The 72,089-nt window shown below is 40.4% G+C and overlaps 1 protein-coding gene across 1 annotated transcript; it reads left to right on the top strand.

Annotated features, from left to right (window-relative positions):
• Nucleotides 1-39,656: 39,656 nt before the first annotated feature.
• Nucleotides 39,657-42,100, top strand: LOC145161576 (receptor-like serine/threonine-protein kinase At4g25390). Its single transcript, XM_079081124.1, has one exon. It carries the CDS (start codon nt 39,778-39,780, stop codon nt 41,767-41,769), a length of 1,992 nt encoding a protein of 663 aa, XP_078937250.1. The 5' UTR covers nt 39,657-39,777; the 3' UTR covers nt 41,770-42,100.
• Nucleotides 42,101-72,089: the final 29,989 nt, after the last annotated feature.

Raw genomic sequence — 72,089 nt, forward strand, 5'->3', positions numbered from 1 at the left:
TGCTCCTGGAATGAGATTCGAGTATTGGATTAAACCCACGCTCATTTGACTCACTTCATAGATTTTATCATGAGTGATCATGAGACGATAATATCTTATATTCTTTAAACGGAGATGTGTGAGTTGTAGTTGCGCGTCGGTTGCACATTGACATATGTAAACACAACCAGTAACTTGGTTGTTATAAAACATATCGTTGTGTGTAATTTGATGAGTAAGTACAAGCGGACATTTGGGTCGAAGTTTATCCATTCCTTTTACCCTTGGAGGGATAAAAGCGATATTTGTGGGCCCCTCGGTGATTTAGTGATGACAAACGTAAGTGCTCGGTCGGGCCTGGACTGGTTTGAATTTGTTCAATTAGTCGGTCATCATAAATCGGAAATCGGGAAACAACAAATGGACAGAGAGAATGATTATAATCCATGTCTCAGTCCATATGATATCTAGAATGGAGGAATATATGGTCCCTTATCTAATGGACGCGCCATTGACTAGGTCAGAGTTCGACAACGGCTTTTAAGAGCTACGATTGCTAGTCGGGTTTTGGAGTCTTACTTGCAATAATAGTTTTAGACTTATCCAAGTGGGAAACTGTTGGATTAGATGTCTAAGCCCATAACTATTATTGGTATGTACTTGACCCGAGAGTAGCATGGTCCATTTGGGTTGCATATCATCAGGACAATTTGTTAGGATAGACTCCTGAGAGAAGGTTATGTATGATTTATTAATATATTATAAGTTCTAATATATTAATATGAAATCATATTTTTTAATTAGTATTAATCAAGAATTAATTTGAAATTAATTTTGTGATCAAAAGAGACTAATTAAATCTATGGGGAATAATTATGGTAATTAGTTATATTTATATGTATTTGGCTTATGATCCATGTTGGACCAAATTTATGTATGGATACATAAAGAGTTGGACCACATGCACCATGGATCATAAACCCATGGGTATGGGTTTGGGTTAACCCATGACCTTTGGAATTCCACATATAAATATGTTACTACATATCCAAAATCACCAACTAATGTATTCTTGGAGGATATGGACGCTTTTGGTGTGTGTGAATTTTCTCTCAAGTTTCATCCTTTGTCCATGATGTGTTGTGACTTCATTTGAGGCTTCCACACTATTGGGGCTAAGCTCTTAAGGCCAAATACATCAAGACTTCAAGCTACATAAAAGGTATGTTACCCTAACTAGTATCTTATATGGTTTATGTCAAATGCATGATAGTGATAGGTTTATTGCCTTGGAAACCATTTGCATGTATAATTAGTGAAAACATAGATCCAAGGTAATTAGGGTTGTATGTGCACCAAAGGATGTTGTAGTATACTAAAACTGTAACAACCCAAAAATCAAGGGTAAAAATTTCATTTTTAATATAGTCATAATATAGATATCATTTATTCCAAACATCTAAAACATCGTTAATTAAAAACATTTATCAGAGTTCATCCCAAAATTATTCAACGCGGAAAACATAGTTGTGTGCACTGTGATCAATCCGAACTCTTCTTTTCCAAACGATGATACCTGAAACCAATAAACAAAACTGTAAGCACGAAGCTTAGTGAGTCCCTAGAGCATAGCCCACATAATCCACATAATCACATAATCCATATCAGTTGTAACAGCTACATCAACCATATCAATCACACAAGGCATGCATACAAACAAATAAGGATGCCCTGGAAACCCTCCAGGGTCTTACTCCGGGTGCCATGGGAACCCCCACATGGTCTTAGCCCATTATCACACCAACCATACATATAAGGATGCCCTGGAAACCCTCCGGGGTCTTATTCCGGGTGCCATGGGAACCCCCACATGGTCTTAGCCCAATGTCATGGAAACCCTCACATGGTCTTGACTAAGGATGCCATGGAAACCCTCCAAGGTCTTACACCCTAGTGCCTCGGAAACCCCCCCCCCCCCCCCCGAGGTCTTCCCTGCAAGCATCACAAGACAACTAGCATATCACATACCACATAATGCATAATGAGCCGGCCTTGGTGCCTTAGACCCATTGGTATGGTGACGAGACTCACCTCGAATGCAGAAGCTTCCCGAAAGAAATCCTTAGCTGTTACCCTGTCCACTTCCCGAGCTATCAATACCAATCAATATACCCAATTAGCAATTGGGTCCCATACCATAATCCATAATCCATGCATGGGGTAAAATTACCATTCTACCCATGGCTCAGTATGATCTAAAACTAAGGACCAAACCAAAACAAAAGCCCAACACAATAATGTCCATAAAACCATCAATGGCCCAATTTTCCAAATTGGGCCCGAACCTTTCTAATGGACCTTATTCTAAAGTCCAATATTCTCCTTAGTTAATAATCCTGACCCCAATTGGCCCACAACAAACTAATCCACGAATTGACCCAAACCGAGGCCCACAATGTGAACTCCATTTCTATATTGGTCCATAAGGCCCAATATGCCCAACCATTCCAATATTGGCCCAAGATACATTCAGGCCCAACAAACAGCAAGTCCAGGCCCAAATCCATTAGGGCCCAAAGGTTCGAAGTCCACTAAGGCCCAAGTCCTCCTGAAAGCGTACGCCCATCGTACCTCTTCTGTACGCTTAGCGTACTGGGCAAAAGGGTTGTACGCGCAGCGTACAACATTGTACGCCCATCGTACAAACGGCTGATGCATAAAATCCATGAAGTGCTTGATGCTTCAAACCAAGGGACCAAATTACAGATCTGAGCTCTACCTAACGTCTTAATCCATAAAGTTACTGACATGGTGACTTATATGACCCACATGAACACAAAATCAAAGTATAACAATCTACTTCCATGAAAATGACCATAACTCTTGCATGAATCCATTAAGACCTCCAAGATGGCAACTTTCTGTCTTAGGGACTCAAATAGCATCAAGGGTGGCAACCCCAAGTCTAAGAATCGAATTTGAACCATAAAGCTTCATCCTTGGGACCAAAACCATAACCAAAAACCACTAGCTAGATCTACTGGAGTACGCCCAACGTACATATGGTACGCCCAACGTACTCCTGGGAACCTTCGCGACCATCCTGGTCAGTACGCCCAGCGTACTACAAGGTACACCCAACGTACTGCCTTCTTCACTAGTACGCCCCGCGTATGCTTTGTGTACCCCTCGTGTACTCGGCTAAGCCTGAAAACCACGAAACTTCCGAAGGCCATAACTTCTTCGTTATAAGCCCGATTCCGGCGATCCTTATATCCACGGAAAGGTGACGAGAAGCCCTACAATTCTAAAAACTTAAACTTTTCTTAAGACCTTCCGAAAAAAAATCCATTTTTATACAAAATCCTGACTGCCACTTTACCGAAATACCCCTAGGCTTCCAGAACACGAACCGAACACCCGAATCACTTCTAATACATCACCCGCACCTAAATGGGTCTAGATCTTACCTTACTACAAGCCATAATCCTTACAATGACCGACCTTCGAGCCACAACCTCAGTCTAGGAGTCAATTCGGAACAGAGCATTACAACTCTCCCCCACTTAAATTAAATTTCGTCCTCGAAATCATGCATCACCTTCCCCGACATACCAGACAACCTGAGCAACACCGCCACAAACTCGTGAATACCGCAGCCTACCCAAGGCAACTGAAATCAATCCTCATAGGGTTCTAGAACACGGAGATGAACGGATTCCTTGCAACCTGATCACATCTGCTCCATCTGAAATCTTAAGTCTCGAGATGGTCTGTCTCCCTGACAGACTGCCCACATCGAATCATCATCGAACTGATTCCACAAGAAACCAGTCTAGATAGAATACTTCCCACTCGAAATACCTTGAGGCTTCCAAAAGGACAAAATCACTGGTCAACTGTGACTACCGAATAACAAGCAATTCCACGCACGGACCCCCAAATCACTGAAGTCGTTCCTACTCCCCTTGCTGCCACATGGCTGCTTTCCTGAAGGACAACCGGGGACCTCCATGGTCCCAACCTGTCTGCCAACTGTCCGGAACACCGGACACCTACCCGACTGCTGAGCCAAAAACACACGTGGCAGTCCCCTGCGACCTCCAAATGATACCTCGTCTAGCCATAACTGCCTTATCTCATTCAATCCGTTTGATCCATCCGATCGTGATAGGTTGACAACCTGTCACCACTGAATCTGACGCAAAAAGGTGAATACCACCAGAATAACTATAGTCTCACATCATGTCCGGTCTCCTTCGACCTACCGTTTCCTGATCCCGACATGTCGTGGCTCCATTACGGATAGAGCCACCCGAGACACATCACAATGGCTTGAACTACCATCAAACCAACCCGTTCATCACCCTAAAATTCTTCCGTCGATGCCCTTAGCATATAGATACCCCACAACCCATCTCATTGAAACAAAATCCTGTACGAATTCCGGTTCGGGTCCCTATCCAAATCCGAATTATTGCTCTGCTTCTATCCAGAGATCCTCGAATCGGCATTTTCACAATGTACCACGACTTCCCGTCATCGTTTACTCGACCGATTAATAAATACCCTATACGATTCCCTGAGACTACCAGTCTCGCACTCGGTCCAACCACCATGTTCTTATGAGATCCAAAATCAGGGCTACCCAGTCGTAGCCCTACTGAGACATGCACTAATCATCCACATGATCCTGTATCTCAAGATCCAACCCTTGGCTCAGCAGTCTCTACCGGTTCCATCATGAATTCCCATAACCATCCGGGCTCGCCCCCCGGATAACTGGTCGGTCAATCACCCCTGGTCCTGATGTTGACTAAGTTGTGGCTCCCCCACAACCTTGCGAACTAGCCTACCCTAGTACGTATCATCTGAAAGAATCTGTGAACGCTACGGCACCCTCGCAGTCTTACAACACTCTTTACTGCTAGTGAATGCTACGGCTCCCCCGCAGTCTTACAACACTATACCCTAACTGACCATTAGTGAATGCTACGGCTCCCCCATAGTCTTACATCACTTTCACCCTTGCTTCTGACCTGGATACTTGGACGGTTCTCCCCCACTTAGATTCAACTAAGTCCGCTCGGCACACGAAAATTGAAGGATTCCTAATCCTCATTAAGTTCCAATGTTCCCCTTGCTGACGGCCGGTGCTTACCAAAGCTAGCACGCCAAAAATATCCCTGTCCAAACAGCACACTTCCTGAAATTCAGCTAAAACTTCTTGTATCCCAACAACATCAATGACTTCAAACGCTTAAAGGCGATATCACGCTCAGACCTCGGAGTCCAACGAACGGATAGTCCAACTAAATCCTCAGCGACAACTCTCTATTCCCTCGGCAATCCTGATGGCTCTTCCAAACATAAATACTAAGGCTACTGAAAACTGGTCATAACTCCCTCGCTCAAGCCCTTGAACCAATTCCGAAATTAACTGGAGCAGGTGCGCTCACCGCTCCTCCCTAATCGTCAGACAGTCGACCTCCTTATCGTCCACCTAAACACAACATATAACGACTTGATCCCTAAGGGAAATCCCTGAAACGTGACCAAACCTATTATACCCGTAGCAACCCAAATCACTGAACAGATTCCGACGACGACTCGGAGCAATCACGGTGCACGCGGAATCCACTCCGTGAGATACATCCGTCTGAAGATCTCTCAAAGATTCCTCGATGTGCTAAATGGCATTTGAAAACCCTTGCTAACCCAGACAATAGCAGAAAACCGACCCGAGATCCAACTTATCACAATTCCCAAGCGATACAAATACCCGATATCCACCGGAAATGGTCGAAGATAGAATATCCACAAACATCTGGATGGATCCTGACCACCTCCTCCTAGGTCACCTCGACCACCCTGAGAACATGATGAAACACTTCATTCCGATTCCAATGACAATCCAAACCTTAGAACGAAACTCCGCCATGCATTTTCTGGAAGTGTTGCACTGGATCCGATCCTGCTGGCCTCTCAAAGGCTGGTCCAACCTCTTGGGTCTCCGCCCAAGACCCTCCAATAAATTCACCTGACCTGAATCTCTCTCCTTAAGGTACTCCTAATCAATCTTCCATCCTCGGCTCTGAGATCCATATCATTCAGGGTCTCGCACCCTGACACACTCGCCAGCTCAAATGCCAACGGCTGAACTACAGAAGCTGGAGCAACCTCTGCTCTAAATCGGCTATAAACTATTCCCATACATAGTTTCAAATCCCAAAGCGCAATAAGTCGCACAATCAACCCTTGCCGCCTGATACAAGAGATCCAAGGCGAACTCGAAATCTCGGTAATCATTCCGCTAACTGGCTCACCACCGGAGCCGGGACCAAACCCTGGTCCTTCCCCTTGCGTACTCATCCGCATTCTGCATAGCAGCTATCCCCACAGTCCAATCATAACCAAGAATTCTCCTTCCCATGCTTCTTAGATTCTCCAAGACTTTTCCCGATTCGAGTATGGATCCTCTGCTTTCAGTAGTACGGGCCTAATACTACCTTCCACACCTATCCATACTTTCCTCCGGATTCATCCCGAATCCTCTAAGTCACCTACTCCCATGATGTACCAAATGTCTGCTAAACAACGACACAATATCCACCGAAGCACCTTCTAGGCTCCCCCTAGGTTCCCAACCTACCCAGTCCTCAACTTCTGAAAGATTCCCAGTAATGTCAACTAGCTACCTTATGAATATAGCCACATGTAGCAGAGATCAGATAATCCTTCAAGTAAAATACTCAATCCTAGAACGGTTAGACTCAAACAAGAGCTGCGCAATAGGGACAAATCCATCACTCTGAGATTATCCAACCTATGCCACATGTGACCTAGCATATTCACTTAGTAGCTAGCTCGCATTGCTAGAAGTCCCACAAAGCACAAAGCAAGCAGCATTCGGACAACGGAAAACTAACCACATACTCCAAACAAACAATTCTACCTATACATACAATTCGCAAACAGGTAACTCATGTCACTAATCTCATCCTGGGCTTACCCTAGGGTAATCCCCGACCCACGAACTTGATGGGTTTTGAGCATTCTAACACTTCCTAAGTGTACATGCAACCCTAATAACCTTGGATCTATGTTTGTCTAATAATCATGCAAAGTTGAATTCCAAGGTTATATTCCTATCTAGCATACATGGGGAACATTTTTAACTTGAATGAAAGATAGAATAACTTGCCTTGTTGTTGATTATGATCCTTGAAACCTTGTGAGCCTAGCACCCCAGGTGTGATGCCTCAAATGCTTCATACAACACCAAATGCAAAGGAGTAAACTTTGAGAGAATCTTACACTTGCAAAATCAGCTCTAGCCCTCTTGTTTCTTAGTGTCGCCGATTTTGGTGGAGAACATGTTGCTTATATAGTGTGTCACATCTAGGGTTACACCATGTAAACCCTAATGTGGCATGACTCTTCATTTCCATGACCCATGGGTTTGTAACTCCCATGGAGCCTCCATGGAGCATTCAATGGGTTTAACCCAACTTGATTATCCATGGAGCCTTTTAGCTCACTATACAAGTTATGGATGATTTACATGATCAACCCATATATTTAATTAGTCATCTTTTGATCAATTAATTAATCCTAGATTAATTCTTGATCAATACTAATTAAATAATACTATTAATATATTAGAACTTATAATATATTAATAAACCACAAGTGTTATTTCTCTCATTTAGTCTATCCAATGCATGATGCCATGCAACCCAAATGGACCATGCCGGGTCGGGTCAAGTACATACCAAAAATAGTTATGGACTTAGACACCTTATCCAACAGTCTCCCACTTGGATAAGTCTAATAACTATAACTGCAAGTATGACTTCAGGAACCGATCAGCAATCGTAGCTCTTTTCAAGATTTCTCGGAACTGAGATGATGATGATACGCCATTTCAGATAAGTGATCATATAATCCTCTGTTCTAGATATCAGCCGGACAAATACATGGAACAGTGTCTTACTTTGTGTCCAGCAGTTTGTTTCCCGATTTCCGATTTGTTTGACATAGAACTCAATTGAACACATCAACTTAGTTCTGACCGGGCCCGGTACATAGGTCAAAACAAAATCATCGAGGGGCCCAGATATCAGCTTCTAATCCAAGAAGGAACAGATAAACTTCGACTCATATGTTTGTTCTACTACTCATTGAATTATACACAAGAGCACGTTTTATAACATCGAGTTACCAATGCGTTTTCGTACAATCAATGCATAACCAACTCATAAGTAACAAATCATATATCTAGGTTTGAAGACTTATATGATATTACCGTCTCACGATCACTCGAGATAAATTCCATGAAGTGATTCCAGTGAGCGTGGGTTGAGTCCAATGCTCAGAACTTATGAGCACTCATGAGTGTTGTAGCCATGTCCAACAACTTAGACCTATGCAACCAATCATGACAGTCTTGATTCATACCTACTTCCGACATATGACCGACTGTGGAGGTTCAAATAATATGATATACCAAACATAATTATTCTGGAAGTCAAAACATGCAAAAGAAATATAGTAAATGATCGACAAGAGATAGCAACACTTTACTCATAAATAAAACACCTTTTATTCATCATCTAATGTCAATTACACTTTACAAATTTCAAGGTTATCTAACTACTAAATCTAATATCATCCTTCAGCCCTATGCTCCGAGCATGCTGGAGATGCTTAACCCGAGTCAGTCCCTTCGTGAGGGGATCTGCTGGATTCTCATCCGATGATACCCTCTTTGCCACGAGGAGTCCTTCTTCTATTCGATGTCTGATGAAATGGTATTTTCTGTCGATGTGTCTGGATCTCCCGTGATCCCTTGGTTCCTTGGCTAAGGCAACTGCACTTTCACTATCACAGAAAATTTCCATTGGCTCTTTAATAGCTGGTACAACTCCAAGGTCTCCAATGAAGTTCTTCAGCCATATCGCCTCCTTTGCTGCCTCGCTAGCTGCTATATACTCTGATTCGCAAGTTGAATCAGCCACTGTCTCTTGCTTGGAACTCTTCCAAGAAATTGCTCCTCCATTTAAGGTAAAGACCCAGCCTGACTGAGAGCGGAAATTATCCCTATCAGTCTGAAAACTAGCATCACTATACCCTACAATTCTCAAGTCTTCACTCCCACCGAGGGTAAGGACCCAGTCCTTAGTCCTCCGTAGGTACTTGAGGATATTCTTTACTGCAGTCCAGTGTGCCTTGCCAGGGTTCCCCTGATACCTGCTAACCATGCTCAAAGAAAAGGCTACATCAGGTCGAGTACACGTCATAGCATACATGATCGATCCTACAGCCGAAGCATAAGGTATTCGACTCATTTCTTCTATCTCAGCCTCAGTACTAGGGCTTTGTGCCTTACTCAATCTGGCGTTACTCTGGATGGGTAACTCTCCTTTCTTGGAGTCCTGCATGCCGAATCTCTTCAGCACCTTATCCAAGTAGGTACTCTGACTAAGTCCAATTAGTCTTTTACTCCGGTCTCTCAAGATCCTTATCCCTAGAATATAGGCAGCTTCTCCTAGGTCCTTCAAAGAGAAACACTTCCCAAGCCAGGACTTAACTTCCTGCAGAGTTGGGATGTCATTTCCTATGAGTAGTATGTCATCCACATACAATACCAAAAAGCTAACTATACTCCCACTAGCCTTGACATATACACAAGATTCATGTTCACTCCTAGAAAAGCCAAATTCTTTGACTTTCTCATCAAAGCAAAGATTCCATCTGCGAGGTGCTTGCTTTAACCCATAAATGGATTTCTCAAGCTTACACACTTTATTAGGGTACTCTGTATTGACAAAACCCTCTGGCTAACTCATGTAAACATCCTCAGCCAACTTTCCATTAAGGAAAGCGGTTTTGACATCCATTTGCCATATTTCATAGTCATGAAATGCAGCTATGGCTAACAGAACCCTAATAGACTTAATCTTGGCCACTAGAGAAAAGGTCTCATCATAATCAAGTCCCGGAGTTTGTGAGAAACCCTTTGCAACCAGTCGTGCCTTATAAGTGTGTACATTACCATCCATGTCGGTCTTCTTCTTGAAGATCCATTTGCACCCTATAGTCTTACGACCTGGTACATTCTCAACCAAGTTCCAAACTTGATTGTCATACATGGACTGTATCTCACTGTCCATTGCCTCTTTCCACTTGGCTGACTCAGGGCCTGCCATGGCTTCCGCGTAACTGTTAGGTTCATCCAGACCTATCAGTGTCTCATCACTGATAAGTGTATCACCTTCCGCAGTAATATGGAATCCATAGTAATGCTCAGGTGCATTCCTAACCCTTGTGGAACGCCTCAGAGGTACAGACTTGTCAATTGGCTCAACAGGAGTTTCCTCCTCAAGTTGAGTGCTAGGGTTTGAAGTTCCTTCACCACTTGACTCTTGAATTTCTTCAAGGTCAACTTGCCTCCCACTGTCTCCTTGGCTTATGAACTCTCTCTCTCGAAAGAAAGCCCTCCTAGCTACAAAGACCACATTCTCACTAGGTCTATAGAAGAGGTAACCAAAGGATTTATGTGGGTAGCCGATCAAAATACACCTCTCACTTCGAGGTTCGAGCTTATCATGAGTCTCGCGTCTCACGAAAGCCTCGCAACCCCAAATCTTAATGTGGTCTAGTTTGGGTATTTTACCAGTCCACATCTCATGAGGAGTTTTGGCAACTTTCTTTGTGGGAACTAGATTAAGGATATGGGCGGCAGTCTTGTAACATCCGGATTCCCAGGTATATTATTTTATTATTTTATTTTGGAATTTGTTGAGGGACTCGGCGAGTTGGTGCTTAGACTCGCCGAGTAGGGTCGCGATTTCTCATCCGGATTAATGACCGGACTCGGCGAGTCCATGAGTGGACTCGGCGAGTCCACACTGTTTAATGAAACCCTAATTTTTCCGGGTTTGGGACCTATTTAAAGGCCCTTATGGCCGTCATTTGCGGCCATCAACCCCCAGAGAGAAACCCTAAGTGATCTAGAGTGCTTGTGAGGAAGGAGAGGCCAATCTTGAGCTTTTGTGGGTATTTTTACAAGAAGGAAGTGTTCAAGGCAAGAGGAAGCTGAAGGAGGTGCGGTTTTGGTGGTTTTTGAGCTCATAGAGATTGTATTGAGGTATTATTCTTGGACCTTCTTCAGTTTTGGTGTTGATTCTTAGTGTTAGGGTTTTCTAACCCTTTTAGAGGATGATTAAGTGGAGTGTTTGGCCCTTCTCGAGTTTGTGTTCTGGATCTGGACCCAAAGGGGGTCCAGAGACCTTAACCCTTGGAGCTTTATGAGTCATTGTGGGAGTCATGAGCTTAGAATGTCATTTTTGGGGCTAAATCATCATTTTGGACCATTTAGATGTTATATGTGTGTCAAGGTCCGAACTTTACGTGATTATCATGCTGGGGGAGGCCAGATCTATGATTGTATGGAACAGATCTGACCTCAGAAGTTGTTTTGAGTTATGCATGGCATGAACTCGCCGAGTGCAAAGAATAGACTCGGCGAGTAGTATGAAGGTTGCCCGTTAATCACTCAGTGAGTGGACTTGTCGAGTTGGGAGAATGACTCGATGAGTCAGGGAGGGTCAGGAGTCCGAGTTCAAGTTGGAACTCGCCGAGTTGTTCTTGAGACTCGGCGAGTTGAGTCGGGGTGGCCCCGCGATTCATGCCAGGTGGAACTCGTCGAGTCAAGGGAAGTACTCGACGTGCCAAGAGAGGATCTAAGAGAGTCAGTGGACACGTGTAGACTCGCCGAGTCGCCCAAGTGCACTCGGCGAGTCGGGTCAAAGTTTGACCATTGACTTTTATTGACTTTTAGGGTTTGGTCAACTTTAGGGTCTTTGAGCCATAAGAGGGGTAAAATGGTCTTTTACCTTCTGAGAGTACTAAGAGGAGGAATAGTCTAGCCTTGAGAAATGTATTGATTCAGAGTGTTTATTTCGTATGATTAGGCGGAGGCTAGACCCGACTTTACAGAGTTCGAGCTTTACCGAGTTAACCGAGGTGAGTCTTCTCACTATACTTTACCTAGAGTGGTAATTAGAGCTATGAGACAGAGTATTGTGTATGCTTTTGCATGATGTGATTTCCATGTGTTATATGCTATGTATGTTACAGAGTTTTCAGAGTTAGGACCGGAAGGTCCACAGAGTTAGGGTCAGAGGACCCATAGAGTTAGGGCCAGAGGGCCCACAGAGTTATGGGACTGGGGGGGTCCCACATAGATACTTTGACCAGAGTGCCAAACAGAGTTATAGCCTCGAGTGGCTAATATGTGTTATGTGTGGTATTTTGGGGAACTCACTAAGCATTTATGCTTACGGTGTTGTGTTATGTGTCTCAGGTACCAGCGAGGATCGCGGGAAGGCGTCGGCTTGATCAGTACACACGCGGGGAGATTTTATTATGATCTTGGGATATGATGTTATGTGATACAATGGTGTTTTTATAACGATTATGAATGAAAACGTGTTTATTAAAATGTGAAAAAATTGTTTTGAAAATATGGGTGTTACAAGTTGGTATCAGAGCCTTGGTTTGAGGGATTCGGATTCATCTTCGGGCGTATCTGAACTCAAACTGAGGATTTCAGAGAAATTTTGATGACTAAAAACTTTTTAAAAGAGTAAAAAGAGTTTTGAGACAAACAGAGCAGAGCCGTGTGTACGATCAGCCAGCGCCCGAACGGTGATTTCCCAAAATACCCTTGTAATTAGTGTTATGAGATATATTATGTTATGATATATGATGAGTTATGCTATGCATGCTAGAGTAGACTAGGTATTCTTATTAGGACTAGAGTGGCCTGATATGTGATGCCTTAGTCTAGGAGTTTTGCTGCTAGGGTTACTTGAGAGTGTTTAGATAGCAGCGAGGAGTTTATGAGAGAGCTGCTAGTGAGTAGCATATGGTTAAAGAGAGTAGAGTACTTGGGACTTGGGATCCAAGGAGGAGGACTTAGAGTGGATGTTGATGCGGTGTGGACGGTAGTATAGGGCCCGTACTACTGAAGACACCGGAGCAGTGCGCACCCTAAGTAAGAATCCATTGGGTACTAAGGAGCAAGTAGGGTGGAGTTATCGAGTGCGAGTATACTCGAGCGAGTCCCTGATATTTATTATGTTGTATTTCAGAGACATCATGGTTGGAACACGCCACACACCAGAGAGCAGCGGTACTAGTGATGAGGAGATCCGTAGGATCATTCATGAGGAGGCGGCTGCGGCCATCAGGGCAGAGATACCAAAGATGTTCAGGTCTATCAAGACCACACTGATAGAGACATTTGACGAGAGATACGCTGCTCTTTCTAAGGCTGCGGTTACTGCGGCCACTGCAGCTATAGCTGCGACTAGGCCGCAGGGTGGTGATGCGTTGATGTTTCGTGAGTTCAGCAACACAAAACCACCGGAGTTTGATGGGACCCAGGACCCGATTGCAGCGATGAGGTGGATATCAGACATTGAGGGGTGTTTCTTTACTTGCTCATCTCCAGAGCATTTGAGAGTCCGGTTCGCGTTGAACCAGCTTCGCTTGGGAGCGAAGGACTGGTGGAAGTTTGTGACAGCGCACTATTCGCCTACTGAGCTTGCTGCAGTGACCTGGGAGAGGTTCACTGCTATGTTCCGAGAAGAGTATGTTCCCCAGGTGGAGAGGGAGCGTTTGGCCCAGGAGTTTTTGACCCTCAAGCAGGGTACAGAGTCTGTTACAGTGATCACCAGGATGTTCCATGAGCGGGCGATGTTCTGCCCGGAGCACGTGTCCTCCGAGCAGGCACGTATGAGCCGATATCTGAGCATTTTGAGGAGGGATATACGAGAGTTCGTGGCGAACTCGACGTACCAGACATTTGCCGAGCTTCAGGCAAATTCCCGGAAGAGGGAGATAAAGTTGGAGACTCAGGCTAGGGAGAAGGCGGAGTCTCAGGGTAGGGATCGGCGACCGACACAGTCTCAGCCGGCAGCCAAGCGGGCCAAGCCTGCCGATTCGAGATCAGGGAGCCAGAGGGGCCGCACTTGTGGCAAGTGCGGCAAGAGTCATGATGGAGTGTGCAGAGCAGGGTCTTGCTACAAATGTGGCAAGGAGGGGCATCTGGCCAAGGATTGCCCCAAGGGGTTTGCAGTCTGTTTTCACTGCAACCAGACCGGACACCGGAAGGCCGAGTGTCCGCAGTTACGAGGGTCAGCTCAGGGAGCTTCTCAGGGATCTGCCCCTGCTGCTGTTCGAGCTACAGAGAGTCGGCCGGCGAAGGCCAAGGCGCCGAAGGCTCGCGGGAGAGCCTTCCAGTTGACAACGGAGGAGGTCCGCGCAGCACCCGATGTGGTAGCTGGTACATTTCTTGTGTGTTCTGTACCTGCCTTGGTGTTATTTGACTCGGGTGCGAGTCGGTCTTTTGTGTCACTAGCGTTTAGTCAGCACATCAGTACCCAGCGTGAGGCGTTGAGTCGACCTCTACGAGTTTCCATAGCTGACGAGCGAGCGGTGTATGCTACTGATGTGATTCGAGGATGTGTACTCAAGATCTTCGGTGTCGAGTTTCCGATAGATCTGGTCCCGATTGCTATGGGGGACGTATGTGTCATAGTGGGCATGGATTGGTTGAGCCGTTTCGGAGCTGTGATTGACTGTGAGTGACAGTTGATGACGATACGAGACCCCAGTGGGGGAGTACTTACGGTGTACGGCGAGGGTTCCCGTTCTGGGTCAGCATTTTGTTCGGCCGCTAGAGCGAGTCAGAGTTTTCAGCAGGGCTGTAGTGGGTTTGTGGCTTATGTGGTGGATACGAGAGTAGATGCAGAGAGACCGAGGTCGATCGGTGAGGTCCCAATAGTGCGCGAGTTCCCGGATGTTTTCCCTGAGGAGTTGCCGGGTGTGCCTCCCGAGAGGCAGGTAGAGTTCTGTATTGATTTGGTTCCGGGGGCAGCGCCTATCGCCTTGCGCCACCAGAGATGCAGGAGTTATCCTCGCAGCTTCAGGAGCTGCTGGGGAAGGGGTTTATACGGCCGAGTAGCTCGCCATGGGGAGCGCCGATCCTTTTTGTCAAGAAAAAGGATGGTTCAGACCGGATGTGCATTGATTACCGGGAGCTGAACAAACTGACGGTCAAGAACCGTTACCCCTTACCGAGGATCGACGACTTATTCGATCAGTTGCATGGAGCGTCTTGGTTTTCCAAGATCGACTTGAGGTCTGGATATCATCAGATGAGAGTACGAGATGAGGATATCCAGAAGACAGCGTTCAGGACTCGTTACGGGCATTACGAGTTCGTGGTGATGCCTTTCGGGCTCACCAATGCACCGGCGGCGTTCATGGATCTCATGAACAGAGTATACAGACCGATGTTGGACCGTTCGGTGATCGTGTTCATCGATGATATACTGGTGTATTCGAGATCCAGAGAGCAGCATGAGGAGCATTTGAGAGAGTTACTTGGAGTTTTGAGATCGGAGAGGCTTTATGCCAAATTCTCCAAGTGTGATTTCTGGTTATGAGAGGTCCAGTTCCTAGGGCACCTCGTTAACCAGAATGGGATATTGGTCGATCCGGCCAAGATTGAGGCAGTTATGAGTTGGGAGGTGCCGAGATCCCCCACCGAGATCAGGAGTTTCTTAGGGTTGGCTGGCTATTATCGGAGATATATCAAGGATTTCTCCAAGATCGCCGTGCCACTCACCAGGTTGACCCGGAAGGGTGTTGCTTTTTCATGGGGACCAGAGCAGCAGGCCTCCTTCGAGACACTTCGCCAGAGACTATGCGAAGCCCCAGTGTTAGCCCTTCCGGAGGGGATGGAGGACTTTGTGGTGTATTGTGACGCATCGATATCGGGGCTGGGAGCGGTGCTGATGCAGAGAGGGCATGTGATAGCATACGCATCGAGGCAGCTGAAGCCTCACGAGACGAGGTATCCCACCCACGATCTGGAGTTGGGGGCTGTAGTGTTCGCCCTCAAGATCTGGCGTCACTATCTGTATGGGGTTCGGTGTACCATATACACGGACCACAAGAGCTTGAAGTACTTGATGGATCAACCCAACCTGAATATGCGCCAGAGGAGATGGTTGGACGTGGTAAAGGATTACGATTGTGAGATCCTGTACCACCCGGGCAAGGCTAACGTTGTAGCCGATGCCCTGAGTCGTAGGGCGGAGGGCGCCCCGATACGGGACGTTTGTATGAGATTGACAGTGATGACTCCGGTGTTGGACACCATCCGAGGGGCCCAGGCTGAGGCCGTGAGACCGGAGAACCGCAAGAGAGAGCGGGTTATCGGATATGTATCGGAGTTTGTTACCGATAGCAGAGGGCTTATGACCTTCCAGGGTCGGATCTGGGTGCCATTTGTGGGCGGGGCACGTACCATATTGATGGAGGAGGCACACCGATCTAGGTTTTCGATCCATCCCGGGGCCACTAAGATGTATTTGGACCTGAGAAGAGATTATTGGTGGCCCTGTATGAAGAGGGATGTAGCATGGGTTGTTGAGAGGTGCTTGACATGTCGCAGGGTTAAGGCCGAGCACCAGAGGCCGCATGGTAAGTTGCAGCCATTGGAGGTTCCCGAGTGGAAGTGGGAACAGATTACCATGGATTTTATCACCAAATTGCCAAGGACTGCGAGGGGCGTCGATGCAATTTGGGTGATTGTGGACAGGTTGACGAAGAGCGCTCACTTCCTTGCTATCAGTGAGAGCTCCTCCACGGAGAGGTTGGCAGAGTTGTACGTGAGGGAGGTGGTATCACGGCATGGAGTGCTGATCTCGATCGTCTCAGATCGAGATGTGCGTTTCACTTCCAGATTCTGGAAGAAGTTTCATGAGGAGTTGGGTATGAGGCTACATTTTAGTACCGCATACCACCCCCAGACCGATGGGCAGAGTGAGCGGACGATTCAGATGCTCGAGGACATGCTTCGGGCATGTGTGTTGGATTTCGGAGGGAGTTGGGACACATACTTGCCCTTGGCGGAGTTTTCCTATAACAACAACCATCATTCGAGCATCGGTATGCCACCCTTTGAGCTGTTGTATGGGAGGAAGTGTCGGACTCCCATTTACGGGGGCGAGGTCGGGCAACGTGTGATGGGTAGTACGGAGATTGTGCTTCAGATGACCGAGCAGATTCAGCAGGTCAGGCAGAGGTTACTGACAGCTCAGAGCCGTCAGAAGAGTTATGCGGATAGACGTCGGCCAGAGCTCGAGTTCCAGGTCGGCGATTTCGTACTCCTGGAGGTATCTCCCTGGAAGGGAGCGATCCGATTCAAGAAGAGGGGTAAGTTGGGACCTCGGTATATTGGTCCTTTCAGGGTGACTGCCAGGGTGGGCAGGGTAGCGTATCGTTTGGAGCTACCTACGGAGCTGAGCCAAATTCATGACACTTTTCACGTGTCTCAGTTGAGGAAGTGTATCGCTGATGAGTCAGCAGTGGTGCCCTTAGAGGATATTCAGGTGGATGCGAGCCTGAATTATGTGGAGAGACCAGTTGCGGTTGTGGATCGAAAGATCAAGGTTCTGAGGAACAAGGAAGTGCCCCTGGTGCAGGTCCGGTGGCAACACCGGAGAGGGTCAGAGTTGACCAGGGAGCCAGAGTGAGAGATGCGTGAGTAGCATCCAGAGTTGTTTGTAGAGTGAGACTTCGAGAGCGAAGTCTGATTTTAGTGGGGGAGAGTTGTAACATCCGGATTCCCAGGTATATTATTTTATTATTTTATTTTGGAATTTGTTGAGGGGCTCGGCGAGTTGGTGCTTAGACTCGCCGAGTAGGGTCGCGATTTCTCATCCGGATTAATGACCGGACTCGGCGAGTCCATGAGTGGACTCGGCGAGTCCACACTGTTTAATGAAACCCTAATTTTTCCGGGTTTGGGACCTATTTAAAGGCCCTTATGGCCGTCATTTGCGGCCATCAACCCCCAGAGAGAAACCCTAAGTGATCTAGAGTGCTTGTGAGGAAGGAGAGGCCAATCTTGAGCTTTTGTGGGTATTTTTACAAGAAGGAAGTGTTCAAGGCAAGAGGAAGCTGAAGGAGGTGCGGTTTTGGTGGTTTTTGAGCTCATAGAGATTGTATTGAGGTATTATTCTCGGACCTTCTTCAGTTTTGGTGTTGATTCCTAGTGTTAGGGTTTTCTAACCCTTTTAGAGGATGATTAAGTGGAGTGTTTGGCCCTTCTCGAGTTTGTGTTCTGGATCTGGACCCAAAGGGGGTCCAGAGACCTTAACCCTTGGAGCTTTATGAGTCATTGTGGGAGTCATGAGCTTAGAATGTCATTTTTGGGGCTAAATCATCATTTTGGACCATTTAGAAGTTATATGTGTGTCAAGGTCCGAACTTTACGTGATTATCATGCTGGGGGAGGCCAGATCTATGATTGTATGGAACAGACAGAAGTTGTTTTGAGTTATGCATGGCATGAACTCGCCGAGTGCAAAGAACAGACTCGACGAGTAGTATGAAGGTTGCCCATTAATCACTCAGTGAGTGGACTTGTCGAGTTGGGAGAATGACTCGGTGAGTCAGGGAGGGTCAGGAGTCCGAGTTCAAGTTGGAACTCACCGAGTTGTTCTTGAGACTCGGCGAGTTGAGTCGGGGTGGCCCCGCGATTCATGCCAGGTGGAACTCGTCGAGTCAAGGGAAGTACTCGACGTGCCAAGAGAGGATCTAAGAGAGTCAGTGGACACGTGTAGACTCGCCGAGTCGCCCAAGTGCACTCGACGAGTCGGGTCAAAGTTTGACCGTTGACTTTTATTGACTTTTAGGGTTTGGTCAACTTTAGGGTCTTTGAGCCATGAGAGGGGTAAAATGGTCTTTTACCCTTCTGAGAGTACTAAGAGGAGGAATAGTCTAGCCTTGAGAAATGTATTGATTCAGAGTGTTTATTTCGTATGATTAGGCGGAGGCTAGACCCGACTTTACAGAGTTCGAGCTTTACCGAGTTAACCGAGGTGAGTCTTCTCACTATACTTTACCTAGAGTGGTAATTAGAGCTATGAGACAGAGTATTGTGTATGCTTTTGCATGATGTGATTTCCATGTGTTATATGCTATGTATGTTACAGAGTTTTCAGAGTTAGTACCGGAAGGTCCACAGAGTTAGGGTCAGAGGACCCATAGAGTTAGGGCCAGAGGGCCCACAGAGTTATGGGACTGGGGGGGGGTCCCACATAGATACTTTGACCAGAGTGCCAAACAGAGTTATAGCCTCGAGTGGCTAATATGTGTTATGTGTGGTATTTTGGGGAACTCACTAAGCATTTATGCTTACGGTGTTGTGTTATGTGTCTCAGGTACCAGCGAGGATCGCGGGAAGGCGCCGGCTTGATCAGTACACACGCGGGGAGATTTTATTATGATCTTGGGATATGATGTTATGTGATACAATGGTGTTTTTATAACGATTATGAATGAAAACGTGTTTATTAAAATGTGAAAAAAATTGTTTTGAAAATATGGGTGTTACAAGTCTCTAAGGCATACCCCCAAAATGAGATTGGTAGCGAAGCTCGACTCATCATGGAACGAACCATATCCAACAAGGTTCGACTACGCCTCTCAGCTACACCATTCAACTGCGGTGTCCTGGGAGGTGTCAATTGTGAGACAATCCCACATTCCCTAAGATAGTCGAGGAACTCTGAACTAAGATACTCACCGCCTCGATCGGATCGAAGCATCTTAATGTTCCTGCCTAATTGATTCTCGACTTCCTGTTTAAACTCTTTAAACCTCTCAAAAGTCTCTGACTTATGCTTGATTAAGTAGACATATCCATATCTACTGTAATCATCAGTAAAAGTCAAATAATAACGATTAGCATCCCTTGTGGCATGTTTGAAGGGCCCACACACATCCGTGTGTATAAGATCCAACAAACCTTCACCCCTCTCACAAGAACCTGTGAAGGGTGACTTTGTCATTTTTCCAAGTAAGCATGATTCGCAACTATCATCTGACTTTAGGTCAAATGACTCCAATACTCCATCCTTTTGGAGTTGGCCTATGCGTTTCTTGCTTATATGTCCAAGACGACAATGCCATAATGATGCTTTATCCAAGTTATTATCATTAACATAATCAATACACAATACATTATTTCCTAAGTTATCAACCACAGATACAGTTTCATACACACCATCACAAGGTAATGCTTTAAAATAAAGAACATTATTAAAGAAAGCATTAATCGAACCAACTTCATTATCAAATGAAAAGGTGAAACCTTGTTTATACAATGCATGAAAGGAAATAATATTTCTTGCCATTTCTGGCGAATAACAACATTTATTCAAATCTAAACTAAACCCACTACTTAGCGATAAAGTATAAACTCCAATCTTGGTGACAGGTAAAGCTTTCCTATTCCCCATGATTAAGTTTATTCTTCCATGCTCCACATTCTCACTTCTTCTTAGTCCATGCAAATCAGCACAGATATGAATACCACAACCGGTATCAAGGACCCAAGAGTTAGAATGGGGTGAGTTATTATATAAGATAGTGTAAATACTTGCATGGTTGGGTTTAACTTTCCCATCCTTCACATCTTGCTGGTACTTTGGGCAGTTCCGCTTCCAATGTGACTTTTCATGGCAATAGAAGCATTCAGCCTCTTTAGGGTCAGAAGAAGGAGTGACAAAACCTTTATTGGTTCCACTTGAAGAAGAGCCATCAAGGGTCCTAGCCTTGGTACCCTTCAAAGAGCTCTTCCTCTTCTTCCCTCGACCTTTCCCGATTGCCAAAACCGGGGCGGAGTTTGGAGTAGGAGTGTTAACAACCGACTTACCCTTAAGACATGTTTCTGCGGTCTTGAGGAGTCCCTGAAGTTTGTTGAGTGTGACCTCTTCCTTATTCATGTGATATGTCATGCGGAATTGATCATAGCACGATGGTAAGGAGTGCAAAATGATATCTATTGCAAGCTCCTCAGGCAAGTTCACATTAAGCTTCAGCAACCGATCCACATACCTTTGCATTTTCTGCATGTGGCTCGTGACGGATTCCCCGTCCTTCATCATGGTTGTTATGATAGAGCATATGATTTCATACCTCTCTTGTCGTGCACTTTGATGGTATCTTTCCATCAGATCTTGGTGCATTTCAAAAGGGTAGAAGTCCTCATAGGACTTTTGGAGTTCCGCTGTCATGGTGGCCAACATGATGCATGCCACTTTTGTAGCATCCCTTTCATGTGCCCGGAAGTTAGCGATCTCCTGGGGAGTTGCAGTGGTCTCATCAATCTCCTTAAGCTCCTTGTCAAGGACATATTCTTTGTCCTCGTAGCGGGTAATCATCCTGATGTTTCTGATCCATTCATTGAAGTTGGATCCATCAAAAGTGACTTTCCCACACAAGTTCATAAGGGTAAAGGAGCCATTAGGATTAGAGCCAGAAGCAGCATTGTTTGAAGACATCTGAAAGAAGAGGACAAGATTAGTTTAGATATTAAGAGAGTCCTTAATAAAACACCCAAATGTAATATTAAGGCTAGGATCCAATCACAATATATTATAACTTAGAAGAGGTATGCCGTAATCCAAGCTATAACATATTTGAAAGGTAGGTGAATGACGATTCACCAATTTCCACCATGAAAAACGAAATATAAATATTAGGTGTTTAATTGGTTCTTAGAAATTCCTAGATTCTTTTGAGATTCAATGAACTTTTCAAAGGCATGTTTCAATCTCGAGTGTGCCCTCCAAGTTTCGTGACTGGGATACCGAGGATCACAAAACGAGGTGTGAAGTAACCATGCAAATCACTTGGTACCCTCAAGGTTTATCACTCAATCGATGTGCCGGTAAACCACACACGCTCCACCGATGCTATGGTAAACCTTAAGTCACCATTTACCTACCTTGTTAAGTCCAAGTTAGTGTGCCGGTTAACCACACACGCTCCACCAACGACTTAAACAAAGTGTAAAGTCTAATTTCATGGATTAGCACCTTATTCACATTTTCCTAAAGTAACTAAGATTGGGAATTTAATAAAAGCATTTAGTTACTTTATAATATTCATCATACTTTTAATGAGAATTTATAAGTCCTTGTCTTACCCGTTCGGCTAACGACCCTCCACCGATCAAGGAAGCGGTGGGTGAGAGTGGACACCCATTAAGTTGCCATTTTATAGGCAACAACCTTATACCCCCCTTATAGACCGGCTTCGTGAATGAGGCGTACTAGCGGTAAGACGACTTGACGTTATACATATATATATTAGTAACTTATAATATTATAAAGTATAAGGGTTGAATTTTAACTTTTAAAATTCTAAGGGTTGGAACTAAAGTTTTAATCAAGACTTTACATGTTCCAAAACTTGAGGGCAAGTTTTGTAAACTTCCAAAACTTTTCATTTCTTATAACTTATGAATTAATTGAGTAATAAAAATGAAGACTCTTCATTTTTATAACTCTTGTGTTCTTTTAATGGCTTTAATAAAAGTGAGACTTTTGGTTTTCCATAACTTGAGGACAAGTTATGGACTCCATTAAAACACATTATGATCATGAATTAAACTACCATGAAGGTTACAAACAATTCCTATGATCATCTAATCTTCATAAGTTCAAGAACATGAATATGAACACTTTCAAGAATCAAAAATTACACTTAAAAAAAAACTTGTAATTTTAATAATTGCCATTGTAAATGGATTAGCATAAACATTACACCATCTAAAACAAGCTTTAAAACATCAAAAAAGTTTAGGGTAATGTTTCTAGTCCATTTCCAGCAACAAATGTGCAAACTTTCATACGAGCAGAAAACAGAAAAACGATTTTTTTTCAAGCTGTTTGCACAAAAAAAAACAACAAACAAACCTAGGCTCTGATACCACTGATGGGTTTTGAGCATTCTAACACTTCCTAAGTGTACATGCAACCCTAATAACCTTGGATCTATGTTTGTCTAATAATCATGTAAAGTTGAATTCCAAGGTTATATTCCTATCTAGCATACATGGGGAACATTTTTAACTTGAATGAAAGATAGAATAACTTACGTTGTTGTTGATTATGATCCTTGAAACCTTGTGAGCCTAGCACCCCAAGTGTGATGCCTCAAATGCTTCACACAACACCAAATGCAAAGGAGTAAACTTTGAGAGAATCTTACACTTGCAAAATCGGCTCTAGCCCTCTTGTTTCTTAGTGTCGCAGATTTTGGTGGAGAACATGTTGCTTATATAGTGTGTCACATCTAGGGTTACACCATGTAAACCCTAATGTGGCATGACTCTTCATTTCCATGACCCATGGGTTTGTAACTCCCATGGAGCCTCCATGGAGCATTCAATGGGTTTAACCCAACTTGATTATCCATGGAGCCTTTTAGCCCACTATACAAGTTATGGATGATATACATGATCAACCCATATATTTAATTAGTCATCTTTTGATCACTTAATTAATCCTAGATTAATTCTTGATCAATACTAATTAAATAATACTATTAATATATTAGAACTTATAATATATTAATAAACCACAAGTGTTATTTCTCTCATTTAGTCTATCCAAATGCATGATGCCATGCAACCCAAATGGACCATGCCGGGTCGGTTCAAGTACATACCAGAAATAGTTATGGACTTAGACACCTTATCCAACAGAACTATCATAGAACATTCGACCCATAAACCACGATCCATGCTTTCCACCTCCACCCTCGCTGCCGGCTGCCTTATGCAGGCAAATTATACACAGAACAGGATCCAATAGACTGTCGAATAATAGACTCTACCCTAAGACCACAGGAAATAAGGTCAAATCAGCTATTCTAAGGCTATAAGATCCTAACCGTATATAATTTTCAAAACATTCACATTGCAGTTACAAATACCAATTATCATTCTCATTCTAGCATGACATCCAATTACCTCATGGCTACAAGCACCACATATCAGGCCAACCTATTGCTGACTACTCAGCTCTAGCATGCAAGTCTACCAACTCATACAACATATACATGCATCTCCCCTAGCCCTAACTAGCATGCGATTCACCGATTCATAATCAAATCATAACAGATAACAAATGTGGGTATTCTGGGGAAACTTACTCGAGCTCGACTGATTGCATGCACCACACCCTTTCTTGTCTTAGAAATTCTTTACTTAAAACATTTTTTTCTTTTGAAAGCTTTACAGATCCTCAGTCTGAGTTCAGACACACCCGAAAGTAGGTCCGAATCCCTCAAACCAAGGCTCTAATACCAACTTGTAACGACCCAAAAATTAAGGGTAAAAATTCCATTTTTAATATAGTCAAAATATAGATATCATTTATTCCAAACATCTAAAACATCGTTAATTAAAACCATTTATCAGAGTTCATCCCAAAATCATTCAACGCGGAAAACATAGGTGCGTGCACTGCGATCAATCCGAACTCTTATTTTCCAAACGATGATACCTGAAACCAATAAACAAAACTATAAGCACGAAGCTTAGTGAGTTCCCCAGAGCATACCCCACATAATCCACATAATTACATAATCCATATCAGCTGTAACAGCTACATCAACCATATCAATAACACAAGCTATGCATACAAACAAATAAGGATGCCCTGGAAACCCTCCAGGGTCTTACTCCGGGTGCCATAGGAACCCCCACATGGTCTTAGCCCACTGTCACACCAACCATACATATAAGGATGCCCTGGAAACCCTCCGGGGTCTTACTCCGGGTGCCATGGGAAACCCCACATGGTCTTAGCCCAATGCCATAGAAACCCTCACATGGTCTTGACTAAGGATGCCATGGAAACCCTCCAAGGTCTTACACCCTAGTGGCTCGGGAACCCCCCCCCCCCCCGAGGTCTTCCTTGCAAGCATCACAAGACAACTAGCATATCACATACCACATAATCAACTAGCATACCACATAACACGGAATCAACTAGCATATCACATAATGCATAATGGGCCGGCCTTGGTGCCTTAGACCCATTGGTATGGTGAGGAGACTCACCTCGAATGCAGAAGCTTCCCGAAAGAAATCCTTAGCTGCTAGCCTATCCACTTCCCGAGCTATCAATACCAATCAATATACCCAATTAACAATTGGGTCTCATACCATAATCCTTAATCCATGCATGGGGTAAAATTACCATTCTACCTATGGCCCAGTATGATCCAAAACTAAGGCCCAAACCAAAACAAAAGCCCAACACAATAATGTACATAAAACCATCAATGGCCCAATTTTCCAAATTGGGCCCAAACCTTTCTAATGGACCTTATTCTAAAGTCAAATATTCTCCTTAGTTAATAATCCTGACCCCAATTGGCCCATGAAGGCCCACAACAACCTAATCCAAGAATTGGCCCAAACTGAGGCCCACAATGTGAAGTCCATTTCTATATTGGGCCATCAGGCCCAATAGGCCCAACCATTCCAATATTGGCCCAAGATACATTCAGGCCCAACAAACAGCAAGTCCAGGCCCAAAACCATTAGGGCCCAAAGGTCTGAAGTCCACTAAGGCCTAAGTCCTCCTGAAAGCGTACGCCCAGCGTACCTCTTCTGTACGCTTAGCGTACTGGGCAAAAGGGTTGTACGCGCAGCGTACAACATTGTACGCCCAGCGTACAAACGGCTGATGCACAAAATCCATGAAGTGCTTGATGCTTCAAACCAAGGGACCAAATTACAGATCTGAGCTCTACCTAACGTCTTAATCCATAAAGTCACTGACTTGGTGACTTATATGACCCACATGAACCCAAAATCAAAGTATAACAATCTACTTCCATGAAAATGACCATAACTCTTGCATGAATCCATTAAGACCTCCAAGATGGCAACTTTCTATCTTAGGGACTTAAATAGCATCAAGGGTGGCAACCCCAAGTCTAAGAATCGAATTTAAACCATAAAGCTTCATCCTTGGGACCAAAACCATAACCAAAAACCACTAGCTAGATCTACATGAAAGATTGTCAAGGTTGAGACTTTATACCTCCAAAAGCTTGCAAAGTTGATGAAGGTTCTGGATCTAGAAGCTTGACTCCAACCATAGCTTGATCACCAAGTTCCTTCTTCTTTAAGGTCCAAACATAACAAGTCATAACCCAACTAGATCCACATGAGAAAGCCACCAAGATCCAAACTTTATACTTTCTGGAGTTAGATCAATATGATTAGGGCTTGGATCCACAAGCTTCAAGCCAAGCAATGCTTCCTCAAGGAACTCCTTCTTCCACAATAAGCACCCAAAAACCCACTAAATCACCAAAAAGCTCAAGAATCACTCAAATGGAGGCTAAGGGTCGATTTCTAGGGTTTAGAGGGATGGAGGCTGAAGATGTTAGGGTTAGGTTATGAGATAAGGGGCTTAAATAGGGTCCAAGACCCTAAAATAGGGTTCTGATCTGACTGGAGTACGCCCAGCGTACTCATGGGAACCTTCGCGACCATCCTAGTCAGTACGCCCAGCGTACTACAAGGTACGCCCAACGTACTCCAAGGTACGCCCAGCGTACTGCCTTCTTCACTAGTACACCCCGCGTACGCTTTGTGTACGCCCCGTGTACTCGGCTAAGCCTGAAAACCACGAAACTTCCGAAGGCCATAACTTCTTCGTTATAAGCCCGATTCTGGCGATCCTTATATCCACAGAAAGGTGACGAGAAGACCTACACTTCTAACTACTCAAACGTTTCTTAAGAACTTCCGAACAAAAATCCATTTTACACAAAAGCCCGACTACCACTTTACCGAAATACCCCTAGGCTTCCAGAACACGAACTGAACACCCGGATCACTTCTAATACATCACCCGCACCCAAATGGGTCTAGATCTTACCTTCCCACGAGCCATAATCCCTACAATGACCGACCTTCGAGCCACAACCTCATTCTAGGAGTCAATTCAGAACAGAGCGTTACAAAAACTCATCATAAAGTTGGAAACTTTATCCATCTAAACATCATATTGATTTAGATTTGAAGTTTGGAGACTTGGACTTAATGGATTAAGTTAAGATAAATGCATTTTTGATCCCTTTGAGACTTAAATACTAGATCTTATTTGTTTGGACCATCCAAATGGATAAAAAGTTTATCCATTATGAAGCTATTAGGAACCAGATCTGATGTTATAAGTTTTGGTCTTAATGGATTAAGCTCTTAAAGAAGAGAAAAGCTTTTCTGACCGACAGCCACAACGTGGCCAAGGAGGCCGAAAAGTGGTGGCGAGATTTATCGCGTCTATTTTGTTTGGACGTGACCATGACATGGCAAAGGAATTGTTACGTCGTGGGGGTAATCTGAGTTCACTCGACCATTGAATTTTTGACCAGTTTGACTTTTTTTCAAACTTGGGTAGAATTAATTATTTGACTAAGGGTTGGTTTCGATTTGGCTTTGGGGTAGGCGTCGTGATGCATTGTTGGTATGTTGATGGTATTGCTTTCATGTCATGGATCCAGGGTCTACCTAGTATAACGTTATAGGAATACAAAGCATTATTAACACAAAAGCATTGCATAGAGTTTACCCCTTCGATGTAGATAGACAATTTAATCTCTCCAACCATATGCTTCGTTTCACCGTTGAATCCTATCAACACTGGGTATTTTGTGATTGTCTCGGATTCTGGGATGTTCATCCTGGTCATAGCATCTAAGAGTATGATCTTCATCGAGGATCCTCCATATACCAGGATGTTGGATTCGGTGTCTAATCCCATAAATATAATTGGCATAAACTTGAATTGGTAGTAACACGTTCCTTTTGGGTTGCCCTCAGACCTAGCAATTGAATAGGATAGCTTTTAGAGAGAGAGAGAGAGAGAGAATGATTTATTAATTTATTATATGGTTAATAAATTAATTAGAAATCAAAATAAATAATTTGTTAATATATTATGAAAGTAATATATTAACTGGAAATAGTATTATTTAATCAGTAATTAATCAAAAATTAATTGGATTAGTTGGATTAATTAAATGTAGGAGGACTAAAAGTGACAATGTTCAATAGTTGAGCATTGAGGAATTCTAGAACCTCCCATAAAGAGGGGGAACGGAATCTAGAATGTTTCTAGGGTTTCCTTGGGCTCTAAGGGTGCCTTGGATGCCTTAGGGAGGAAGTTAAGGGATTAGTGTTATCTTGGAGATACCTGCCTTATTTAATACCTTCCTAACACCTACATAAACCCCTTTATGGGTTTAATTTCGTCCATGCCTTATTCCATAAAGTAAATTCCAATTTTTTCTTCTATTCTCCTCTATCTCTTCAAGTCCCTTGGTTGCTAGGGTTTGGGTGTGAACCACTAGAGGTGCGACAGTTGTGGTGCTTGCTACCAAAGGTTTGGGAGAAGAAATCAAGATTGTTGTAACATCCCAAAAATTCAACAAATTTAAAACTTTTTAAAATAACCCTTTTTCTAATAGAAGTGTTGCAAAGCCATTGTTTTCAATTCATTATTTAAAATCAGAGTCTTCCAAGATCAAGTCAGCTGAAAACCGAGGATGTGTACGGTCACGCCTTCGCCTTGCCACAGTCCACTGAAGTACCTGAAACCATAAACCAAAACTGTAAGCACAAAGCTTAGTGAGTTCCCCCAAAGTACCACCACACAAGTAGATAACATATACCAACAAACAACATGCATACAAAGCCTTCAGTCTGACTGGAGCGCCTCACCGGCCTACAGACTATCTGGAGTGCTCACGGAACCTTTAGCATGACTGGACCACCTCACCGAGCCTTCAACCTATCTGGACTGTTCTCCACGCCTTCGTCCTGACTGGTCCGCCTCACGGGCCTTCAGTCTATCCGGGCCGCCCTGGGTCTCTTGGCCTTCATCACAGAGCAGGACCGCCTCAACCTAACCACACATAAACCATGTCGGCATCTACATAAAAGATAAGCATACATATAACATATTGATATCAACTTTACCGGGTTTGTTGACTGGCCGCACAAAGCAGTACAATCTCAACCTAACCACGCTACACAGCTAACAAGTAACCAGTCAACATACAATCATTCAGATCTTACAGATCACTAAGCATAACATCATCCTATATACCAGGATACCGATCTAACAGATCACTACAGTACTCAATCATACGATAAACCAGGATAACAATCCGAAGGACCGACATTGGTGCCTTCGACCCGAAAGTACAGTGAGGACAACTCACATCGCAACCTGAACAAAACTGATGAGGCCCGACTCCGAATCTCAGCTCTCTACACAATACCTACATCCACCAAGTGACCAATTCCATCAAGATTCCAAAATACCCAAAATACCCTCAAAGTCCAACATGGTCAAAGTCAACGGTCAAGGTCAACAGTCCATGTTGGCCCACACGTGGTGTTCCCTTTGACCACGTCGTGTTCCGCGAGCATACGAACAGACGGGAAAACTTTAGCCAACACGTCGTGTCAACTTGAAAACACACCGTGTTTGCCAGAGTTCCCACAGCTTAATACATTCAGTTGCCTTTTCGACCCCAGGAGCTCCAAAGCTCAGATCTAGACCAAAATATGACTTAGAAGGGTAAAGTTTCCATCTTTACCCATAGGGATTACCAAAAAGGGTCCAAACCCAACCAAAAAGGCTTGATAGTGCAAGGGCTAAACCAATAAGCACGTAATCCTTGAAGACATAGCCCCAAAACATAGATCTGACTTCCTTGAGCTGGAAATCACGTAAAGTTGCCAACTTTACGTTCATGCATGTCTAAATGAAGCTCTTAAGCTTAAAAAGTGACTTAATAATTGACTTAATGCATGCATGACACCAAAGATCTCATAAATCTTGCACCTTTATGCTCAAAGGGACCAAAACAAACTCAGATCTGGAATAATAAGCCCTTAAAACGACTTCAATCTCTCATCAACCCAAAAAGTGACCAAAAACCATAACAAAGCACAATATGAAGAGATCTAAACATGTATAAGACAAGATGAAAACTTGATACCTCAGAAAGCTTTCCCACAAGATGATGATTCTGGATCCACAGTCTTCTCACCAAGCAATGCAACTTCAAGATCTCCTCTTCCTTCACAAGGACCAAAAATGAGAACCAAGAACCTCTTACTATCTCAAGAACACCATCAACAGACTTAAAGATCAATTTTAGGATTTTAATGGCAATGGAGGCTGGTAAGGAGGCCAACCATGAGGACTTAAGGCCTTTATATAGGTTGCAACACCCTAAAAATTAGGGTTTTCTCCACCAGCCACCAACACGCCGTGTTAAGACACAAGCACGCCGTTTTGGCCTTAATGAAAGTCGCAATTCTTCAAATCTAGACATGCCGTGTTGGTTCCTCCAAGACGCCGTGTCCAACCCAAAAACAAGATTTATTCCCAACAACTGCTCCTCAAGATTCCGGGTGTTACAATTGTTTACAACAACAATCTTCAAGGTTAGTATTTCGTGTTCTTATGAGTTAGTTAGTTCATAGGAAAACTTTTGTAGCCTAGGGTTCATAGTATGTTGCTTACTTAAAAGACATAGATCAAACTAGGTTGCATGTGCCCTAATTAATTGAAATTGTTTTTGATTATTTTCCTCTTATGACATTGAAATTGTAACCTCCATAGCCCATCAGTGGTATCAGAGCCTAGGGTTGTTTTTCAATTATTTTCACATTGGTGAATCAGAAAATAAACCAGTTTAGGTTTAATCGCAGCTCACGACGTGAGCTCGGCCAGATCTGAAAATCTGGACCAAATCTGCCTTAACAGCTTTTATGTAATAAATCCTTGCCATATTTTATCCAAAATCCGATTTTGGTTATCTAGCATGATAACTTAAAAGCCTATAATTAAGGAGATTAGTATTTGACTTGATTAATTGTTTTGTGATTAATATGATTGTTTTGTAAATGTTTAAACAATAAATCTAGATATTAATTGAACTTAATAATTAATGTCAAATAATATTTGGTATTTTGAAATGTTTAAAATACATCCTTATGGATGTTATTAATAATTTAATTAAATTATTAATTAAAGGATAATTAATAAATTCATAAAAGGTTTAAATTTAATTAAATTAAAAGTTTAATTTATTAAAAGATTAAACCCTTGGAATTTTAAAATGTTTTAAAATACACCTTATACTATGTATATATAATTAAAAAGTTTAACATATATTATATGTATAAGATAAGTCATTCAAACCGCTAGTACGTCTCATTCACGAAGCCATACTATAAGGGGGTTTAAGGAAACGGCCTATAAAATAACCGCCATTGGGTATCTGTTCTTACCCACCACTCTCTTATATGGTGGAGGGTCGTTAGCCGAACGAGTTTGATAGGACATAAACTCATTACAAGTATAATGATAAAAAACTAACCAAACTATTTTCTAAATCCTACTCTTAGTTACTTTAGGAAAACGAGATGATAAATGACATTAAGAGTACAAAACTAATTTGAATGATTATTCACATCTCGTTTGTGATCATCGGCATCCCAGTCACAAAACCGAGAGCATAATCGAGATTAAACATGCCATTGATTAAATTCAATGAATCTCAAAAGATCTAGGAGTTTCATAAGATTGAAACTTGTAAAAGCTTTACCTACCTAAAATAGATTCGAATTTGATTACGACATCCATCTTCAAAGATCGAATCGAAAATATAGATCCTAGCCTTAATTTAAAATTTATGGGTTAATAATTAAGGATTAAAAATTAACTAACTTGAATTCTCTTTTCTCCTATTATAGATGTCAAGTCAAGACAACAATGGTCAACCTGATTCTTTTGGAAATGGGTTTCATCTTCCTTCTGAAGATGATCTTCCACTTTCAGATCAAGGTGAAATTGTTTTCTCTTTTTGAGCAATGGTGGAAATGGACATCATGCTTCTCCAAATCTTCCTCCTCCTCATCCCGTAAAGACGGGGAATGAAATCTAGAATGTTTCTAAGGTTTCCTTGAGCTCTAAGGGTGCTTTGGATGCCTTAGGGAGGAAGTTAAGGGATTAGGGTTATCTTGGAGATACCTGCCTTATCCAATACCTTCCTAACACCTATATAAACCCATCTTTGGGTTTAATTTCCTCCATGCCTTATTCCTTAAAGGAAATTCCGATTTTTGCTTATATTCTCCTCTCTTTCTTCAAGTCCCTTGGTTGCTAGGGTTTGAGTGTGAACCATTAGAGGCGCGACACTTGTGGCGTTTGCTACCAAAGGTTTGGAAGAAGAAATCAAGATTGTTTACAACAACAATCTTCAAGGTTAGTATTTCTTGTTCTTATGAGTTAGTTAGATCATAGGAAAATTTTTGTAGCCTAGGGTTCATAGTATGTTGATTTACTTAAAAGACATAGATCAAACTAGGTTGCATGTGCCCTAATTAATTGAAATTGTTTTTGATTATTTTCCGCTTATGGCATTGAACTTGTAACCTCCATAACCCATCACATGATCCTTCTGACAAAGTGATTGACGATGTAGAGAGTTATTTCCGATCCATCATGGTGAGGATCTTGAATGTTCTCTCTATCCTGTTCATCGAAGGTGACTTCTTTCTTGCTTGTAATCGATGTGTTCTTTTAGGGACTTTCTTCTTTCTTCTCCTAGGATATCTTAGCGTGTTTTTGCTACAGAGTAAGAAGTTCCACAAATTATAGAACCCCCAGAGATAACATTGATTACCTTAGCGTCATGAGGAGGGGATCCTAGTTTTTCCAGGATCTTGGCAGGATCCTGCTCCTTCTCCTTCGATCTTTCTTTTCGTCTTCCTAGGATTTATTTGAGATGTCCTTTGCTCAGGAGATAGCTAATCTCCTTTCTGAGGGCTATGAAAAACTTAGTGATGTAGCCGATACCTTTATGGTATGCACACAATTTAGATTTGTCTTTCGAGCCACTCGATTTCTCTCATTTCCTTGGCCACCTTGCTTTCTTGCCAAGAACTTGCATGACAAATATTAGACCTGAAATATCCTGAGAGAAACAATATTCAGTGATTATGGGGAATTCATCTTCTTCCCCATCATCTTCTAGGGTATTAACCCTACGATGATCATGTTTGAAGTACGATTTTGATTTGTAGGATATTTGGGCCGAGGACTCGGACTTCCTATTAAGATTGTAATATGAATTTGGGGTGCTAGTCTTTTTCTGAATTTCTTTTTCTTCTTCTAGTCTGATGAATCTCAACACTCTAATTCTGACTTCATCCATTCTCTTGCACGATGTCATCACATGATCCTCATAGAATGGATAATCCTTCTTTAGGCTCATTTTAAAAGCTTCCACGACAGTGGCCATGTCAATATGGGGAATGTTCAACACTTCCCTACCAAACCTGTTTACAAAATCCCTAAGGGATTCCTTAGGATCCTGGACTACTCGATATGGATCACTAGTGATCCCTTCGAATGTCCTGCTACAAGAGAACTGATTATTAAAAAGGTTAACTAAATGATCAAAACAAGTAACGAAATAAGGATGAACATTAAGAAGCCATTACAAGGCTGATCTTGTGAGGGTTGAACCAAAACCCTTGCATAAACAAGCTTATTTTAAGTGTAATAAGATGAGAATGTTTTCCATTCTTTCCATGTATTGTGCTACGTGTTCCTCAGGATCCATAGTTCTGTCGTAAGGCTTCATGCTGGGAGTCTAGAAGTGTTTTAGAACTTCAGTACCAGCTATTGCGGAAGCAAATCTCGAGATCCTGTGGCTTGTGGGGGATGCTTATGGTATATGTTGGACTATTCCTGGTACACTTCGAGATCATCCGTCTTAGTTTTTGAAGTTCCCTAGCCATGATAGGACTTATACCCACATCAAGATCCTCAAAGTTAGTATTAAATGCATTATTATTTAGTAAGTTATCAGTGTCTTGGTTTTTAAGGGTAGTGAAGTTTTTGTTAGGATCCTGCATCACTGGGGCTTGATTATTTGGGATTGCTCCCCAAGTCGAAGCAACAACAGGTTCCGAGGTTGTAGTATATTGACGATTCCCTAAGGATCCCGCGCTGTCGAAATTGAGGATCTTGGGTTGCAAAATCGAAGGTGTTGTTTCATGCGGTTTGTGGATGTCTGCTCTTCTTCTTTCCATTTCTTTGAGCAATGTTTTGTTGTCCTAGTGTTGTTGATTCAGTTTTTGCGTTACCATCTTCACCATGGAGAAAAGTTCGTTGTTAAAGATCAGAACAGGAGGATCCTGGAGTCCCAGGGATCCTAGATTCCCATGGCTGATGGAGAGGTGTTCTTTTTCGAGATATCCAGATTTTTCCTCTGATCGGGAAGTCCACTTGGATATGGTGGGAGATTTTTAGAAGAAATAGGAAAAATAGAGGAAGAAGATAAGGTTGATTGCGTGGACATGATTTTTCGAGAATTATGAACACCACGGCTCCACGGTGGGCGCCAAATTGTTTTGGTCAAAAATCGATCAAATGTATATCAACCAAATTGCATGAGAGGCTGTGGTGTTATAGTTGAAGTGATTAACGAAATTAGAACATAATTGCACAAGTGGTTTACAAGGAAAGCCCTTGATCCTTGATATGATCTTCGACATAAAACTTTGGGAGGTGATAATGATCACCTGCCTTGTTTGATCTTATTGATTTGAATGTAAATTACATAGATGATGATGAAAATACGAGTACAAGTGTTTTCCTAGCTCTAGGTCTGTAAGGTGTCAAAGAATTGTGTCCGTTGTGTGTGTTTTACAGGTGTATATATAGTCTAGGTTAAGTAACTAAAAGTCCGATATTTTCGGGATCCAACTGAACTGGTATTTACGTGCTTTGACTTGGTATTCCCGGGTTTTAAGCCTGGTTGAAGTGATTCTTCGTTGTGAATGAGTCTTATGTTGGCCATTTCTATACATGTGAGGAATAAACAAGAAATATAGCCGGTTGAAGTGATTCTTTGTTGTGAATGAGTCTTTGACTTGGTATTCCCGGGTTTTGAGCCTGGTTGAAGTGATTCTTTGTTGTAAGTGAGTCTTATGACCATTTCTGCACATGTGAGAAATAAACAAGAAATATAGCCGTTAAACTTGTTAGGAAATAATAATGACAATGTTCAGGATCCCGATGTATGTTCGGGATCGTGAGACTCCTTTAAGATCTGGAATCCTGTATACGTTTAAGGATCCTTAGATATATTTGAGATCCGAGATCCTGGATAGGATTGAGGATCGTGACCCTAACACCCATGAATACTTTTAATCACGTTGGTCCAAATCATATTTTCCTTATTAAAGAATCTCCATTTCCATTTTCAATAAAAAAGCTTGATTAAAAACAATCAAGCTTCCTATCACAAGCCACCTTTGATACAAGAGCTTAACATCATGTCTTGTCTCAACCCCCTCTCGATTGAAACTCAAAAATGGAGTCTTTTGTTTCAACCTCCTCTTGATTTGAAACTTAAAAGTCAAGTTTTCATTGACCAAGACTGAGCCCATCATCGAATTTAAAAACCCTCTCAATCATATTCGTCATTTATGAAGGAAACTCATACACGTCTTCAAAGTAGGGATGAGCTTTAGAACCGAACCGGTTCGGAACCGGAACCGGTTCGGAACCGGAACCAGTTTTCCTATATTATAAGAACCGGGAACCGGACCGCCGGTTCTAGCACCGATTCCGGTCCCGGTTTTTCGGTTATTTTTTAAACTAGAACCGGTTGAAATATTATAGATGATATGTTATCTTCTGGAGCTTGTAAGTGATTCAATACTTAACCAAATTATGACTTTTTACATTCTAAATTGAAGTACAAACACTAAATTACATGATGAAAAAAGAATCACGTAATTCCGACTTCATATGGGTGAGTTATTCGCTTTAGAACCGAACCGGTTCGGAACCGGAACCGGTTTTCCTATATTATAAGAACCGGGAACCGGACCGCCGGTTCTAGCACCGATTCCGGTCCCGGTTTTTCGGTTATTTTTTAAACTAGAACCGGTTGAAATATTATAGATGATATGTTATCTTCTGGAGCTTGTAAGTGATTCAATACTTAACCAAATTATGACTTTTTACATTCTAAATTGAAGTACAAACACTAAATTACATGATGAAAAAAGAATCACGTAATTCCGACTTCATATGGGTGAGTTATTCGCATTTTAAAAGCGGGACAAATAAAAAAAATGTTAAAACAGAAAATACGTAGCATTGATATGTTGTCTTCTGATGTCTATAACTGATTCATTATCTAACAAAAATATGTGTTTTTATAGTCTAAAATGAAGTACAAACACCAAATTACATGTTTGAAAAAAAATTTAAGTAATTCCGACGTCATATTAATAAGTTATGCACGTTTAAAAAAATGGGACAGATTCAAAAAAACAAAAAAACATGCTGAAATAGAAAAAACGCAGCATCGATATTCTTTCTTTTGGGACATGTGATTGATTCAATATCTAACTAAAACATATGTTTGTACAGTAAAAAATGAATTCCAAACTCCAAATTACATGTTGGAAAAAAATCAAATAATTCCGACTTCATATGAGTGAGTTATGCACATTTTAAAAAACGGAAAAATTATTAAACCGGTTCCGGTTTTCTTAAAAATGAAGAACCGGTAACCGGACCTTGTTAACAATTCCGGTTCCGGTTCCAGTTCGGTTCCGGTTCCGATTCTGGCGGTCCTAATGCTCATCCCTACTTCAAAGTAATTCCAATTAAGAAAGTCGTTCGTCTTCTCAAAGTCCATTTAAAAAACCATTATTTATTTATTTATTTGTTTTTACCAATGTATTACGGTGTTACCCCATTTGCCATCAATGGTCATCCATAATTTGACGACCTTAAAAAGAGGTCGATTACTCAAAGCTAACCGGTAACCACTTATCCAATCACTTGCGCCTTCTATCTTATGCCTTAAAAACGACCATTCTCCTTAAATATGAAGATTTAGATAACCACTTAACCAGTGATAAATGCAATTACTTAATTTTGTGTATACATCACCATTTAAAAATACTTTATGGATATTTTGGTAGATACAAAATTTATATTGATTGTTTATATTATAAAAGACAGCGAAAAGACCTTAGGACGTGGAGTTGCATTCGGAGGGTAGGTCCATTTAATATACAACCGTCGTATCACATAAGTTATACACATAATACAAAGTCATTAGTTTCCACATGGTCTCACACATGCACTCTTTTGAATATTCACTTTCCATCGTTATTCAATAAGCTTATCACATAAGTGAAAATATTATCACACATATACAAAAAAGAGACAAATACATACACAGTTAATTATTTGATTATAAGTTACTTAGGGATAATATTCAAAAATAAGACGCAACAAATTATGCATATCAGTCAACTTCAGTTAATATTAATTATTCCAAATTCTATGTAACACAATTATTATATCTTTTTTATATTTTAAAGACTAAAATTTTCAATTAAAATCAGTACAAATTTCATTGGCCTTTTTGGTAAATTTTAGAAAACTTAACTAAAACTAATTTTGAATTCAAAATTAGAAGACATGCAACAGAGTTTTGTATTACACATCGCATAAAACGTGGTTTATGTGAGAAAATCAATGACTTAGAATGTGATTCGTTTGAGGAAGAGTTTGATTGTGACAAGTCGGAGCAAGAAATCATCCAAGTTCAAAATTTGGCCCAACTTTTTACCCATTAAAGTTGATTGGGGCATCATTGTTACTTTTTTTTTTATTGTTAAATCATCTGCAGGAATATTGCCCCCTTTGTTTTTGATCCTCAAAAGGCTGTGTGATAAAAAAGATCAAAAGGCTTAATTATCTAAGTTTCTAGAACTTAAAGTTAAAGCATCATATTCTCTTCTATCCACTTTTTTTTTTCTTTTTTTCTTCTTTTCTAGCTAGAAAAAAAATTTAATTAAATGTTATTATATGTGAAATTTGAGATCATATTTCTCAAAATGCCTTGTTATATGTCTAAAAACACATCTTTTAAAACACACGCTTATGTTTTAATTTCTTTTAAAAAGACCTTCCTTTTGTTTGCTTTCTCACATATTTTGATTCTAACAATCTTTCTCTCATTTTCCGTCCATCCCTTTCTCTTTTTATGGCCCTCTCGAAAATAAATCACATTTTAACAGAGTAATTATTATTTTTCCTAATTACACGCAGTTAAACAAAAAAAATTAAATATACTACTTTATGAAATACGTGTCCCAAAATAAATGAATAGCCCATGAATTGAATTTAGGTAATTAGATTCGGTGAAGAAAGTTAATATAAGAAAGTGGATGTTTCACACCTCACCAACTGCCCGTTGTAAAATTAATCACATTTATTTCCAATTTAAAATGAATAATAAATAATAATAAAAGGACGTAGTCGGTGTGGAATTGTTTAGAATTATTATAAGTTGCCCCAAAGGCCAAACTTAACTACAGCCACGCTATTATATCATTCTAACTTATAGGTTACGTCATATTATGAGTAATTAACCAAATATTAATAAGAACATTATAATAATCTAAATACGTAATTTCTGATTTAAATAAAATATGAAAACCAATTAGAATATGTATAACACTTTAAGTCTAAAGTATCTTTTGTTACACAAAATATAACATGATAATTTTATTTTGAAATGACATAAATTGATAATATTATGGCAATAATATAAAAATCATATTTTATAGCAAAAGGTAAGAGACGATGGGCTTGAGATTCACTCAATATGCAAAACAAAATTTTGCCTTTCTGTTTCATTATTCGTATTATTAGTTTTTTTTGGAACCGAAAAAAAAAAACCGACATGCCAATTAGTTAGGTATTCATTTACTGTTCCATCTCGTATAACAAATGCAATAAAAAACGACATGCCAGCCTAGTAACCTTAGATTAAATATAATATCGCTGTCATAGTTATGAAGAACATACAAATCAAAAAAATTTAAATAGGTCTGTTGTAATAATATGTATCTTTTGTTAATATAATGTTGTATATTGTAATAATTTCAGTTTTAAAAGTCAAATAAAAATTTGTCAAAAATAAAAATAATTAGATTTAGGAAGAGTATTGAGTATGCTATTCAGGTCAATAGCAGGCACTATCATTGACCATGTCAAAATGTTAAATTAATCCCAAATACATATATTATTAATAAACGAAGAACGCAAAGCCCTTGATTGCTTCCTAATAGTAATATAATCGGTCCTTCTAACCATTTATGTTAATGTTTTTATTGTGAGTTTCACTCGTTGTTTATTTTGTATTAATATTCATATTTTGAGTAATATAATTTGGTCTATAAAGTAATTATCTTCACTGGAAAGTATATCAAAAACAAAGATAGTAGCTTTATAAAAAAAGGAAGTATCTTATATGAAGTTATGTAAAAAAAAGCCTCAACCAAATTATACCAATTTTATTCTAATTAATTATAAAAATTTGAATAAGGCAATAAGCAAATACATTCCATATTTCTCAAAGTAATTTTTTTTCTTCCAGATTTAATTGTATATTAATAATTTTCAATATTGATAACTGAATTGAAATTTAAAAGAAAAAAATATAGTTCTTATATATATTCTAAATAAACAATTATTATTCTTTGGATTACATTTTTAAGATTAATAAAAAAGACAACACAAATAGGAATTGCGTTTTATAAATATATTTATTGAAGGGTTTTTGGCATTTGGTATTGGGAAGAAGAGAAAAGGGAAGTCAAAAACACACAGATCCTGCTCTGATCCGATCTTTAGATAGTCGTATAGCTGTCCATGTAATTACTCTCTCTCTCTCTCTCTCTCTCTCTCTCTCTCTCTCATCATGCCATCTCGACTACCTCCGCCTCCGTCTCCATCTCCACAGCCACCGCCACCTGACCAGCACCAAATCCGCCTTGCTCCTCCGCTAGCGGTTGCTTTCTCTTTCCTCATAGCCCTAACCCTCTGCTTCCGCAAGTTTACAACACGAAAACGCACCGCCCCTTCCGACTCTAAACCTCCACACAAGTTTTCCTATACGGCGCTCAGCCGCGCTACCTCTTCCTTCTCCCCCTCAAACCGCCTCGGTCAAGGCGGTTTCGGTTCCGTTTACCGTGGAACCCTAATTAATAACCAGGTCCAGGATGTTGCCGTTAAGGTCATGGACGCCGGTTCTCTCCAAGGCGAGCGCGAATTTCAGAACGAACTCTTCTTTGCCGGAAAAATCGATTCTGATCGTATCCTCTCCGTTGTTGGTTTTTCTTCCGATAGGAGACGACGGCGAATGGTGCTTGTTTACGAGCTCATGACTAACGGAAGCTTACAAGATTGCTTATTTCATCGCAAGTCTCCGGAGCTAAAGGAGTGGAAAAAGCGGCTGTCGGTTGCAATTGATATCGCTAAAGGTATCGAGTATCTTCATCATTATTGTGATCCACCGATTATTCATGGTGATATAAAGCCTAGTAATATACTCTTAGATCATAATTTCAATGCGAAGATTGGGGATTTTGGTTTAGCTAGGTTAAAACCAGAAGACGAATATCGAATTGACTTGAATAGTAAGATCGAGGAAGGGAAAAAGGTAGGTAATTCAATAATGGAGGATAACGGATCAGTCTTCGAGGAGACTGAAAGTCTGGCAACCACCACAGTCTGTGAAGAGTTTAGTATAGTTCCGGATCAATCACCGGAAAGTTTTGTTACAGCTCCGATTGCTGAGACATCACCAGAGACGTTCATCCAATCGCCAAAAACAGGTCCAGTAGGTGATGTGAGTGTCTCAGAGGGAAATCTGGATGCCATAAGCCTGGAGAGCGGTGGTGCGACTTTGAAGAAAAGCAGGACCAGAAAGAAGAGTTTGTCAGGGAAGGATTGGTGGTGGAAACAAGACAACAGCATGTCTGAATCAGGACGTGTAAAGGATTACGTGATGGAATGGATTGGGAGTGAAATCAAAAAAGAGCGACCAAAAACCGAATGGATCACAGCCGGAGCTTCATCCAGTGCAACTCAAACAGGAAAATCAGAGAAGAAGAAGCCAAAGAAGAACAAAAAGCGACTGGATTGGTGGATGTCATTGGATGAAGACAAGAACGTGAAGAAACAGAAAAGACGACCAGCCAGGGAATGGTGGAAGGAGGAATACAGTGAAGAACTCGCAAAAAAGAAAAAGAAGAACAAGAAGAAACAGAGAAAGGAATCCATCAATATTGATAGCTTTTCAAAAGATGATGAAATGTACATGGACAGAAAGAAGAGAAGCAGAAGCAGAAGCAGAGGTAGCAGAGGCAGCATGGATTGGTGGTTGGATGGATTCAGCGGTGAACTATGGCGGCAACGCCACACCAGTCATGACTCAGTAAGCGGTGAGATACCCAAAAGTGGCGGCATCAGCAGTACACCAAGCATGAGGGGAACTGTATGTTATGTTGCCCCTGAGTATTCATGTGGTGGTGATTTATCAGAAAAATGTGATGTTTATAGCTTTGGGGTTCTACTGTTAGTTGTGATTGCTGGAAGGAGGCCATTACAAGTAACTGGATCCCCAATGTCGGAATTTCAACGGGCAAATCTTTTATCATGGGCACGTCATCTTGCACGTGCAGGGAAGCTTCTTGATCTTGTGGATCAATCTGTTCATAGTTTAGATAAGGATGAAGCTTTAGTTTGTATTAAAGTTGCACTTCTTTGCCTACAAAAGTCCCCTGCATTTCGGCCTTCTATGAAAGAAGTAGTGGCTATGCTCTCTGGGGATCTAGAACCACCACCTTTACCTGTGGAATATTCCCCCTCACCCCCTTCTCGTTTCAAGTCCCATAGGAAACTACGCTGACTTTCCAAATCAAATTTTCATCAACAGACACTAATGGATATGGTGTGGTATGCTTGAAACAAAGTTTTAATTTCAATATGGATTCGGCTCTTGTATTGTATCTGATAACTAGCAGACCACTGTGTACATGATTTACTTACTGAGATGCTTGTGGGGCAGGGTTGTTGTGGGTGTGGTACAGGGTAGGTGAAGAATAACCGTTTTACAGAAATTTTTCATGAACAGTTTTATACAGATGTAAGTAAACATAAAGTTTGACCAGATTTGTTGATGTTTAATTTAATTTAAGCAATGGGATTTAATGTTTGACCATGTTGAGTTTTTTGGGGTATACACACTGCTATTCTTCTTATGTTTCCAATAATATTAAAATTCAATTAAACACATCTAATTAGTTCTAGTCATGTCTGCAAACATTAAATGTGAAAATGACATTAGCCAAAGTAGTTAAAAATTAATAGTCGATCATAAATGTATGCTTAATGTTTTATTTTTAAACGGCAAAGTAGATGTGTCGTTTGTCCGGTATTTAACAGGTTTACTTCTTAATGCCAACCGCCCAAAAGCAATATACTTCTCAGCATTAACAAGATTTAACAACCAACTTATGGGTATTGGAGTCACTCGTGTGGTATCGTGATATTGTTTTCATTTTCTATGTTACAGCGAATGTTGCAATATTTCATATTTATAATGATGCAGCATTTCACTAATATATATATATATATATATATATATATATATATATATATATATATATATATATATAATGTTTCTAAATGAATTAATGATCCGGACTGAGATTTTGAGAAAAATACTAACATGTTTCATAGAATAGTAGGTGAGAAAATTCCACACATTAATTCAGCGATATACATAATCGGATTCTATGCTGCTTAGAAAATGTAAAGTATGTGTAGTTCAATTGAGAGAGGCTCATGGACCCCATCCCCGTGAAATAGACTAGACCAATGTCAAAATGTTTTTAATCAAACAGAATGTTATGGAATATGGAGAAGAAATTCATAGTATCTTCTACTTTAACCCAAAACAAAGCTTGGGCCAAAACGAAATTAGCCCAAACTATAAAGCAGACTAAAACAAAGCTTTAAGCATTAAACCTTGAAGTCTAAACCTATTATAGGCCTAGGACAGATACAAGAAGGGCATTAAACATTTAAAATTGTCACCTCACCATCTTAATCATATACCGTGTTATAATACCGAATGTGGAAATGGGCAATCAAATAACATGTTAGAACACCTTCTAACTTCCATGTCATCCTTTTTATTTTCTTTTTTTCGTTTGTTAAATAATTATAAAAAACAAATATATCACCGTCTAAAATATGTAGGAAGATAGTACACACAAAAACTAGGAAAATATTTAATTTCTCATTAATAAAACACACTATAATAATAATAATAATAATAATGTAGATTATAAAAGTCCAAGGTCCCATTGGTATTTTTTTGGAAATCAGATTTGTAAGACAAATTTGGATAGGGGTTAACTCACAAGAATGTAGAACTTGAGGGGCCAAAACTGCCCAAACCGAAAAATTATTGTCTTCTTCGTTGGTAAACTAGCACGCACAAAGAGGGTCGTAAGAAGCCAACATTAAAAAAGACATCATTTCCTTTCGTTACCACAACAATCCCTGCTAACATAATGTGCATAAACGCAGATCGGGGATGGTGTTCTAGGCTTGCAACAACGTTTTTTGGTATGCCACATCATCAGAATAACACCGGTGAGAGTTGCCCATACAAACCGTAAAAAAAACTAATGTTGACCCAAAACCATCGGAACCATTTTACAAAACTAATTGTTATTGGTGTTTTAAGAAGACCGGCTTTTCAGGTTCGATTTAGACTTATATATATATATATATATATATATATATATATATATATATATATATATATATATATTATATATATATATATAGAGAGAGAGAGAGAGAGAGGTTCCGTTGAGATTAAAAATAAAATAGAGATCTTGAGATTCAACCTCGGCCATGTATTTCACATCTGCCGCTCTAACTCTCTGGCGTACTGACACGGTGGGCCTGGTATAATCATAAATGATTATACAGTGTCGCCCGTTTCTTTCTCCTCCGCCACCATTCCCACCACCATAACTGCCACCGCCACCACCACTAGCACCACCTCTGACACCAGTCGACCCCACCACAGTCACCTCCGTTACTTATACCACCGCCATCTCTGTCACCACCACCTCTTCTGCCACCAACTGTCATAATCATTTATGATTACTCAATCTATGAACAAACCTATATGTATAATCATTTATGATTAGGCACATACGTACAAATATGTATAATCCTATATGATTATACCTCTGTGCCATATAATCATTTATGATTAGGCATACACTGTTACTGCCGGTACGCTGGAGCATTAGAGCGGCAAATGAGAAATACGTGGCTGAGGTTGAATCTTAAGATCTCTATTTTTTTTAATCTCAAGTGAACCCTCCCATATATATATATATATATATATATATATATATATATATATATATATAGAGAGAGAGAGAGAGAGAGATAGAGAAAGAGAGAGAGAGAGAGAGAACTATTATTAATCAAGGAACTAATCTAAAACGTCGAAATTTAAAGCGATCAACGGCAAAATGAAGGGTTGTAGACTTTTACAATGGACGCACATGCACCAGATTATAACAAAACTCACTTCTTTTTTTTAGTTTAATTTTTTTTAGGCCATGTTTTTTATCAAAAAAAAACCCAATATACCATTGTTCGTGATTTTACGTGCCTTTCCATAAAGATTCATATTGATATATAAAAAATGATTTTTTTTTCAAAAAACTCACTTCATTTTCTTTGTTTGTTGAAAAGTTAAGGTCCATTTTTTATAGAAAAAAATTAATAAATATATCAAAATTCATACTTTTTGGTACTATTTAAACATAGATTCATATTGATGTTAAAAAAAATTATATTTCAATGCAGATTCACATTGTGAACCTGTTCAGATTCACATTGTGAACTTTCTCGGATTCACAGTGTGAATAAATAGTAAGTCGGATTCACAATGTAAATCTGAACTGATCGAGATTTTTCACATTGTGAATGTTAAAAATTAAAATATTTACAGTTTAGATTCACAGTGTCAATCTACACTGATCGAGTTTTTTTTTTTAATCGTTGTTGATGTTTATTAATAGAGTATAAAAATTAATATTTTTGGTATAATTAGTTTTTTTTGATAAAATTAAACTTAAATATTGAAAAAAATAACAAAATGAAGTGGTTTTTTTCGAAAAAAAAATCATTTTTTATATATCAACATGGATCTCTATGGAAAGAGGACGAAAAATCGTGAACAACGGTATATTCGAGTTTTTTTTGATAAAAAATGTGGCCTAAAAAAATTTTAAACGAAAAAAAGAGGTGAATTTTTTGGTATAATCTGATGTGTGTGCGTCCAATGTACAAGTGTACATCTATTTTCTTGTCCGTTGATCATTATGATTTCCGACGCTCATGATTGGTTCGTTGATTTGTTGTTAATTATGGTTCTCTATTGAACCTTACCTCTCTCTCTCTCTTTCGCTCTCTCTCTCTCTCTCTCTATATATATATATATATATATATATATATATATATATATATATATATATATATATATATATATATATATATATATAGAGAGAGAGAGAGAGAGAGAGAGGTTCAAATGTTTTTGACAACTATTGTGTGCATGAATGCACCAATAGGAATTTAGGAAAAAATAAATAATTAAATAAATTATTTAAGGGTATTATAGTAATCTTTGCATATTTAATTATGATAGATAATTAATATATTTATTATCTATATATCAAAGTCAAACCCGGTAGAAATTGGAAGGCAACGAAGGCAACTATTCTTTTTTTAACCTAGTAAAAAACCTACTAATACACATCCTTCTATTCAGTCGCATCATAACCTATTTTTCTTCCTCCATCTTCTTTGTTTGTTCTCCTCGTCGACTACATATCCGCCTCCATCTTGGACCCAAAAAGGCATCAATGACGTCGTCATACTCCCGGTCTCCACCTCCATGCCAATTTCATCCTTGATTCAGTTCTGGTTGGTTTGTCGTTCATGGAAACTGCTGTCAATCGACGCTCAATTCTGTTCTCCGTCAAAGTGTGCGACGACGAACACATGGGGGATCAGTCCGAACACCGAAGTATTGATGAATTGAACACCAAAGTATTGAAGGTATGTATTCGTGTTCCTGTTTATTTTATAAGGATAAATATTTTATCGAGCGACTCTCCTTTATTGAATTAAGGACGATTGTTGTGTTTAATGACTTTGTACACATGAATTAAGTTTTCGTAAAATGTTTGTGATTAAAATTCATACATACGGTAAAATATTTCTTCTTTTTACATGATTATCAAATACTTATTACCTCAACTAATGGTTTATTAATTGTTTTTATATTGCTGATTGTTTTTCATTTTTAATCGCTAGTTTATTGTTTTCCTTTTTTATTATCTAATTTAATAGCAAGTTGTGTATAGCAATGAATTGTGATCTCCATAATAAGTCATGTTTATGATGTATTTGGTTATAAATAATGATTTTTTTTCTTGCTGTCCTATCAGGTTTCTTCATTAATGTTTAGGCCTTTTTTTAAAGGGAACTCATGGAAAGTTTAGTATTCTACCAATACAGTTTATAATTAATATTATTTTAAATCTTCAAATTCTTATAGAATGAGAAAACACAATATTCTTTTAGAATGAGGTTAGTAACACTCATCAATTTGATGCCTATTATTCTGACAAAATTAGATTTCGGTCTCCTTATTTTTCAAGATAGGAAAAGTAAAAACATTTTGTGATGTATTTTTTGTCATATAGAAGAAAATAATATGATTTAAGTGTATTCTGTGATGTATTCTGTCAGAATTAATTTGTGTATTATTTTGGTTCAATTTGTGATTTTGAATTCCAATTTCTATTGTCCCTCGTTATTGTGTATTTGGAATCTAAAATTATATTAGCAGTAAATACGATACTTTTGAATGTATTCTATATATTATGTCAGAATATATTCTGCCAGAATAAAATCTATGTATTCTCTCATATTTTATGTATTATACCAGAATATATAAAGTGATAGTTAATTCCAAGTAACATGTTTTTAACAATTATTAGTTTTTGTTGTATTTATGATAAGAACGACTGGAAGAATGTGTTGAAGACCTAATAGGAATAACTTGAAGAATGAATAAAGTTTGATCATACTCACATTTTAATAATGTTGTTATTTTTTTAAGAATTTTATTCATTTTTGTTGATATTCTTTTAGAATATGTATAATTAGATTAAAATGTATAAGACTTTTAGTCTATAAGAATATGTATGAATTTGTATTTAAGTTCGGATTTATAAGAATATATTAGAATGTTTTTATTTTTCAACATCGGATTCAAGAATTTTGTTATTCTTCAATAATACTCTAATAGAATAAAATTCTGAAAGAACATCATTCTAACAAAAAAAAAATATTCTGACAGAATAAAATCGATTATGTTTACAAATGAAGTCAGAATTAAAATTGAACTAATTAAAAAAATTCAGATTTTTAAAATTAAGAGAATTAATTATCCTTAAAAATCCGAAAATTTCCATTTATAATTGCAGTTAATTGTCCAAAATACCCTTCTGCTAAAGTTTATGTGATTATATGGTAAATGTTATCCCATTGTAATATCATACACTCTCAAATCATGTTCATTGATTAATTCCATCCGTTGGTCCAGATCTGTGCATTCCGAAACACAATAGTTAGTAAAAACAAAATAATATATATATATATATATATATATATATATATATATATATATATATATATATATATATATATATATATATATACTAGAAAAAACAGAATTGAAGTGGAGTATACAAACGTCTTTTCGTATAAAAATTTAATTGGTTAAGTGTATAATAAGTAAATTGTGTTTTCTTGGCAATTAAGATAACGGAAATGTGTTTAAAGAGAAATATATATATATATATATATATATATATATATATATATATATATATATATATATGACTTGTTTGAATTGAAGTTGACAAAATTTTAACAGGTGTCAGGTGATTATGTCATAGCCGGTGATTATGAAAATAATTATCCAATGAGAAATTAAATTGTTTCCTACTTTTGATGCCTACAAATGTTCCTACCCAATAAAATTATGACAAATGTCATCATTCCATATTTTTTTAACTAACTCATTAAGGCTATATTAGGAATATATCAAATAAAATTAAATTGAATGATGATTTGTCATAATTTTAGTGGGTAGGAATAATTATAGGCATAAAATGTAGAAGGTAATTTAATTTCTCTTATCGAATTCATATACAACTTTTGTGCGTCTGTGTCATATTTTTTATATTAGATTTGTAGAAGACAAATTGATGTTTTGAATTTGAACCCAGACATATAAACGTGCTAACCAATATAACATACCAATCTTATATTATAACAAAAAAGCTGTTTGAAATATTTGGGTTATAATTAATTGAAAAAAATATAAAGATGGAATTCGGCCTTACTTACTCATTCCATATTAAACATTTTTGTAAAACATGTAATACATATAAGATATCACACATATATAATTTTGAAGCCCAAACCGAAGGGTGGCTCAAGGCCGTCCAGGTCAGCTTCCCACTATTGGGTCGGGCCTGGTTTGTTAAGAAATTTCGTAATCCGGTTTAGATGAGTCACTAATTGGAGCCGTTGGATTGCAGCAAGTGTTCAAACTCGATTAGTGCGAATCGAATAAAATCATAAAACTTATACTCTAGAACTTGAACAAGGCACTATCAATAATTGCTCTATGCCAAATTAAGTGTCACATAGTTTTGAAAAAAAGTTTGATTTATTTTTAATAGTTGATTTAGATAGTTCTTTATACTTTTGAGGTGTCCAAATTGGATTTTTAATTCTTTTCGAAATAGCGGCGTAGCCAAGATTTTATTTTACGGTAGGTCAAATAATATACAAAATATGAACGAGTGACAAAATTCTTCAAACGATAACAAAATTTAACTATATATATGCATTACTAACTAAATTGTTTATTTTAAGTTGCATACGATGTTGTCTTACATTCTAATCGACATAGACAATAATTTATTCTCTTATACTAATTTCAAGTTTTAAATGGAATAGGCCATATCATAACCCTAATTCATTTTATTTAACAAATATATATATATATATATATATATATATATATATATATATATATATATATATATATATATATATATATATATATATATATATATATATAACCTTAATTTTATATGGATAGGCCAAGATGGATAGGTTATTTCCCGTACTCAAGTTGGAGTTTTAGTTCAAATTAGCTCACGAATCATCATTGAGGGGTAAGTGAGTCTATTGTTATCGATCTTATTGATAAATTAGAACCACCAATTGACATATCTATTTGTTTTTAATTTTACTAATGTTTTTATGGCATTATGACGAGAAAAACGGGTCAAAAAGTCTTGCTTTAAACACAAAGTTTGTAGCTAATGTTGGGCATTATTGATCTGTGATGTGCAGCAAATGTCTGGCGAATAAATTATAGATTGGCCATGATCCTAATATGGAACTAGAAGATGTCAGAGGGTAGAGGAGGTTTCATATGCGCCTTTCCTGGTAATGAGAATCCAAACTTTAATAGAAATCAACTAGATAAAAAATCAAGAAGAGAATAGCAATCAACTTATTTGAAAGTGACGACAAAACAATCAATTGAAAAGCTATTGTGCAAGTCCTTGTGCTATATAAAAAAATCACATGACAAGACAATTTCATCTGCAGCTCATTCACTTATTTCATTTTTCTGTATGTGTGTGCAATTTATTTGTTTGTTAGGTTAGATGGGTAAACTGGTCTTATTTTCATACTTTCCTCCACTCTTAGTAATCAAAGCAAGGGAATTAATGTGCTTATTGAGCTTAATTTTCATGACAAGTTGTTTTCTGGTACTGTAATGTAATTACTCATTCCCACTAATTGTCATTCTATTTAGGTGGTAGTATATGACAAGGCAAAGCAGAAAGTGGAATTCTGTGATCCCTCTACACCTTAAGATTTCCTCTTCATCTCAGGTACCAACATATGCATAATCTTGTAACTTTTTCCTTTTCATGGTTATAAGGTTATTCTCTTGTTGCCTAATGTACTTTTTCTCCCCTTGTGTTACATCCTACAGATACGAACTATTTATTCCTTTAATATTTACATATTGGAGTTAGTCAACATTCTCATGACTAATTGATATGCAGGTAAACATCTTTATGTTTTGAGATTTAAATTTGAAATGAGTAACAAACATTACAACAATACTTGAATATGGGATTATTTAAAAAATAGAGTTACGAATATGCTTAAAACTAGCTGCTATAGAGTTGTGGGGATGGACATCTAGGTCATTTTGCATGTTGAAATTAGTCTAAAATGAGCAGGGTCAAGTAATTTTGCCTTTGGCTTTGATTTTCACCTCGACTTTGACCTTTAAGTTATTTGTTACCTCAGAATGATTACATGTTTTGATACAGATTTACATACAGGATATATGATTGATGACCTGAAGTCATGGATGAGCTGAAGTTGATTCGTGAGAGTTTTGACATTTGCTTTGACTTGATTTTATAAAAATAAAAGTTAGCCATATGAGGTTAATTACGTTGCCTTTTCTACCCTTTAACCCCGTACTGATATGTAGATCAAACAAAGTACATTATCCATACGCATTGTAGAATCCTATTTTGTTTTTGGGTTAAATGCAAAAAGGCCAAAAAAATAGCAATTGCATTTTTTTTGTGGATTAAATAAGCCACATGGCTTAAGAATGGACATGAGTGGGTATAGTGGAAGATTGAGAACTTAGCAAAGAAAGCGAGTCCTCTGCTCGGTAAAGGAGCATTCAGGCATCGGGGGAAGAGCTCAAAGCCGAGGAGAGCCCTATGTCCCGCTGATAGAATGGAAAGGGAAGGGCCAGCATCGATAGACGCTCGAAAACCATCGGCGGAGGGGGTCCCCCTTTTCACCAAGGAAGGGACGAGCCGCATTGACGAGGAAGAAAAGGTAACACAGAAATAGAACAACGGGTCTTTCTTTTCGGTCTTTACTGAAACAGATGAGTCATTTGTTTATCACAGAGCAAGTCCCCCTCAGTCACTGTCATAGTTGACCCAGTATCAACCCTCTCTTCCATATCCTCCCTTCTTTGTTTGGGACCTATCACTCTCCTCGGGAGTTATCTCCTTGACTACACCTCCTCGACTTTGTTACCCAGACATTCATCCCGAGCAGTCTCTTCCGGTTCCTAGGATATCTTGATTCTCTTTAGGATGGTCGGAAACAACTCCCTTTGGGGAATAAGGAATCGATCCTAAACCTCTTTGGTTCCCGGCTTTGATAGCTTGAAAACAAAGGTGAAGATTCCATCTTAGCCATGGACCCCCACTAACCAGCCTAAAGATCTCATCCTCCCCCCTTCATCTTGTTCTTGACGGAGAAACATGAATTGGGTCTATTGTAGCTTCACTCCTTGGGATAAGTTATCCAATAAATGTCATGGAATAGGAAGAGATCATTTGAATACCGAAACTCTTCTACGTCAGCCTTTGAGCAAAACCTCTTTTGTTTCGAGATGCGAAGAATCATATCCCAAAACTAAGAAGGAATCAAGCTGCAAACTTTCCTCCTCAGATGAGGCTTAGTTCAGCTAGCCCTAGACAGATCACATCTCATTAGAAAGGTATTGAATTCTCATTATAAAAAGGGCTTCCCAGAAGAAAGAATTGAATTAGCTAAGTCAGTAAGAATGACTAGGACCTAGCACAATACGATCGATATAACAGAGTGTGCTCGATAGTCATCACTATTATGTCCCCGAATGGAATGCATGTCACCTTTTTTCTTTCCCTTTTAGACCAACCTGTCGCGTATAGTTTAGTCGTCTCTCGAGGGTTGATTCTCCAGTTTCGGATGGGGGAAGAAGCCCTAATCTTCGAGTCAGGAGATACCTTGGGAACAGTGAAAGCATAATCCTATTTTATTTAGTTTAGAAGAAGGCTGTCTCGTCCCTTCCCATTGTAATTGTAGGAGGGAAAGTAAAAGGAGTGACTTACAACCACACTGCCCCTAGCCCTACCATGGAAGAAAGATATAGCCCTATAACCTGGTTTTCAGCAGATCTAGAATCTACTTCCCCTCTTTCAACAAACTTGCTTGCTATCCCATCGCGTCTATCCTTAGTTTTCGTGTCTAGCAAGCGAGAAAAGGTAACGCGCTAACGAACGCACTTACTTAGTAACCCCTACGCTTGCTGCTGGCGCTACCTTGGATACGCCAACCCAGCGAGTAAGGGAGTGAGTCTGCCCAAAGAAGCTCTTAAGAAGCGGAGTTTCACTCGACAATAAAGGTTTGGACTGAAACCATTCTTAGACGGAATCGATTGACTTCTAGTTGCATCGGATCTAGAGATCTGTTGCCAGTTCCGATAGAAGGAAAGGAGTAAGGTTTAGGCTTTACCCGATAGTTGTTGAACTCGAGGTTGGTAATCAACTGAAGCTGCTCAGTCTTCTAGCATAGCGGAGTGAGATATATCGAAGAATGAACTTAGCCTTCAACCACGGGGTCCTTTAGGCAGCCGATTGCCTGTTTGCTTCCACTGACTTACGTCGTGAACATTTCTCCAACCCGTCAATGAAATGAAGAGAAAGGCTTTCCTCTTTGATCCCATCCTATGAGACCTGCGAGCTCACGAGTCGTCAGTGATGGTCAGTCACTCGGAGGATTTTATCGACCGACCTGAACTAACCGGAACGCAGTGATGAAAGGCAAAGACTAGTGTTTAGCATATAGCTAAGAGAAGACGGGGTTGTCTATGTTACAATTAGAGTCCTTGTCCTGACTTTCCTAAAAGCTTAGTGAGGAAAATCCTCGACAGAGAGGAAGTTTTTCTTTTCATGAGAGTGACCTTTCAAAGAGACTTTTTGCGATAAGGCCCTTCTTAAAGGGATGGCTCACTCTCCTTTAAAGGTGTCCCGAATTTCTGGTTGACCATGTTCCCAGAAAAAAGATACTTTCAAGAAACGACGAACACGACTGAAGTTGCTATACATACAAATCCATTTACGGATCTATATGCTCCGATTGGAACTTCCAGTTCCAGAACAGGTGGCTGGTATACTACCATAATGAAACTGCCTTTTATTTTTTTTATTCGGATCGGATTTATGTTGGCTTCATTGGGAGGATCGCGTAGTTTGTTACGTCAACTCAAAAAGGATAAGTTGCCTTGGAATCGAGAAAGTTACGTGGAGTTCATAATTGCATAAAAGGAGTCAAAGTAAAGTAGTGGCTGCGGCGCGTTGAGGCACTTCTTCGACGGTTCCCGTACGCCCGGCCTGCCGGCCCGCTCTGAAGAATTCATGGGTCGGCAGGCGGGCGAGACAGAATGGGCGGGCACTACTAACCAAGCCAAGCCCAGTTCCCGCCGATAGGCGCAGGTAGCTTGCTTCCAAACCTTGCCTTATATGATAGTTGTGGCCATGGCCCGAAGGAGCCTTAAGCACTTGTACAATGCTTCAAGTCAAGGCTCCCCCCACTCGTTGCCCAGAGCCTTTACTTTCCATGTTTTTAGTCAAATGCGCGCTAGCGCGCTACAACTAGCACTTTTTTCTCTGAGAGGCTCGCTTCTTCCCGCCCCTTATTCTTGTCAAAATACTGAAAGCGAGAGTGAAGCATGTGTTTCTTTTACATTCTAACTATTTTACCATAGTTAAGAGAGTCAAGACGATCTTCCTTTTCTTTTGCCCTAAGCCCCAGTCATCCGTGGAGCCTTTTCATATCATAGCTAGGCCTCCTCTTTTTCGATGACTTAGGAGGGAAATTCTATTCTCGCAATTAGGAGTCAGTGGATGACATCCCATTCTACGAGTTTACTTACGGCTGGAGTAAGCAGAGAGTCAAAAAAGTCCAGGGAAGTTTTTCAAGTAGGATTCGAACCTACGCCCGACTAGTCAGTTACCAGCCGACCGCTCTACCACTGACCTTGAAATAAAAAAAAAGGGTTTTCCAGTGATTAAGGTAAGGTCTTGGGTCGAAAAGTAGGTATAAAGATATGCATATTTGAACAAAAAAAATGTAACTAAGCCCTTATTAAAAACAACTATTCCAAAGAACTGGTTTCAATAATCTGAATAAAGCCATTATCGTCCACATATATGAAAGCCCCAATACAAGTAACTGGGTCGCCCCTGGGTGTTAAGGGGCATTATATATGAAATAACTTATTATGTTTGAAGATGATATACTCTGGTTTTGACTGTTATACATGTACAATAAAACTAAATGAAAAGTCTTTAGAAAATTCATTTGATAGTAAACAAAATGTTTAATAATAAGTAAATCTCACTTTTAATATCCGTTAAACGAAATATGAGTTAAGAGCGGATTTTTTATTCGAAAGTAAATGACTTTAGTTGAACAAATAAAATATAAAGATTAAACTATAAAAATAACACAAATATAATACATTTTATACATGTCGCCTAATAGTATAAAAGAATTAATCTTATCATGTTGGTAATGTGCATAAGACCACGTGGGTCATTTAAGAACCCTATCATTACTTAGGAAGTCATGCTGCTCATATCGGGACACCACCCAATCACTTTTAGACAACACTTCACAAACGGTCCCTATGGATTTTTAAAAGACAAAATTGCAAAAATAGTCCCTGTGGTATGTATTTTTTTGGGGTTTTAGTCCAAACCTCGACTTTTTTGGCGTTGTAGTCCTTTTGAGCTAGTTTCATTGCGTTTTGACAAAACTGCAAATTTAGTCCTTCTGGTTTGCAAAAAACTTTGGATAGGGTCCAAAAAGTTTTCGACTTGCATGGAAGGTCCAAAATCAAAGTTTTTTTTGTGTTTTTAGTCCAAAAAAACTTGAAATGACGGTTATACCCTTTTACTTTCTTTTTTATTTTTTTTAATTTTTTAAATACTATTTTAATTTAAAAAAGAAAAGAAAATAACTCTCTCTCTCTCTCTCTCTCTCTCTCTCTCTCTCTCGTCAGTAAAAAGGAAAAGTCAAACCCCCAACCAACTTCTTCTTCTTCCCCGATACAAATCTGATGAACCCAATTCTTTTGTGAATGGGAAGACTTCATCTTCTTCCATGTTTGCTAGAACTCTAACTTTTCCCATTACTTATCACCCGATTTTTATTTGATGATTCTTACAATCCATACCACCAACAATAGATCCACGAACTCACCACCACCACCACTACTTCATTACTCCTACCACCATCAACATCGCGTTCTTGTTGTATGGATTCCGACCAGCTCCACCACATCTTCCACAGGTTCGATAAAAATAAAGATTCCAGAATCACCAAACAAAAATGAAGATTTCGTTCTAATCAAAGTCCGATTTTGACTTTTCAGTCAAACATTGTTCTTCTAGTTGCGATCTCTTTTCATGTTGTTGTAACATATTTGATAGAGGGGAATAAGCATCATCAGAGTGGGATGGATGTGCTATTGTAACAACATAGAGTTGAATATATGATAGTCAAACAGTCAGCAATTAAGCCCAAATCCGTAAACTAGTGCAAACTGTTTCCGGGCATCACATTCTTGGTCGAATTTTAAAGAAGTAAGGGGTAAGGGGATAAGAAATTGCGACAAACCTCATCTTTAGATCTGGTGCCATAGAAGGCAGCAACAGTAGCATCAAGTAAAGCAACATCAATCAGGTGACTTAAATCCCTAAGCTTCTCCGCCGCCATCGTAGAGAAATTGTGCAAGTGAAAAAACCTAGATGAAAACCTCGAGTGAATTTTTTTTTGCAGAAAAATCCTGTTGCAGGAAGCAGTGTACAGACGAAACCCTAAAGAGCGAAAATGAGGAAGACGGACTATACATATTCTAGATGGAAGATAAGTAAATATAAATAAATAAGACAACTTCAAAATGAAGCAGAACAAATGTTAGAGAGAGAGAGAGAGAATTATTTTATTTTCTTTTTTAAATTAAAATAGTATTTAAAAAATGAAAAAAAAAATAAAAAAGAAAGTAAAAGGGTATAACCGTCATTTCAAGTTTTTTTGGACTAAAAACACAGAAAAACCTTGATTTTGGACCTTCCATGCAAGTCGAAAACTTTTTGGACCCTATCCAAAGTTTTTTGCAAACCACAAGGACTAAATTTGCAGTTTTGTCTTGCGTTTTTGGTCCCTATGAATAGTGAAATGACTGAAATACCCTTGGGTTATTTATTTTTCATTTCTTTCATTTTTTAAAATCTAAATATTTATTTATTTATTTAACTAATTCAAAAAAATAAAAGTCTCTCTCTCTCTCTCTCTCTCTCTCTCTCTCTTACACACAATAAACAATCACCCTCTTCATCTTCTCCAATCATCCTTCCCAAAAACTCAAAAGCTTACTGCAAGAATCAATTGTGTGTATGTAATTACATTGGGTTTGATTCCTTGGTCAAGCATTTCAGTGAACACATGGTGTGCACTAGACAAACCTAACACATGAACACAAACATCTGCAATAAAAAACCAAAATCTTTAAAGCTCAAGTACATACAAAATAAATTCCCACCAGATTTTTAAGAGCAACGCCCATAAAAGTTGAGCCAATTTAAAACTTTTTAAATCATATGAAACCATTCAGTTATTACAGTTTGTTTTCAAAATAGTTTGAACATCAGAGTTCCCAGAAATCATAATCGTAAATCGAGGAAGTGTACGGTCAAGCCTTCGCCTTCCCGCGGTCATCTGCTGATCCTGTGTAAGCCCGAAAGCTTAGTGAGTTACCCTCAAAATACCAACCTCATACAACCATAACATATCATATAACAAACACAGAACAACCATGCATCTTGAGTCTACAGTGTGACTGGTTCGCCCGCACCGGGCCTTCAGTCCACCTGGTCCACTCTCTGAGTCTACAGTCTGACTGGACCGCCCGCGTCGGGCCTTCAGTCTATCTGGCCCACTCTCCGAGCTCGGCACGTCTGGACCACCCTCTCGGGGCCTTTCAACCTATTCGGACCGCTCGCTGGGCCTTCGGCCTGACTATGTGCCCTCCTGGGCGTGCAGTCTATCCGGTCCGCCTTGGGTATGTTGGCCTACAGCACGAAGCAGGACCCGCCTCAACCCAACCCCCATACCAATCAAACAGTCATGTGCACATAAATATCATACGCTAGCATGTATATAACATATAATCATACCGATCTAACAGATCACTAACATAACAACCATCATATAACCAGGATACCGACCTAACCGGTCACTAACATAACATCATCCTATATACCAGGATACCGACCTAAACCAGGTCACTAGCATAATACCATCCTAACTACCAGGATGTAGATCTAACAGATCAATAAACATATCAAGCAATTACCCGGATACAAATCCAATAAAGGGCTGACTTTGGTGCCTTAGACCCTTTTGATATAGTGATGATAACTCACCTCGCAACTGTCGATTCGAAAGATAAGCTCAAACTGTCGGATCACCGACACGAACTCCACCACCTATAGTTACCATCAAAATGTTCATAAATTTCCAATTTCCCAAAATACCCCAGGAGTCCAATAGTCAACCCTTGGTCAAAGTCAAAGTCAACTGTCAAGGTCAACAGTCCATGTTGACCTCAACTCGTCGAGTACAACCAACCACTCGCCGAGTTCCTTGCATAACCCGCTAACTCGCCAAGTCACTGGAGCGACTCGTCGAGTTCCTAATGCCAGTGGCCACAAACTCCTTGGCCAACTCGTCGCGTATCCCCTTTACAACTCGTCGGGTTCATACGTGTCCAAAGGTTGGGAAAACCCTAGCCGACTCGCCGAGTCATTCGACTGACTCGCCGAGCCCAAGGCATTCTTCATCGAACTCGCTGAGTCGTTCATCCGACTCGCCGAGTCCATTCAGTCTTTCATCCATTCAGTGGCTTTTTAAGCCATGTTAAGGCTCCATATTGTAGATCCAGCTTCCCAAGGCATGTTTATCACGTAAAGTTGCAAACTTTACGTGCATGCAAAGCCCTAAAGTCTTAAAATGACAAACTACGCTTGCAAATGGAGGTTTGCACCTAGGGAGAGTGTCATCTTTGCTGAAGTTGGAAGCTTTATGGACTTAAAGGCCCAAGAGAGTTCAGATCTGAAGTTACAACTTCTTATCTTAGCTTATACACGAGAAAAGCTTCCAAACATACTAGAAAAGCCCTAAAATTTACTCAAAAGAGATCTAGAAATGAAATGAGGTCAAGATAGCGATTTGATACCTTCCAAAGGATGCCACCAAGATAGATTTCAGATCCCACACGTTCCATTGCTTCTAGATACTTGTTCTCCAAGCTTTCCTCTCCAAAGATCCTCTTCTAAAGCTTAAGAATACACAAATGGAGCACACTTACACGAATTAGGGTTTCTGGATTATCAAGAGGCTCTAAGGGGAGGCTGAGGAGGCCAATGATCCTTTAAATAGGGTGCAATACCCCAGAATTTAGGGTTTCATCTGCCAGCTCCTACTCGTCGAGTCCCTTCTTGGACTCGGCGAGTAGGTCACTTAAGTGCGCGGCCTAACCCGCTGCTACTCGACGAGTCAGGAAACCAACTCGTCGAGTAGACCTTGAATCCATGAGAATTTATCACCATAAATTGATATTCGAGAATTGGGGCGTTACAATTCTCCCCCACTTGAACTAGACTTCGTCCTCGAAGTCCGCCTCGGGCTCCCACGTTCATGTAGACCCTGTTCGGTATTTCTTCCGCACCTTTACCAATAGTACATCTTTGTTCCGCAGAACCCTCACCTTCTTCTCCTGAATGACCACGACCTCTCAGCATAATTCAGGCGCTCATCGATCTGAATGTCATCCAACACAACCTTACTCTATCTAACTCGCAACCTGGAACCTGGATTTGGTCTGGCTCCCTGACAGACCACTCATACTAACCATCGTTAATTCTCTTCCCAACATTACTAACAGACTATTCAACCTCGGGATTCTAAGATTCCTACCCGAAAGTAGAACCATGGATCACATTTTGCTGAACCCCTATGCGTACAACCTACCGTCAGCCCGTACCGGGTACCTTGGCCTACTACATAGAGCAAGACCATCTCAGCCCGATCTAGCACAACATGCCATCTAATAGCCCATCTGGATAAAATGTCCACACAGTACCGACGATCATCTAACATGTCGTTCCGTGTTGTCCATCACATCCATAGAATACAGCCCCGCAAGCGATTACCACCAACAACATACCTACCACTACCGGCCCACCAGCAGGGCACTCATATCTATCCCATACCACCCTTCGGGTGGGAATACTAATATGCCAAGTCCAAATGATCATAGGGTCCGGTCATCCTCAGGATGAAATATCCTAGATTGAACTACCAACATGTCGAATCAATTCAACCATCGAGTTGAAACTCCCAGGGTTTGTTGGCCTACCGCCTCAACCCTACCGCTCCTCTTGAGGTCCAGGAATCTAAGAAATAGTGAGAATTCTTGATCTCTCTCAATATCTCTCTCAATTCTAAAATCCAGGACTTGAATTCATGTCCTGTCATTAAATTCCTCCTGATTTATTAGAACTAAAAAAATTCCATTTAAGCATCTCATTGCTTTAGTTGAAAGATTCCCTCCGTGCCTACGACTTTCATTCGGCCCACACTGGGTATCTTGGCCTACTGCATAGAGTAGGACCACCTCAACCCTTCCCACATATCATGTGTCTCCATAGACGATCCAGAGAAAAGTCTAACCCGAACGCGCTCCTACAAAAGACATAATCAACACAATCTCTATGCCCACAGCCTATGACTGGAGTACCCTTACATGGTCCTCAGCATAGGTCTGGATTGCCTCTGAGCCCACAACATGAGTCTGGTATGCCCTCTCCGGCCCTCAGCTCATGACTGGAATGCTCTAGATAACCCATCGGCATCACCGTCGACACTTCAGCTGTCCAGCACTCCGTCCTGGAGGTACTCATCTCCTTCATTACCCAAGAAAACCTAATCAATGTCCTTTACAACTCCAACAAGCGTCACAGTGCCGAAACCTCACCTTATACTATCCACTTGCAGAACAAGTTGCTACCCCGTAACACACATATATACTCAAAACCTAATCATGTAACTATCAAAACCCATGCAAAGTCTTCAGCATACTCCATCAGCAAGTTCAATACTTGGGGACAGACCTACTGATTGCTATAACATAGCAGCATACTCAATACCTGCACATAGATCTACAAACACACGCACGCAGAGTCTTCAGCATGTCTGGACCGCCTCACCAGGCCTTCAGTCTACCTGGACCACTCTCGGAACCTTCAGCATGTCTGGACCGCCTCTCTGGGCCTTCAGCATGTCTGGACCGTTCCCCGAGCCTTCGGCCTGACTGGTACGCCCCACCGGCCTTCAGTCTATCCGGACCGCTCTAAACGTTGAGCATCTCCATAGACCACCCATCCTGGTGATCTCTCTCATGATGACTGTTCTCACCCACTCGGGGTTCTGAACTCCTGACCCATTCTGTGGACTCTAACCCCGGCCTAACCCTAGGGCTCATGTTGATCGCCCACCTTCTCGAAAAACCGTGGTCTGTTCCCTGACCCGCATATATACCACATGCCCTAAATAGCCACACACTCGTGCTGAATGCACTATCGAACCCTGGCAACTAACAGAATTCTCAACGGTTGATGCTCCATCTGAGAATTTCCAATTCTCCCCCACTTGAGACACTAACTACTACATACTGACGGCGAAATCAAAACACAACTCTACCATCCCTACTAGGCATTATCACCCTTAACTACGGAACGATTAACCCTGGAGTGGACAACCTCCGTAGAACAACCCTCCTGACATTGATCAACCGGACTTCAAAAGAAACCGAATCCTAGCTGAACACTTTTGCATCTTTGATTCACAGCTACTGGTTCTGGAATGGTGATTCTATACCCTAACTTCCATTCTCCAACACCCATGGATACTAACCGGCTACGACCCCTTGATACTAAACTCCCCCGACCCTTCTATATTCTAATGACTCAAGCAGTAAGAGGTGGAAAAATTCACAATTTAATCATAAACAACAAGATTAGAGATGGAACGTACCCGCGGCCGCATCTGGCACTGTCCTGACCTCCTCTGCCGTAAGCTGGAAGGCACGTCCCTGAGCCCTCGGAGGCTCTTCTCTGCCCTGACCCGTGATAGTAGTCCTCAATGCAACAAGTTGTGGACAGTTGGCCTTCATGTGACCAACCTGATGGTAGTGATAACAAATCCTCAAGCCCTGAACCGGGGCCAACTGACAACAATCCCTCGCATAATGCCTCTCCCTTCCGTACTTGCGGCATGCACCACCGGACTTACAAACTCCGGTATGACCCTTCCCGCACTTCTCACAAGTGCGTCCGCTCTGACCTCCAACCCTAGAATCAGCGGTCTTGGACCGCTTTGGCGCCGACTGTGACTGCACCGGGGACTACCTCTGCTCTCACAACTGTAAGTCAATCTCCAGCTCACACCGCCTAGCGGCCTCCTACAAATCCAGCAACGTATCACATCGCTAGGTAGCAACGAACTGCCTAATGTCAGTCTTGAGCATGCTCAGATATCGTGTCATCTGAGCCTGCTCGGAAGCAAACTCCGGGCAAAACATCGCCCTCTCAGTGAACAAACGGGTGATTTCTGTCACCGACTCCGAATCCTGCTTCAACTCCAAGAACTCCTGAGCTAGCTGCTCACGCTCGACCCGTGGAATGTAGCGGGAGCGGAGCATCTCCCTAAACTGATCCCAAGAAACTGCAACTCTCTGCTCATCCGAATAAGACCCTGTCATCAACCTCCACCAGTCCTTCGCCCCGGACCTCAACATGTTCATAGCAAACCTGACCTTCTGGTCAGTCGGGCAGGAACACGTGAAAAAGCATCCCTCGATGTCCGATAGCCACCTCATGGCTATGATAGGATCCTGGATCCCATCGAAAGTCGGGGGCTTCGTATTGTCGAATTCCCGATACTGGAAGCCCCGACCGGCTCCTCCCCTGCCGCTGTTACAGCCGTTGTAGCTGCTGCGGCAGCCGTTTCAGCTAGGGCTGCGTATCTGTCATCAAAATACTCTATCATAGCCGTCTTGATAGACCCAAACAGCTCCGGAATCTGACTCCGGACAATCCCGACCACCTCCTCACGGATGATCTCCCTGACTCGATCCTCTGTCACTGCTGGTCCACCCCGACTGATGACCTTGGGTGCTGTCGGGGCACCCTGATCGCCCTGTCCTGACCCTGATCCGGATCCCGTCACGAATCGTCGTGTAACCACCATGCTGAAGACATGCCGAAAAGATATCAGGTACTCCTCATAACAATCCGGGAACCAACTCCCAATCAAAAACCCTAGGGGTTGTGACTTCCTTGCTATGCGTATGGGTCCTGTGCTTTCAGTAGTACGGGCCCATACTACCTTCCACACCTACCCATATTTGTCTCAAGAATCACCACAACGCACTAACAATATACATATACATCGCGAGTGCTCAACCCTGACTCCTAGAGGAATGCTAACTATCTCATAACTGGCCTCCCGGCCTCTCACTACCCACCCATCCACCAACTGCCACACGACCCTCCATTGATGCCAGTTAACTATTGCATGAATACAATCACATACCGCATGGCTTAAACAATCTTAGACTAAAAGATTTAATCCCACAACGGTTGGACTCAGACAAGAGCTGCGCAGCAGGACCAAATCCCTTACCCTAAGACCATTTAACCCATGTAGCATGTGACTTAGAGTATTCACCCAATAGTTAGTTCACACACGAAAGAGCCACAAACAATCAATGAGGCACTCTACATAAGATAAGGCATCAAAAATCAGACAATTCTATCATACGATTCCTGAGGATCCCTATATTATTACTAGCATGCTGTTCTAACATATCACATAATATCAAATAACTTGTATGGTATTTTGGGGTCCACTTACTGGCTCCGGCTGATCGTACACTCGCATCCTCCTTTATTATTTAAAAACCATTCGAAAATTATTTTGAAAACATTTTCCTTAGTTTGAGACTGGATTCACACGAATGTTCCTCCAATTCACTCAAACCAAGGCTCTGATACCAACTTGTAACACCCATACAATTTGAGCCAATTTAAAACTTTTTAAATCATATGAAACCATTTAGTTATTATAGTTTGTTTTCAAAATAGTTTGAACATCAGAGTTCCCAGAAATCATAATCGTAAATCGAGGAAGTGTACGGTCAAGCCTTCGCCTTCCCGCGGTCATCTGCTAATCCTGAAACAATAAACTGAAACTGTAAGCCCGAAAGCTTAGTGAGTTACCCCCAAAATACCAACCTCATACAACCATAACATATCGTATAACAAACACAGAACAACCATGCATCTCGAGTCTACAGTGTGACTGGTCCGCGCGCACCAAGCCTTTAGTCCACCTGGTCCACTCTCTGAGTCTACAGTCTGACTGGACCGCCTGCGTCGGGCCTTAAGTCTATCTGGCCCACTCTCCGAGCCTCGGCACGTCTGGACCGCCCTCTTCGGGCCTTCAGCCTATCCGGACCGCTCGCCAGGCCTTCGGCCTGACTATGTGACCTCCTGGGCCTGCAGTCTATCCGGTCCGCCCTGGGTATCTTGGCCTACATCACGAAGCAGGACCCGCCTCAACCCAACCCCCATACCAATCAAACAGTCATGTGCACATAAATATCATACGCTAGCATGTATATAACATATAATCATACCGATCTAACAGATCACTAATACAGCAACCATCCTATAACCAGGATACCGACCTAACCGGTCACTAACATAACATCATCCTATATACCAGGATACCGACCTAAACCAGGTCACTAGCATAATACCATCCTAACTACCAGGATGCAGATCTAACAGATCAATAAACATATCAAGCAATTACCCGGATACAAATCCAATAAAGGGCCGGCCTTGGTGCCTTAGACCCTGTTGATATAGTGAGGATAACTCACCTCGCAACTGTCGATTCGAAAGATAAGTTCAAACTGTCGGATCACCGACACAAACTCCACCACCTATAGTTACCATCAAACCATGTTCATAAATTTCCAATTTCCGAAAATACGCCAGGATTCCAATAGTCAACCCGTGGTCAAAGTCAAAGTCAACTGTCAAGGTCAACAGTCCATGTTGACCTCAACTCGTCGAGTACAACCAACCACTCGCCGAGTTCCTTGCATAACCCGCTAACTTGCCGAGTCACTGGAGCGACTCGTCGAGTTCCTAATACCAGTGGCCGCAAACTCCTTGGCCAACTTGTTGAGTTTCCCCTTTACAACTCGTCGGGTTCATACGTGTCCAAAGGTTGGGAAAATCCTATCCGACTCACCGAGTCATTCGACTGACTCGCCGAGCCCATGACATTCTTCATCGGACTCGCCGAGTCATTCATTCGACTCGCCGAGTCCATTCAGTCCTTCATCCATACAGTGGCTTTTTAAGCCATTTTAAGGCTCCATATTGTAGATCCAGCTTCCCAAGGCATGTTTATCACATAAAGTTGCAAGCTTTACGTGCATGCAAAGCCCTCACTACTAGAAAACAGACCTTTAATGACGCGCTTTTTACGACACGCACTGATTAATGATACGCAAAAGGGAGTGCCCTAAAAATAATGTCACATCTTTAGAAATTTGAAGAATTTAGGACGCGCATTTTGCGTGCCCTAAAATTAGTGTCTCACAAAAAAAACACGGAGGGCGCTTATTATAAAATACGCGTCATCTGAACATGTCGTTTTATAATTTTTTTAATGAAACACGCGTTTTTAGTCGGGGGGGAATGACATCCCAAAAATTAAACACCCCGCCTATTTGCTCCTCTATCAGTCTCCCTTGTTCCCTCTACTGATGCCTCCACCTTCTTCCAGCGATGCTAATCTGTGAATTAGCTAGAAAGAAAACCTAGGGCCTTCATCTTCACCTACATCCAGCACCTCCAACCCTTATTCGTTCGTCCAACACAACTCGGGCTTTAATCTGCAAGAAAACCTCCAACTACATCCTCTACATGAAAAAAAAACCCTAATTGGCAGCCACATGTTGACGTCAGGTACCCTTGAGATGAAAGCCTCATTTTGATGTAGAGATCCCCATTGGGCTCTTATGTTAGGGCCGATTTCTCATACATTTAGTTCTTACATCCCCTCTAACCGAACCCTTAACATCCCAAAATAACCCTAATCTTCCGTTCGTTCGTCTTAGTGGCTAGAGAGGGAGTTGTTCAAGTTTTTGTGTAGGGCTGTCGGATTTTTAAGTCACCGTCGAGGGAGAAGATGGAAGAGGACCTCAAGACAAAATTCAGAAGTGGATACACAACTGTCCTGGAGAAAGAACTGAAATCAAAGCTTCCTGGATGCAATCTCAAAGCCAGTCCCCACATCGAATCAAGGCTCAAAACCTTAAAGAAGAACTGTGATGCAATCACAGATATGAAAGATGCATTTGGTATAGAATGGAAAAGTGCAGATTCCAGATTAATATGCTATGATGATGATGTATGGGAAGATTGGGTGAAGGTAAACCATCTATAATCTATCCATCTAAATTCTCTAACATTCCTCAATTTCTCAACCCCTTGATGAACAACGCTAACAATTTGGAGGGAGAAACGAAAATATTTCAGAGCCAAAATCATCTCTCAAAATTTCATGTTTCTTCTTCCCGGTGCCCATATCATCTCTAGATCCAACCCTCCTTCATTTCCATCTCCAGAATTCTCGCTAGCTCGCTCAACCCTCACTCAGTAAGTTCTGCTTTCTCATATTTCATTGCTTTGGTCTCCTGCTTCAATGTCAATGTATATTTTTTGTGTGTGAAGACTTTTTGTAATTGTATGTACTTGTACAGTGGTGTTAATTTTGATATTTTTCTTTTGTTTTTCGATATATCGTTTCCTAATTTCATCTTCTGCATTCGAAAATACCCGATTTTGCTGTTTACTCCGTTTTAGGGTTTTTGGCTCACTTTACATTTATGTGTGAAATTGTTCCGCACATGACGGTTTAGAAGTTATTCTGAACTCGTAAATGTTAGCAATGGGGTTTTATGGAACCAGGTGTTTGGTTTTGATTACTTTAAATTCGTATAGCAAGAGGATATGAAATCAGTCTCAGTCTGATCATTGCTATATTTTTTTTGTTGTTGTTGTTATTGTTCTTCTCAGAAACGTAGATACATATGAAGTGAAAATGGTCAGATATCAGGGAAGGTTTTAGTCTACAGAAATCCAGGTCTTCATTTTGGAGACATTCATGTTCTGAATGCTAGATATGTAAAAGAGTTGGAAGATTTTATTGGAAATGGTAAATTTGCAATATTTTTTTTCCACAAAAGGAAGAAGATCAGTGGCAAATGAAATTGCAAATGGAGATTTCGATGGTGATATGTATTGGGTCTCAAGAAACCCTCAGGTTACAATATATTTTATTTTTTTCATACTAAATAGTTGTTGATTAAAGATTATATAAAGTTGAAAGTTCCTATTTTACCCCTACCCCCCTTGTCAGCTATTGCATTACTTTCAATGAAGTGAGCCATGGACACGTTGTTACTCAACTCCAAGTGGATCACTTAAAAAAAGTGATTTCTCACATCAAGAATTAGAGCATCAACTCTTTAAACTGCTTTTTTCTACAAAAACACACAAGTAAAATCTCTTACTTACTTACTTCTCTACAATAATTAATAAAGACGAGGAGGGTATTCAAGTCTTTTTCACATACGCAAAATTCCCTATCCCATCTTGTCATGTGGGACAAAAAGTTGCAAACTTGTCCTATTTTGTCATTTCTTTATTTTTTAAATTTTGAATATCTTTTAACACTTTTTTTTTAAAAAAAAAGAGAAAAAAGAAAAGACCATTTATGTGGCCCTTAAGGGTATAAAAGAGGAAATTTGGTGAGTTACTTTAGTGATATCTTTACAGACATTAATTACATAACATGTTTTACTTGATGTTTTTTTTTCTGAATACAGATCTTGGTGGAAGCCATTGACAATGGTGGTGGATGTAGAAACGATGTTCAAGAAAACGGGTTTGCTAAAAATGAGTCAACAGGACTTGTAGAGCCTTCTAAAACTAACAACAATTCAGAATTGTCACAACTTCAGAATTTGTCTTCTACAATCAAAGAATCAGAAGATAAAACACAGACACAAACACAGACACCTGTCAGTGTTGGTGTTAATACACGTGGCTCTTCTGGTGGCCTAACTGGCTTGCTGAATTTTGGAAACATTTGCTTTATGAATAGTGCTATTTAGTGTCTTGTTCATACACCAGAATTTGCTAGATATTTTAGAGAAGATTATAACCAAGAGATCAACTGGCATAACCCTTTAGGAATGGTGGTAAGTTTTAACAGAAACTATTATTTATTATTTTGTTTTTTTAGAGCTGATTATGCCTTTGTCACATACACAAATCATCCTGTGTCTTGTGACTCCTCACAGATATACACAGAGGTAAGTCTCATATTTATGGATGTTTTGGTTTAGGGGTATTTTAAATTATGAGAATGTGGATAGTATCTAATTCCCTGTTGACACTGAGGGGTTTTGAGCATTCAAACACTCCTATGGTGTACATGCAACCCTAGAAACCTTGGATCTATGTTTGACTAAGATACATGCAAATAATTATTTTTCCAAGGTTCTTATCCTAACTAGCATGGCATGGGGTACTTGAATCAAATAAAGCTAGTAGAATTACTTACATTGTAGTAGTAGTTGATTGCTTGGAGTTTGAGAGCCTAGCACCAATAATGTAGATGCCTCAAATGGAAGTCACAAATCACCACAAACTTGGAAACCTGAGAGAATAGTCACAACCTTCTTGAAATCGGCCCTCTTAGTTTTCACACATCAACTAGTGCAATTTCAAGAACCAAAGCCTCCTTTATATAGTGTGGTGGATTAGGGTTACATCCATGTAAACCCTAACACCCATGTCTTTTCATTTCCATGAGATCCATGGGTTAAAGCTCCATGGAGTATCCATGGACTTTCCATGCAAGCCTAGCCCATTCCAAATAAGCATTAGCCCACACTATATAAATACAAGAGCCCATATTTAATTAGTCATACTTTTGATCTCTAAATTAATTCTAAATTAATTATAGATCAACACTAATTAAATAATATGATTTTATATTAATATATTAGAACTTATAATATATTAATAAATCATAACTTATACTATTCTCAAAAGATTATCCGTAAATTGTTCGGGTGAAGTGCAACCCAAATTGACCATGCCGGGTCGGGTCAAGTACATACCAAATATAGTTATGGACTTAGACACTATCTCCAACAGTCTCCCACTTGGATAAGTCTAATAACTATAGTTGCAAGTATGACTTCAGGAACCGATCAGCAATCGTAGCTCTTAAAACTCTGTTGAACTATGAAGCACCATTTTAGATAAGTGATCATATAATCCTCTGTTCTAGATATCAGCCGGACAAATACATGGAACATGGTCTTGCTTATTGTCCAACATTTGTTTCCTGATTTCCGATTTGTTTGACATAGAACTTAACTGAACACATCAATTTAGTTCTGACCGGGCCCGGTACATAGGTCAAAACAAAATCATCGAGGGGCCCATATATCGCTTCTAATCCTAGAAGGAACAGATAAACTTCGACTCATATGTTTCCTCTACTACTTGTTGAATTACACACAAAGGCACTGTTTATAACATCGAGTTACCAATGCTTTTTCGTGCAATCAATGCATAACCAAATCATAGGCAACAAATCATATCTCTAGGTTTGAAGACTAATATGATATTACCGTCTCACGATCACTCGAGATAAATTCCATGAAGTGATACCAGTGAGCGTGGGTTGAATCCAATACTCAGAACTTATGAGCACTCATGAGTGTTGTAGCCCCGCTTTGTCTAACATCTTAGACCTCTACAAGCCATCCCATGACAGTCTTGATTCATATCTACTTCCAACATATGATCGACTGTGGAGAGTTTGAATAATATGATATATACCATAACATAATTATTCTGGAAGTCAAAACATGCAAAAAGAAATAATAGTAAACGATTGACAAGAGATAGCAACACTTTACTCATAAATAATAGCTTTTATTTATCATCAAATGTTAATTACACTTTACAAATTTCAAAATTATCTAACTACTAAAACTAATATCATCCTTCAGCCCTATGCTCCAAGCATGCTGGAGATGCTTAACCCGAGTCAGTCCCTTCGTGAGGGGATCTGCTGGGTTCTCATCCGAAGATACCCTCTTTGCCACGAGGATTCCTTCTTCTATTCGATGTCTGATGAAGTGATATTTTCTGTCAATGTGTCTGGATCTCCCATGATCTCTTGGTTCCTTGGCTAAGGCAACCGCACTGTTGCTGTCACAGAAAATCTCCATTGGCTCCTTTATAGCTGGTACAACTCCAAGGTCTCCGATGAAGTTCTTTAGCCATATAGCCTCCTTTGCTGCCTCGCTTGCTGCTATATACTCTGATTCACAAGTGGAATCAGCCACTGTATCTTGCTTGGAACTTTTCCAAGTAATTGCCCCTCCATTTAGGGTAAAGACCCAGCCCGACTGAGAGCGGAAATTATCCCTGTCAATCTGAAAGCTAGCATCACTATACCCTGCTACTTTCAAGTCTTCACTCCCACCAAGAGTAAGGACCCAGTCCTTAGTCCTTCGTAGGTACTTGAGAATATTCTTTACCGCTGTCCAGTGAGCCTTGCCAGGATTCCCCTGATATCTGTTGACCATGCTCAAAGCAAAGGCAACATCAGGACGAGTACAAGTCATAGCATACATGATCGAGCCTACAGCGGAAGCATATGGTACTCGACTCATCTCAGCTATCTCAGCCTCTGTACTCGGACTCTGAGTTTTACTCAGTCTGGCATTACACTAGATAGGTAACTCACCTTTCTTGGAATTATGCATGTTGAACCTTTTCAACACTTTGTCCACATAGGTGCTTTGACTAAGTCCAATTAGTCTTTTAGTCCTGTTTCTCAAAATCCTTATCCCTAGGATATAGGCAGCTTCTCCAAGGTCGTTCATAGCGAAACACTTCCCAAGCCAGGAATTTACTTCCTGCAAGGTTGGGATGTCATTTCCTATGAGTAGTATGTCATCCACATATAATACCAAAAAGCTGGCTATACTCCCACTAGCCTTGACATATACACAAGATTCATCTTCGCATCTCGAAAAGCCAAACTCTTTGACTTTCTCATCGAAACAAAGATTCCATCTGCGAGGTGCTTGTTTCAATCCATAGATGGATTTCTCAAGCTTACACACTCTATTAGGATACTCTGTACTGACAAAACCCTCTGGCTGAACCATGTAAACATCTTCAGCTAACTTTCCATTAAGGAAAGCGGTTTTGACATCCATTTGCCATATTTCATAGTCATGAAATGCAGCAATGGCTAACAGAACCCTAATAGACTTAATCTTGGCCACTGGTGAAAAGGTCTCATCATAATCAACTCCCAGAGTTTGAGAATAACCCTTTGCAACCAGTCGTGCCTTGTAAGTGTGTACATTACCATCCATGTTGGTTTTCTTCTTGAAAATCCATTTGCACCCAACTGTCTTACGACCTGGTACATTGTCAACCAAGTTCCAAACTTGATTGTCATACATGGACTGTATCTCGCTGTCCATTGCCTCTTTCCATTTGGCAGACTCGGGGCCTGCCATGGCTTCCGCATAGCTGTTAGGTTCATCCAGACTTACCAATGTCTCATCACTGATAAGTGTCTCACCTTCTGCAGTAATATGGAAACCATAATAATGCTCAGGTGCATTCCTAACCCTTGTGGAACGCCTCAGAGGTTCAGACTTGTCAATTGGCTCAACAGGAGTTTCCTCCTCAGGTTGAGGGCTAGGGGTTGAGGTTCCTACACCACTTGACTCTTGAATTTCCTGAAGGTCAATTTGCCTCCCACTGTCTCCTTGGCTTATAAATTCTCTCTCTCGAAAGACTCCTCTTCTTGCTACAAAGAGCACATTATCACTGGGTCTGTAGAAGATGTAACCAAAGGATTTCTGTGGGTAGCCGATGAAAATACACCTCTCACTTCGAGGTTCGAGCTTATCGTGAGTCTCGCGTCTCACGAAAGCCTCACAACCCCAAATATTGATGTGTTCTAGATTGGGAACTTTTCCAGTCCACATCTCGTGAGGTGTTTTGGCAACCTTCTTTGTAGGGACTAGGTTAAGGATATGGGCGGCAGACTCTAAGGCATACCCCGAAAATGATATTGGTAGCGAAGCTCGACTCATCATGGAATGAACCATGTCCAACAAGGTCCGATTGCGCCTCTCAGCTACACCATTCAACTGTGGTGTCCTAGGAGGTGTCAATTGTGAGACAATCCCACATTCCTTAAGATAGTCAAGGAACTCAGTACTAAGATACTCACCACCTCGATCGGATCGAAGCATCTTAATGTTCCTGCCCAACTGATTCTCCACTTCTTGCTTAAACTCTTTGAATTTTTCAAAGGTTTCTGACTTATGCTTGATTAAGTAGACATATCCATATCTACTAAAATCATCAGTAAAAGTCACATAGAAGCGATTAGCATCTCTTGTGGCGGTTCTGAAGGGTCCACACACATCTGTGTGTATGAGGTCCAACAAACCTTTACCCCTAGCACAAGTGCCAGTAAAAGGTGACTTTATCAGTTTACCAAGCAAACAAGATTCACAACTATCATCTGACTTTATGTCAAACGACTCCAAGACTCCATCCTTTTGGAGTTGGCCTATGCGTTTCTTGCTTACATGTCCAAGACGACAATGCCATAAAGATGCTTTATCTAAGCTAGTGGAAGAGTCAATACACAATACATTATTTCCTAGGTTATCTACAACATATACAGTTTCATACACACAATCACAAGGTAATGCTTTAAAATAAAGAACATTATTAAAGAAAGCATCAATACCACCATTATTATTATCAAAATAAAAGGTAAAACCTTGTTTATACAATGGATGAAAGGAAATAATATTTCTTGCCATTTCTGGCGAATAATAACATTTATTCAAATCTAATGTAAACCCACTATTTAGCA

The sequence above is a fragment of the Lactuca virosa genome, chromosome 2 (assembly GCF_052849685.1).
Source record: "Lactuca virosa cultivar CGN04683 chromosome 2, Lactuca_virosa_CGN04683_v6, whole genome shotgun sequence".
Classification (NCBI taxonomy): Eukaryota; Viridiplantae; Streptophyta; class Magnoliopsida; order Asterales; family Asteraceae; genus Lactuca; species Lactuca virosa.

What these genes read in the sequence shown, in the direction of transcription:
- LOC145161576 (XM_079081124.1), top strand. Translation starts at nt 39,778, where the DNA reads ATGCCATCTCGACTACCTCCGCCTCCGTCTCCATCTCCACAGCCACCG.